This window comes from Scardinius erythrophthalmus, assembly GCF_964197995.2.
Source record: "Scardinius erythrophthalmus genome assembly, chromosome: 1".
NCBI classification, from domain to species: domain Eukaryota; kingdom Metazoa; phylum Chordata; class Actinopteri; order Cypriniformes; family Leuciscidae; genus Scardinius; species Scardinius erythrophthalmus.
Genome location: NC_138221.1, coordinates 36,407,801 through 36,479,889, shown reverse-complemented (window position 1 = coordinate 36,479,889; position 72,089 = coordinate 36,407,801). Strand labels below are relative to the sequence as shown.

Here is a 72,089-nt window from a genome sequence, read left to right as displayed (position 1 = left end):
GTGGAAGGCATCTTTTACTGCCCGAAGCCACTTCGTAGCCTCCTCCACTCTCACTACCCTTGATGGTAGGGCCACCAAGGGTTATTTGGAGATTCCCCAGGTCTAGCATGCAATTGCGGTGCACTTATGACCGCAAAGTGCCGCGACCAGATGGAACCGTCTGGGAGCCTGGCTAGTGCTTCTCAGCCTGTCCCTGAAGGCTCTTGTAGACAAACAGACTCGGCTACGCGATTCATTTCACAAGGCGTTGTCCCAGGTTCAGAGACGTCTTCTTTACCTAAGTGGCATGTAACCACAGGCTTTATCACCCTGTCCTGCGTGTGTGATCCTTTTGGTGGAGGAAGCAGTACAGCCTGTCCCTCCAACAGAGATAAAGACAAGGTTTTACAGCCCTTACTTCATTGTACCTGAGAAAGGCAGTGGGTTACGGCCAATCTTGGCCCTTCACAAGTTCCCATTCAAAATGCTTACGCAGAAACATTTTCTCATGTGCATTCGTGCCTAAGATTGATTCGCAACAATCGACCTGAAGGACGTGTACTTCCATGTTTCACGAGTTCACATTCCTGGCAGTGAAAGGAACAAGCCAAGAGTGAGGAGTCGGGGTGGTGGAGGGATACTGAAAAACTGTCAAGGAATGTAGGTGTGTCGACTGAGTGAATATATATATATATATATATATATATATATATATATATATATATATATATATATATATATATATATATATATATATATATATATATGTATATATATGTATATATATGTATATATATATATATATATATATATATATATATATATATATATATATATATGTATATATATGTATATATATATATATATATATATATATATATGTATATATATATATATATATATATATGTATATATATATATATATATATATATATATATATGTATATATATATATATATATATATATATATATATATATATGCTTTACCCGGAAGATTTGTACAATTACTTGAGAAGACCGTTATGTCTATGGTTTTACAGCCTTTATCTGTTTTCTTCATATATACTGTATACAGTATATATATATATATATATATATATATATATATATATATATATATGCTTCCTCTCATAATGATAGGATAGACATGATGATTGTTGATGACAAGTTGATTGGATTGATTATTTGAACGTGCTCCTCCCGAACTGTTTAATAAAACATCGTTTCGATTCTGCCTCGACACACACCCTTTCTTTGGTTTGCCTTCAAAGGTCGGGCGTATCAGTACAAGGTCCTCCCCTTCTTCAACAAAGTCGCGGAGACTGCCTTTGTGAGAATGTGAGAATTCACATTCTCAACTATCTCAACGGCTGGCTCATTCTAACTCACTCTCGAGATCTGATGTACAGGGACCTGGTACCGAGGGGGGCCTTGTCAGGGGGTAAAAATCTCTCACACTCTCCCCTGTGCAAAGCATCTCCTTTCTCTGTATGGAGTTGGACTCAGTCAATATGCCAGCACTTCTCTCACCAACGAGCGTGCGCAGACAGTGCTGAACTGCTTGATTTTGTTCAGGGGCAAAACTGCTGTTCAACTGAACAGTTCCACCGCTACAACACTGGCTGCACAGCCAAGTCCCGAGATGTGGTCCAGAGGTGTGGTCATCATACCGATCTGTTGATGAACTTTCGGCTTTTGGGTTGCTCTGGGTTTGCTCTTGCTCTGGGTTGGGGTCAAATTCCGAGCTCAGACCCTTCCCAGCACACAAAATATGCATATCTATACTATATCTGATTATGTGAAAGTGTGAACTCGTGAAACATTCTTAGAACATATTCTGATAGCTGGGAAATGTTTATATTTTATATCAGCTTTGTTTCAATGAACATTTTTTTTTTTTTATATATATATATAATTTTAATTTTAGTTAACAAAAAACCCAGGTGGTCACTTTACATATTGCTCTAATGGTTATAAAAGGAAATTCTTGACTGGAATACAATGCAGTCCAGTAAGTGAACCAGAATGCTGTCTGGTCTAAGGTCTGGCTATGTGAGATTGTAAAATGGATAACAAAAAAAGCTTGTAAATAAAGATAATAAAAAGCTTGTAAGATTGTCGTCCGTTCCTCAAAATGAACATTAAACTACTGTATCCGGTCAGTAAAAGTTCCTATCGTAGATGCTGAAGGTGACAAGAGGGATTAGTGTCAATCCCTGGTGTTTCCATTAGCTGTGTTTTTCTCCGTATGTGGTCTGACTGACAAATTGTGAATGCCCACACTGTCAGGGGAAACAAATGTAGTGGCTGTAGAAGGACATTAATCAAAACAACTTGAGGTTTTTCCCTTATTGCTAGTTTAAATGGACCCTTTTGCCTCTGTAGACATATCTCGGAAGCATTCATACTGTGAGATATCATCAATTCAGCTTCCTTGCTCACTCGGATGTTAGCAACCTGGGCTTTGGTCCAACTCTGAACCTTGTACCACGCTGTACTGTCAGACATCTGACGTTAATACTGTAGCTAACTTTGCGTTAATCTCTTCTGCTGCACAAAAAGAAGAGAAGACGGCACACTTTTCTGCATGTGGAGATCACTCTTAAAATAGGGTTTTTTTTTGTAGTAACATGAATTTGTAATATTTTATTGTACACAAAAAAAGCATTAATCCTTAAAAAGAAGAAAAAAAACTGTTGTTTCTTAAGCATGAGATACATTTAAGTGTTTATGTTGAAGTAAAATGATAATAATCTATTTACTCTGCTTATTCTGTCATAAATTCTGCAGGTTGTGTCAGTTGTGCACATTTGGATTCATTCAATTAGTCGAGCTGTCAAAGGTGTCACTGCTCTGTGGACCTCATTTGCAAAAAGGGTGTCACGTTTAAATCATGAAACATAAACGAGGACTCAAATGCAGATGAAACAAAGGTAAGATTTTAATTAACAAACCAAACAAAAGTACAAAGAATAAACAAAACTCCCACGTGGGGGAAAACACTAGAACAAATACTAAACAGGTTTAAACACTAGGAAGAAAACACAAGAACATAAGACAACGTAACAGCACAAGACTACTGACACAAGGAGACTAAATAGGGGAACAAACAAAGGAGGGTAACGAACACAACAGGTGGGACAAATTAACCAATAACTAGATAACAAGATGGGAGGGGCTAGACAATGGACACGAGCACATGGCTCAAAACAACAAAACACCCAAGTGCAAAACAAGACAGGACAAGCTTGTGACATAACCCCCTCCTAAAGGAGCGGCTACCAGACGCTCCACTAGGACAGGAGGGACGGACCAAGGCGGGACGGGAGGGACAGACCAGGGCGGGACTGGAGGGACAGACCAGGGCGAGACTGGAGGGACAGACCAGGGCGGGACTGGAGGGACAGACCAGGGCGGGACTGGAGGGACAGACCAGGGCGGGACTGGAGGGACAGACCAGGGCGGGACTGGAGGGACAGACCAGGGCGGGACTGGAGGGACAGACCAGGGCGGGACTGGAGGGACAGACCAGGGCGGGACTGGAGGGACAGACCAGGGCGGGACTGGAGGGACAGACCAGGGCGGGACTGGAGGGACAGACCAGGGCAGAGACAGTCCAACGGGCGGCCAGGGCGGAGACGACAGTCCAACGGGCGGCCAGGACGGCGGCGACCCCTCGGGCGGTGTAACTGGCACCAACGGCTCCGGCTCTGGAACTGGCACCAACGGCTCCGGCTCTGGAACTGGCACCAACGGCTCCGGCTCTGGAACTGGCACCAACGGCTCCGGCTCTGGAACTGGCACCAACGGCTCCGGCTCTGGAACTGGCACCAACGGCTCCGGCTCTGGAACTGGCACCAACGGCTCAGGCACTGGAACTGGCACCAACGGCTCAGGCACTGGAACTGGCACCAACGGCTCAGGCACTGGAACTGGCACCAACGGCTCAGGCACTGGAACTGGCACCAACGGCTCCGGCACTGGAACTGGAACTGGCACCAACGGCTCCGGCACTGGAACTGGAACTGGCACCAACGGCTCCGGCTCAGGGACAGACACGGGCACCAACGGCTCAGGCACTGGAACTGGCACCAACGGCTCAGGCACTGGAACTGGCACCAACGGCTCCGGCACTGGAACTGGAACTGGCACCAACGGCTCCGGCACTGGAACTGGAACTGGCACCAACGGCTCCGGCTCAGGGACAGACACGGGCACCAACGGCTCCGGCTCAGGGACAGACACGGGCTCCGGCTCAGGGACAGACACGGGCTCCGGCTCAGGGACAGACACGGGCTCCGGCTCAGGGACAGACACGGGCTCCGGCTCAGGGACAGACACGGGCTCCGGCTCAGGGACAGACACGGGCTCCGGCTCAGGGACAGACACGGGCTCCGGCTCAGGGACAGACACGGGCTCCGGCTCAGGGACAGACACGGGCTCCGGCTCAGGGACAGACACGGGCTCCGGCTCAGGGACAGACACGGGCTCCGGCTCGGAAACAGATACCGCCGGCTCGGGAACAGACACCGCCGACTCGGAAACATACACCGCCGACTCGGAAACAGACACCACCGGCTCAGGGACTGGAACAGACACCACCGGCTCAGAAACAGACACCACCGGCTCAAGTGTGTGCGTAGCCCACACACACCACATGGCTGTGGCCATAATGGCCAGTGTCGCGGTCACTGAAGGCTCAGGAACAGATGCCACCGGCTCAGGAACAGACACCACCGGCCCAGAAACATACACCACCGGCTCAGGAACAGACACCACCGGCTCAGGGACTGGAACAGACACCACCGACTCTGGAACAGACACCACCGGCTCAGGCACAGGCACCGGCTGTACGGCCATCTTGTCCAGGGACACCGGCTCAGCAGGCATGACGTGAACAGTTTCTGGCTGGGCAGACACGACGAGAACAGTCTCCGGCTGGGCAGATGTGACGTGAACCGTCTCTGACTGGGCAGACGTGACGCGAACCGTCTCTGGCTGGGCAGACGTGACATGAACAGTCTCTGACTGGGCAGACGTGACGTGAACAGTCTCTGACTGGGCAGACGTGACGTGAACAGTCTCTGGCTGAGCAGGCGTGACGTGAACAGTCTCTGGCTGGGCAGACGTGACGTGAACAATCTCTGGCTGGGCAGGCGTGATATGAACCTTCCCGGGAACCTCCAGGATCTTAAACAGCATCGAAAAATAATCCAACAACGTTTCAGCGGGCGTTCTGTCAGGGGACACAGACTCAGTGGCAGCCATCTTACCCGGTGACACAGACTCGGCAGACGTGACGTGAACAGTCTCTGACTGGGCAAACGCGATGTGAATGGTCTCTGGCTGGATGTGAACAGTTGCAGAGGAAGCCTTTCTTCTCCTCCTGCGTTTTGGAGTCCCCAAACTCTGGACCACCGGCACTGAGGTCACTGGGACCATCGGCGCTGGAACCACCGGCATTGGAACCATCGGCACTGGAACCACGGGAACAGGCGAAGAAAGACGTTTGGGGCTGAACCTCGCCGGTCCATGGTCAGAGAATGACCAAACTGGAGAATGCTGTCGGTGCTCACCTCTAGTATCTCCTCCCCTACGTCCTCCACGAGTTCCCCTAAATTTGACCAGCCGGGTTCCTCTAAAAGTCTCTCTGTCCCATGTGGTAGGAGAAAGCCCGCGAGAATCCATACTGCTGAGTCCTCAAATGGCTGTTACGTTCTGTCACGTTTAAATCATGAAACATAAACGAGGACTCAAATGCAGATGAAACAAAGGTAAGATTTTAATTAACAAACCAAACAAAAGTACAAAGAATAAACAAAACTCCCACGTGGGGGAAAACACTAGAACAAATACTAAACAGGTTTAAACACTAGGAAGAAAACACAAGAACATAAGACAACGTAACAGCACAAGACTACTGACACAAGGAGACTAAATAGGGGAACAAACAAAGGAGGGTAACGAACACAACAGGTGGGACAAATTAACCAATAACTAGATAACAAGATGGGAGGGGCTAGACAATGGACACGAGCACATGGCTCAAAACAACAAAACACCCAAGTGCAAAACAAGACAGGACAAGCTTGTGACAAAGGGTAGGTAAAAAAAAAAAAAAAACACATTCAACAATCTAAATATTGCTTTAATTTGTACACTCAAGAAAGACACATCAACTGTATTATACTCAAATATCACTTCATTTAAATTATGCAGTTTTTAACTGACATGATGTATGGATGAATAAGAGGCCAGTTGGCCAAGTGTTAATGTCAGGCATGTTAATGCAATCTTAGTTATTATTATTATTATTATTTTATTTTTTGGGGGGACAGTGCAGGAAGTCTGCCATTATAACTGATCATAACAGTTTACCTTTCAAGCTCCCAACACTTACTTGAGCTAAATTAAAGGTGCTGTAAACTATTTTATAATGCCATGCTTAAAGTATCCATACTACATGATATCAGTGCAGAAGATGTTCTGAGAAATCACACCTGTCTCTGTGACAGCCTTAGGCTCTGTGAACAGCAAAAATACAGTGGGAAGTGGATGAAACACTTTCTTCCTGTAAATCATTTTTACTTGTTTTTCCTTGATTCCGGAAGTATTTTTCCCATACATTTGCTGTTGTTGTTGTTATTGTTGTTGTTGTTTATCCTCTTCTTCTTCGAGTCCGTTGCAATTACACATGTCGTTCTGCCAATATCTGGTCACAGCTGATGGGGTCGGTTCAGCCAGGTCCTGGGGGCTGCACTGGGAGGCGTTTGCCAGCTAGGGCGTAGAGACACGGGACTGGCGTTGTCTTTATACATCCGGTGATAATGCGGCAGGTGTCGTTGAGGGCTGTGTCAATCAGTTTGGTGTGGTGGGAGCGGCTCCAGCACGCATATTCGGCTGTGGGGAAGCACAGGGCTAGGGCAGTTGCACTGATGGTTGGTGGTTTGACGCCCCATTTTGCGTTTACCAGTTTGCGCAGGATGTTATTGCGAGTGTTGATCTTGGCTTTGGTGTTCTGAAGGTGAGTTTTGAAAGAGAGTGTCCTGTCGACTGTGACTCCCAGGTACACGGGGTGAGGGTGGTTGGAGAGTTTGTAGCCATGCCATGAGACGCTCAGTTCTTTTTTCGTATCTCGATTTTTAAGATGGAAGCTGCACAGTTGGATTTTTGATGGGTTGGGTTTCAGGTGGTTGTAATTGTAGTAGGTTGTCATCTCTTGGAGAGGCACTTTCCAGGACAGTGCTTTGTACAATCGCATAAAGCATTGTGAATGAAAAAATCTAATTAAAAATGACAGTTAAATATTCAACTATTAATGTTAATTGTGTATATAGAAAAAGCATATTTTATGTTTATTGAAAAATATGCATATAAATACAAATGTTTAAGTAGTTTGAGTGTGTAGGGAGACTTGTGGCTTGCTTGTTTCGATTCGCTGATTATGCTGCATTCCAGGCAACACGGAATTCAGATTTTTTTTTCCCACCTCCTACTTGGAAATAACATATGGAATGCCACCTGGAGTGTGAACTCAGGACAGATTGATCAACCCTGGCCTCAGGAAGACATTTGATGTCACTTTCAAGATGGTGGCAAGTGTAACAAGTTAGCTCAAAGGGGAAATATTAAGAATAACTCATAATTATCAATTATGATTAATTACTCATATTTGGGTCAGTTAATTGGATTAACTTGAGGTAGCTAAATTAATATTACAATCAATTAATCAGTTCCAACAAACTCTTTTGATTATTCATTTATTCTAAGGAAAGCGAATCTTTCATGGCCACCGAAAAATAATGATTTCTTAGGATGTACAGCGCTTAGAGCATGCAACAAGATCAAGATCGTAAAATGGACGTTGTTGCAAGCAGAGAATCAGAACCAAATACATATTGTGCACAAATTTTATTAACTAAATCACAAACATAACTAAACTAAACAAACTTACACATGCATAGGTAAAATGGTGAGTGATATGGAACCGGAAGCATGAAGGGAATTATGGAAAAGATCTATTTAACTATGAAAAGAACCATCAGCTTATCATTTTCAGAGCACCTCATTAAATTGATACTTGCATGGTCTGTGCAGTGGAACTAAGAAACTAAGAAAGAAACTAAGAAAGACTCTTGTAATACTAATATGTTGCGCGGCTTTCGGCATATCATGTCATTTCGATCTTCAAAGTACCAATTTATAGAGACCAAACATGGTATAGGTGAGGATACCTTGACAGTTAGTTTCTATAATAAAATACATAGAATCAAAGAGATAATAGTATCAAAAGATAACAGTATTAAAAGACACAACACAATACAGTAAATCATTCACTAAAAGTTCTGGCATGCATGTTAATTTCAGGTTAATCAGTTCATCGATAAATGAATGAGTTTCACATTGCTAAAAGTCATAAAACCAACTTATCTGATCGTGGTCATGGTAACTAAGACCTTTTTGCCCCGTTTGGGGGGATGGGGCCACAGATCCCAGAGTGAGTTCTAAATATCATTTGTTAAACTATAACAAATACTTGTGTCTGACTTGTCTTAGTCGTTACACAAGCCTGCTTTAGCGTGGAGCCAACTTATTTCAAACGTAAAAACAAACTTCAACATTAGACATTAAGTTAATATAATAATACTCTATAAGCAAATGTCAGCATTTTATAGATGGTTACACTTTATTTTAAGGTGTCATTGTTACAGTGTGAATATTTAGAATTATATATTTAAGCACTGAGTAATATTAAGTATGTACTTACTATAGGGTTAGGGTAGGACTGGATATGGTTTAGGGTTATTTGCATGTAATTATGCATATTTTACTGTTATTACTATGGTAAGTTCATGTAAAAAGGACACTAAAATAAAGTGTTACTGATATTTTCTGTTTTTCGAAAGAATCGGAGGAGTGAATGATTCAATGACTGATTTATATTAAAGTTCCTTACTATTTTTATCATATTGTTAAGCGGCTGAAATAGTAAGAGAAGTATGCAGGTATGCACACATGCGCTGAATCTGAAATCGCACACTGCCTGAGTAGGTACTACATTTGAATTTTAACTTACTTCACGACTGTTAAAAAGCATGTTCTATATAGCATGAATGTGGGTAATATGAATGAAATTTAGACGTACTATATCCGCCACATTGTCATTAACATGTGATGTAGTAGGTCATCTGGGGACTTTTCTCCTACTTTTTTAAACATACTGTACTATATAGTAGGGAAGTATTAGATTCCGGACGCAGCGCTAGAGTCTTTTCGATTGAATAATTCATTGACAATAATTTTTTGAGTGATACATACATGTACAATACAAAGTCCCTGTGCTGTTTTCTGTTTTCACTATCCACAGTACAGTGTTTGTTTTTATCACTGCATCATGATACCCCTTCAGTAAAACTACTGGAGTGAGTTGTCCTCCCACTGTCTGAAGCAGAACACTTGTGTGTTTGTTTGTAATGTATCAGCCATTAGAACAGATGATGACTCACTGCCCCATCCATGGAGGAAAAGATGTTATGATTAGTATGTGATACTACAGTACAGTGATACCCAGAGGGGCATTACGTCCTTCACGGGAGGCGTCAGGAGAGCCCTTAAGGTCTTATTAGACAGCTTCTGAAGAGCTTCTCCTGCCTCGTGATTAGGCAGAGCACATGCTGCTCAGACTGCAGTGCACCGCTATACACTGACACACAGGGTGAGCTTGCTGTAAGGCACCTGAACACTTCTGAATTGTGAATATGTCTTGCAATTTCATTTAAATTGAATGTCTTAGGACCAATGGATCAAGCGATTATTACGATGCAGACGGTGCTGCCTGTCTGTGACGAATTAGCCTATCTGCGTATCTATATTCTGTGAGTGGCATTACAAATAAGTAAAGTCAAGCCAACTTTATTTATATAGCGCTTTTTACAATACAGATTTTATCAAAGCAGCTTCACAGTGATAAGATGAAAATAATACAACAAAGTTTGTTTCTAAAATTGCATCATCGTCCACCCTAAGTAAGACAGATCAAAAATATTGTTGAATGTTAAATATCCCCAACCAAGCAAGCCAAATATATATATATATATATATATATATATATATATATATATATATATATATATATATATATATACATATACACTGTGTATATATATATTAATGAGTGCTTGTCATTTTTTTATAGTGTGGACTAGGGATGGAATAATAATAACAACATATTATGTAAAATATTATTATTGTGTAATTAATCCTTAAAATACTCAAATAAAAACATGAGTAGGCTATAACTGACAGTATGTAGAGTGCCATAATAATGTGGCTACATATTAACAGTCAAAATGCTTCTTGGTCAAAATTTCTGATTTGGAAAATGAATGTAAACGCAAAATGTGATTTATGTCATAATACTGTTGAATTTGTGCATTAGGCCTTGCAGCACTGTAAATGCTGCCTAAAATACCCACTACTATCCACTATGTCACTGTGTATAATCAAACAGCAATATTGAAACCCAGTCGTTATTTTTAATTAATTTCTTTAGTTATTGATGGTTTACTTGAATAATTATTTAAAGAGATATCCACTTAATTGAGGAGTAGTTGAAAGCTGCATGTCTCTGTTTCAATTTAAGTTATATTTATATTGAATAATTAGATTAGATTAATGACAAAATCAGTTTATTATTATTATTATATTGTTGCAAGAGGTTTATATAGCTGTGATAATTGTTTCCGCTCATTGCAGGTGAACAGTGTTCCAGCGCTGCGGGTAGCTTTTTCCAGACTGCTCCTCTCACTTCTGCTGCTGTCTGATTGTCTACCCACCTGAAAAGACAGGAGAGAAGGAGGGATGAATGTTAAAGAGGTCAGGTGAATCATTGAAAACGCACAATCAAATGCAACCAAATCCCTACCGGTGCTTGGTTTATTCATCCAATTTTCATTTCATCGAAGCATGAGATGCTCTTTGGATCATCTCAAATCATGCTGGAGAACATGTGAAATTAATTCAGCTCTGCTGTCATTAATGCAAAAGGGTGAAAACCCAAATACTAAGACATTCATTCAACTTTGCTCTGAAATTCTTACTAAATACATTATGCAGATAACACATTTTGCAATAAATATTTTTATTGCAAAACAGAAGCATTTCCACTAATGTTCACAGACTTTCGACCTCCTTGTATGTTATTAAAAGATCATCTTGACAGTGATATTTTCTCTATTTCAGTAGCTGTATGTTACACTCTTAAAAATAAAGGCTCCAAAAGGGGTGAAGCCACAGAAGAACCATTTTGGGTTCCCAAAAGATCTTTTCAGTAAACCATTTTTTTTCTTAATATGATTAACATTTTAATAATCTAAATAACCTTTATATATATATATATATATATATATATATATATATATATATATATATATATATATATAAGAACCTTTTGTGCAATAGAAAGGTTCCTTGGATGTAAAATGGTTTTCATTGAACCATTGATGCCAATAAAGAACCTTTATTTTTAGTGTACTATACAGAAAAGAGCTGCTCAGCATCACATGGCCACCAAGTGAGCTGACTTACTTTGTCAGACTGGAGCTTATTATTTTGGAAATCATTTTTGTGAACAATATGCATCAGGAGGTCCATGTTCAGTCTGTGTGTATGCTGTGTGAAGCTGAGACTTACTGTAATGTCGACTAGAAAGACCAGAGTTCTGTGGAGATCTTCACACTGACAAGAGTGTGAGCTTCTACACAAGTGACTTTTCTGTTTCACAGAACCAAAATCCATTTCAACTCATTCTTCAGGAAGAAGCCCTGTCACAAAAGGAAATGATCAATGTTTAAACTTCTCTCACTTCTTCCATTCCTTCCATTTTATTTTCCTTTTAGCAGAAGGTGTGAGCTATCTCATCCAGCACACACCACCTGTCTACGACTGAGCCTGTGCCAAACTGCTGAATTGTATGAATATAGAATTGGTCCTCTGTGACAAGACAAACTATGCAGAAAATTGAGAATACCTCCATCAGTATTTGCCACAGTCATCATGTGTGATCAAATATTCATGCATCTATTCCCCTGCCTCCTCCTTTCTGATAAATACAAGTCCATTTAGCTTGATACCCTTATCATCATCATCTTTATTAAGCATATCTGGGTCATTCCTAAAGTTTGGTGGATTTTGGACTGAGCAGGGCCGGGTTTCCCGATAACGATGTATCTTAGCTCTTAAGAGCGCTTTCTACGTGCAAGGTTACGAAAGCTCGCAGCAATTCCACGAGCGTTTACCAAAAATGCACTTAACATGAACGCGCGAGAACGCGCTCTACGTGCTACTTAAGAGTCGCTGTCCATTCGCGAAGTGCTGAAACATAACCTTATATGGAATCGTATTCTGAACGTTTAACCTAATAACTGTCATCTGTTGTGGATTAGCAATCAAGACAAGTCTATATAAAGCACCTACAGACGGAGGCACTGACAAAATGGCTGAAAAAAAAAACAAAAAAAAAAAAAACGAAAAGATACCTTTCAAAAAGATGAAATTAATGTCCTTTTAGAGGATATAGAGCGAAACAAAGATGCAATTTTTAGCAGATTTAAAGGATTTCTTTTATTTATTTTTTTGCTCATTCATTTAATTTTGATTAAAATTATTAGATTAAATTATTTCTATTTTTTTGTTTTTTTTCTGACCTTTTTAATTATTTAATTTATACATTAATTTAACCAACAACAAAAAAGAGTAATAAAGTGTACAATAAAGTACAATCAAAACCTTATATTATAATCACATTGCATTTGAATAAAGTTAAAGGTGTAATCTGCCGGTTGTCCTGCAGGTGTCCTCATAAATCTGTCTTCTTACGATGAACTTGAGGATGTACGATTACTCCAGAGCACTTGTAGATCTAGAAGATTTTCAAGTGCTACTTAAGCTACGATGCTTTTGGGAAACAGACCGTAATATTAAGATCAGTCGTACGATCGTTTTTACGATCAACTTAGTCTTACGATGCTTTTGGGAAACGCAGCCCAGGTTTGTTGAAAAAATATAATTTCATTTTTTTTTTTTTTTTTTATTGTCAGAGTAAAGAAATGTATTTTATCATACAAACAAATTAGGGTCAAATATGGACAAACCCAGCCATTGGGTTCATTTTTTTAATTACATTTTTAACCCAACGTTTGGGTTTGTCCATATTTGACCCAAAATTTGGTTAAAACAACCCAATATTTTTTTAATCCTGATCACTATTTCAAATTTCACATTCTATGAAATTTGTCCACCCTGTTACATGACATTTTTACAATACAATATGTAACAGGGTGGACCTTAAAAACAGGGTGTATATGTGAAACTTATGAAGCCCCTAATTAGCAAAGAACAACATGCTAGCAGAAGATTTACATTTAGGAAGAATTTTAATAGACATATACAATCTATTAAAAACAACATTTTCAGTACAGTATTAGGACCTTCCATTTGAGAAGTTAATTTCCAGTCAAATGCAACAATCAGAAGTAAATGTTGTATAACCAATATTGATAGTGATAAATTAAACATCACTAATGTTGGCTGATACTGATGGTAATACATATAGTGCACCCCTATTATTTATATCAACTGTCAGTATCAGCAAATTGTTTCTTTTATTTACATGGTTTTAATACGATGTGCTTCATCTCTTGTTTAATCTGAGAACTGTGGTATGTCTGTTGAATTATAAGGTATTTTGTGGCTACACAGGCTACACCGTAATTTCAATTTTAATGGACAGTAAAACAAAAGCAGAACACCGTACAATCTGGAAGGTAGCATTATTTAATAGAACACCGGCACAGTAACTTCATATTGACTCACGGCTAAACAAAAGCAGAGTACCGTAACTCAATTTGAGCGCTCCAAAACAAAGCCAAAGAGCGGTAACTGGTGTTGTTCTGCCTTGGTTTCTCATGGGCTTTTGGAAGTTACTGTTAAGACAACCCATTATTTTCTCGAAAAAACAACAGAATTGATTCAAGATACTCATCCACATGATAAAGGAGGTCTTGAATGTGCCAAAAAATATCAAGAAGTCATTTTCGACCAAAAACGAAGTTACGGTCTTTTGCCTTTGCACGGCAGAATTGTTCCTTTTCTTGATATCATATGCCTTTCAGTTTAAATCCAAGCCCAAATCCTGGTAAGAACATTAATTGAGAGCTGATATTAAAGGGATAACAGTAACGTGTCTGCTCTTTTGAAAGTAAATGAGCACTGACTATGAAGAGGAGACTAAGCAAGATCCTCCCATCAATAATGAATCCAGCTAAACCTCTGAGAACTCTAAAATTTCTCCTTTACGTATGAATTATGCATGCGCTTTAGTGCATCTCTTTCAGACGTTGTGCCAGGGTGTTTGTGACAGTAAAAGGCCAAATATTGCTGTTCTGTTTGGTCAGGAAGAAAGAAATTTTCTGCCACAGACATTTTGATGTTATGATTTCAGATCATTTTTTTTTTTTTTTTTGAAGAAGGCCCTCCTCATAATAGGTATCCATTTTCAGTTTTTTCTCTGTTGTCAAACTATGGAAGTAAAATAATGACAAATGTTTTGAAAACAAAAAGTGTCAAGTCAATCCAGTGTCAAGCCAACTTTATGCCAGTTTTTTTCACTGGGAATCGCTTAGTGTAAAACTTGTTCATATTCTGAGTCCGCTTGCCTGTTCCTATATCTAGTAATAGTCTACATCCCCAATAAGGTGCGTGTTTGGTCTTTTATATCACTGTATTATTTAGTCCCATTAAGCCTTAAGAGTCCTGACCGCAGGGGAATCCTGGAGAATGAGTATTGAGGGAAGTCGGCAATATAAGGTTCAAAAAAAAAATAAACGTCAATCTACTGATATTCCTGCCATTCCTGGGTGTCAAATGTTGAATTTTCTGTCGAATTTGAACCACTGAATTTGTGGAAGCGAATTTGTAAAGCGAAATAAAATGGACCGAAAATTGCCTGCCAAATATTATAGGTTGTATTTTTCAACAGAATTTATATTTTGGAAGTGAAATCTGAATATGGATTATTGAATTTTTAAAAATAAAAACGTGTGTGAAATGTTTTGAATTGAAATATTTACATCTTGAATATACAACCATGTTGAATTTCAGCCCATAAAAATGCAAGCCCTAAAAATACAATGCATTAAAATGCAAGTAGGGTTAATGCAATGCATATTTTTTCAAGTAGTGCAATTCAACAAGCTTTTTTGTTTCAAAACATTTGACATTATTTCACTTCCATATCAAACTCTGACAGTCCTTGCCTAAGTGAACTATGATGACAGGCTTCGAGTCTGAAAGGGATTGTTCACCCGAATTTTTTTAATTCTGTCATCATTTACTCATCCTCAAGCTGTTCCAAACCTGTATGAGTTTCTTTGTTCTGTTGAACACAAAAGAAGATACAGTGCTATGCATAAGTTTAGACACCCATGCTAAAGTTGACTAAAAAGAGGAATAAAAAATCATCTTTTGGAAACTGAACTTAATGCCTTAATTAAAAAAATTAGGAAAAATCCAACCTTTAAGGACACCAATTTTCTTTGTGAATGAATAATGTATCGTAAATAAATAAATGTTCTTCCTTAAAATACAGGGTGCATAAGTTTGGACACCCCTATGTTAAATTCCCATAGAGGCAGGCAGATTTTTATTTTTAAGTTTTTTTTTTTGTTTTTTTTTTAGGATACTATGCATCCTGATAAAGTTCCCTTGGCCTTTGGAATTAAAATAGCCCCACATCATCACACACCCTTCACCATACCTAGAGATTGGCATGGGGTACTTTCCATAAGATCATCTCTCAATGCAAATCAAACTAGCTATTAGGCTAACTGAAATAAAACCATGCCAATCTTAACTTGTCTAAACTTGTCTAAACTTATGCATAGCACTGTATTTAAAAAAATGTTGGTAATCAAACAGTTGACGGTAGCCATTGACTTCCATAGTAGGAAAAAAAATACTATGGAAGTCAATGCTACCGTCAACTGTCTGGTTACCAACAATCTTTATAATATATATTTTTTGTGTGTGTTTAATTGAACTAAGAAACTCATACAGGTTTGGAACAATATGTGGGTGAGTAAATGATGACATAATTTGCACTTTTGGGTGAGCTAGCCAGGATAAATATTTTATAATAAATACTGCAATTTTCCATTAAAAAAAATAAGAATTATAGCTTTTGATTTTATGGTGACTTTAAAGAGGTGCATTTCCTCTTTAGTTAAAATGCCGTTCTCCTTCCATTGGTAATTTTTGATGAACAACTACTACCACGATTAATACAAAATATAGGCCTACACAAACATCTCTTTTGAATAAATGCAGGTTTACCACCTGCTTTCCATGGGTAGAAATAGCGCAACTCTAATTGCAGCAGACAAACAGCATTAGTTTTATGAATAAGGTGCAACCCATAATAAGCCTAATTTGCATAAGAGATGTGTTTGTGCTGAGACAATAACAATGATTTTAAATCATTTAAATTCAAATACTCACTATAAGGTGCTGGTTTGATGCATTTAACATTTGGTTAAATTGGCGGTTAGTGAATAAGAGACAGGTTTTGTGCTAAAATGTCGAATTAGTGGGTCAAAAGAGGATGAAATCAGGATGTTGAAAGTTGAAAAGTAAGCAAGTGAGAGAGAAAGAAAGAAAGAAAGAAAGTGCTTTTTAATAGTGGAACACCTCTCAGTTTTTCACCTACAGTATGCACCTAATGAGATTGTTCTCTATCTGTGGCACTTGCGAATACAAAAAAACAGACTCTGAAAAATAATACATAAAACATTTGCTTTATGATGACATGGATTTTCCAAACAGCAGTCTGATTACTTTGACTTGAGGCAAGTTTGCATGTCTCCCTCATTAGTGCACAGAGAGTTCGCTGGGGGTTTTGCACCATGTTAATCACCTCCTGGATTCCACTCTCAAGTCCTCATTTCAGAGCACTGTTTTGACCAGGGCCTAGAGCAAATCACCTGCTATAATTGTGATCAATGGGCCATGTCAACCTATTTCACAGACAAGTGCTTCTCTTGGTGGCTGGGGTCAATGGCACAAATAGCAATGATTTACATAACCAATACTGAAGTTGCAGAATCACTGCGAACAACTTACCTAATACAAGAGATTAAATCTTGCAGAGCAAGAGCATTTGAAAGCTTTTAGAGAAGACACTTAGCACTGTGGCTCTCAGATAGCACTGGGACCTGGGCACAAGCTTTTAAAAGAGATATATTGTCAATTTACTGAGAACAGAGTTAGCCTATAAAATATTGTGTGGCAAAGGTTATTAGATAGTATTTCTGACTGCACTCTGCAATCTCACCACTGATGCTACAGATTTTACATTAGCAATCCAGGCTGGAATGGTGTATCACACAGGTTGTTAGTATCCCACAGCCCCTACCAGTGGGCACACTGAACCCTCAATTCGGAGGTGGTGAATTCAGGTTGTTCTGTCTGCAGGTGTCTTAAGGTGCATCTTAAGGAGCATACATGTATTACAAAAAGTGCATTCACACATACTTTTTAATGTGCCGTTAAATACAAAGTTCTGTCATGAAACTCTAGATGGCGCAGGCTTATTAACTCAATTGTTAGCGATCACATTGCTATCTACATAGTGCAGCTGATTGGTTGCTGTGACATCAGCGGCCAATGAGCTTGCAGCTCAATCCCCAGCTCCACCTGTATAGATCTGCTACAGGGGTTATTTCATGTATGTTATGTGTGCAACAGCAGTATGTCTGTGAATGTATTGGCAGTAGCAAGTCTCAGTATTGGCTCTGCAGCAGCAGCAGCGGCGTAGCATATCTATCCGCCAAAACCAAATGCATTAACATTGCCATATCCAGTACCATGCCAATCTCTCAGAGATTGCTAAAACTAAAACACACTCTTAGTTTATTTAAAACTGATGGATGAGTCGAAATTAATTTTTCCAGTTTCCGATTTGACCATAAAATTTAAATAGACCTGTTTTAAACCTGGACTATTCCCAAACACATACGTATTCTCAACATAATGAATTATCTTATCGTTGTTTCGGTTTTATGCACTTCCTTCTTAGTATTCATCAGCTATTGTTTCTGCAAGGACTTCTGCAGTCTGATTGCACATCACAACCTAAGGAAAAAATCCAGTCAAAATCCATTGAACACAAACTGTTTGCAGTGCAGTTTCTATTTGCAGCCCGCCTGAATGTGAATCACAAGGAGATTGTGCTTCTGTTTCTAGAAGGGACTAGCTCATAAGATCCAGTTTGCTACCCTGCCATTCAAACATGTTGGACTGTGAATCTTCAAAAGTATTAATTAGGGTTCATTAACCATTAATACAACTATTATTAATGTAATTAAATATTGTATTTTAACACAAGTAAATGATGACTGACTTTTTGTTTTTGGGTGACTCGCCCTTTAAAAACAGCATTTCAACTATTCTTGCTTGCTTTCATGCTCCCGAAACGTCCGAAGTAGAAGGATCTCAAATGTATGTGTGTGGAAAACCAACATAAAATGATCAATAAACATTAATAATGGCCTTCCCGTGCAAGCACAGAGCGATTAAGCAAACGCGTGGCGTATAAAGAACCGAAGATGTTCAAATATGCTCACACCATCTGCAAATCAGACCTTAATGTGATGATAGTTTCTAATCATTATCCATGACCTCAGCCTCCAAAGACAACCCGGTTAGTTTTATTTGCACAGGGCCAGGCACATATCATTAGAAGAGTCATTTCCAGTCTGGGCTGACTGTGGCTCTGTGATAAATGACATCAATGAGAGGCGATTCTCATTTCTCTGCCATTTTGTTTGGATTCAATTTAGTCAGAGCCCACAGTGGATGACACTCTGGTTTGGGCCTGGAAGCGCCCGGTTTCCAAGAGCGTCAGAGAAGCAGATGCTATAAATGAACATGAGAGCGCGTTAAAAAAGGGATGCTTTTTTAACGCGAGGGTGTTGAAATCTTCATTACACCTGCCTAGCGATTATCATTTTCACGAGATTGTAAAAAAAAAACTCAAGATTTTCAGACACATGTTGGCACACATGACTCGTGAAGAAAAAAGAAGTTAATCAATATTGACTGCATATTATTTATGCATTGTATAATTACATATGTACTGCACATTATAATTTATTCGTATCAACACAGTGTGCTGAAAGGTGATAGATTCAGCTTTTTTTAATCTGTGATATTGCTAAGGAATGTATTTGGATGATACTAAAAGCAACCGACCAACCACCAGAATTGATCTGTGCCGGAAAGCATACACAGAACAAAATGAAACGGGCTGTGCTAAAATACATCTAAAATATTCCAGTGTTGAAGACACAGCCGAATAAATCTGGGAATTCTGCCAGTCAGAGGAAATTACCAAATGCCAGTCGGAGCAGGCGGTCCAGTTAATGATCACCTACTCGGTCTTGATCAAACTCCTGTACTTCAATCATCACTGATAACCACTAAATTACGATAAAATAAGGAACACTGACAAATAGACTACAAATCCCTGGAGAGAACGGCATTGTAAGCGAATTGACCTAAAACTGTTTTTAATATCAACTGTGTGGGCGGCTCGTTCATACTATATGGGGAAAGCTTTATGACACCCTAATAATATTTTACAGTGAAGTGTTCAGCTGTCTCTTAGAGAGACGAGCCAGACTAGATAAATTACTGGCAATTTCCAAGATGACATTCTGAGATAAAGGATCCTGTGTGTTTTTGTGAGTGTCATTAAACTATCCATCAAAGAGCCAAACCACCCTCGCTGCCCACAAACCATTTACCATTGCACTCAAGTGTTATCAGTTGAAACGTCTGATGTTTTCTTTTATTTATTTAATTATTGTCATTGTTGTGTCTTTTATCTCCAGGCAAAAAAAGGTTCAGTTCGACTTATGCTAATCAGGTTTTAAGTTCACTACTTTTTTTTTTTTTTTTTTTTTTGGGAAAACCAAAAAATTCTAATTTTAGCAAAAATCTGAAACATCTCTAAGCTGAAATAGTCGCTGTCTGTATCTTCACATATACCGTGGGGTTAAAAGCGAGAGTGTGTGCTGGCAGGTCTCTGCACAGGAATATCTGTAAATATCACTGCCTGCTGAGCTTCCTGCTGACTACTGCCAATGGGTGACAATTACCAGGTTCCAGAGAAAGGCTCAACCAAGACTCTGGGCTGATGACCAAAAGGTGACATTTAACTTATGTCCTCCTTTGGTGAGCAAACATTAGTGATCGATGGATCAAAACAGTTCTGATTTAAACAACACAGGGAAAATGTCAGTAACAATTAGCTGATTCAGTCATTGGCAGGAGAAGAAGTAGCCTGCTGTTCAATGGCCTTTGCTGGGCGTCCGATATTACCTTTTTCGTAATAAAGAAGAGATAGCAACGTTTTTTGCCTCTAGAATGCCACTAATGGTAAATACACAACGGTCGAATCTGTCACATTTTCCACTTGCAAAGGTTTGAAGCAAAAAGAGGGTGAGAAAATTTCCTCTAGCCTTTGAGGCTGAGAATGATGCATGCAAGCAAGGGCTCTGATCTTATTACTGTTGAATGATTGCCCGAAACCGAATTCAGAGGAATGAACAGTCGTACAATGGTGATTGGAGCTTAGAGAGAAATGGTTCAGCCCTGTGGAAAAGGTGGGAGCACAAATCTAAAATCCCCCATTCCTTTCCACGAGAAGGACAAAACCTGCAGATTGGATTATTTCATTTGAAGAAAGTGAGACATTTTCTCATGCCACTGATTGGTAACCCTGTCATTATTAGGATTCAACTTTGGACATAAATAAGAAAGTTTCATAAATAAGAAACAGGGGGAAAAAAAATTACATTTAACTGAAAAAAAACAACAAACAGTGACATTATTCATTCAGTTGAAAAGAACACTGTGGGTCTAAAAGAACGTGTATGTATGAGTAAATACAAGTACAGATGTTTTACTCATCCGGCTTCTAGTTTTTCCTGGCGCTTTTAATTTTTCATTTGTTTTGAATCTGCACTCTGTTGTGTTCAGCTAGGTTATATCTAATTTTGTTTATTGTTGATGTAGCAAACTATTTTAACATCGAGACCATTTGATGCATGACTAAACGGTTAGTGTGTCTTTTATAAAGCACCAGCTTTCAGCACCATGGACAGAGGCATGGTGCTTAAATGAGTATGTTGTTTAAAGTTGGCATGAAACGGAAGTTGCGATTGTTCTTTTTTGCCCATTTGCGATGTATATCCGAGTGAAATTTGATTATGAGGGCACATGAAGTGCACAAATAAATCATTTATAATAAACACTACATTATTACAAATAAAAATAGGAATTGTCCATTTTGATTTCATGGCGACTTTAAAGGATAGTTCAAAAAAAAAAATGAAAATTCTCTCATAATTTACCCACCTTCATGTTGTACCAAGCCTCTGTGGAACACAACATTTTTGAACAATGGCCAATGGTGAAACCCATTGATTTTCATTATGTGGACAAAAAAAAAAAAAAAAAGAAAAAAAAGAAAACACACACACTGAGAGTATCTAAGACATAAAGCAAAACAGGTTTGGAATGACATGAGGGTGAGTAAATTATTTAGACAGAATAATTTTAAGCAAACTATCCCTCATCGGTGGAACACAAAAAAGTATTTTGACAAATATTTCAGTGCTTTTGTCCATTTAATGGAAGTCAAGGGTAACTAAAACTCTTTGGTTATCAAAATCCTTCAAAATGTATGACAAAACAACATGAGGATGAGTGAATTATGACAGAATAATCATTTTTGGGTGAACTATTCCTTTAAATGCACAAGTAAATGATTGTAAATTTAATCACTGAAGAAGGAACTAAGAGGGAGGTATAGTTGCATTGACACATGTATTGGAAAATACAGAATACAAAAACATATTAAATTGGTAGGTTAAAACAACCCCCGGACGAATCTTTCCAGGATATAACCAGGTAATTGAAAATCATTTTGAAATGGCACTCCACTCCTCCGGAAATATTACATCCAGCAGAGTTTGAAATTGTTCCACTAAAAATTAAACAACTCCTTATAGGCTGACCGCACTTTGACCTGGGTTATTTCAGATGATATCTCGCAGCACTAACCTCTGCAGCCAATAACATTTCTATATATTGTAGAGATTGCGTTCAGAGATATCAGGAGAATGAGACTCAGAGCTTGGCGAAATGAAAAGGTTAATGAAGCCCCATGCTTAATTGTATCAATGTCATCTGGGCCAATGCTGTTGACCCAATTGATCCATGGTCTCTGATCACATTTCACTAAAAGCGGATTCAGAGTCTCAGCAAGGGTGGCTGATTAGCAAGACAGACTCTCTGGTGCCCCGCTAATTGGGAAAATTGTCTACAGAGAGACAATCTCTCTGTAAACCCCATGCTTTCACTGAAAAGAATAGTCACAGCTTGCATTATTATATTTACATGCTAAGCCCTCTGAGGCAAAGATATATTTTATGTCAAATAAAAGTAAAAACACCTTTCAAAACACTATTGCAATGCACATTTTTCACTGAGCAACTGATAATCCCAATGTGTTCATGTTATTTTGGGGTACAGTGCTCATTTCATGGTATCAACATTTGTATAAATATAATCTGCACATTCAGTATTTGGTGGGAAATGTCAAACTGACACTCAACGAGATAGTGACATTTGCTGACTGAAATGCTCTTGTTCTCTTGAGCAATCCATGTCTACAACTTCCAAGCCTTTGGCGATGACAGAGGTTAGAAAGGATTTGATTGCCTGTAAGCATAAGTACAGGCAACGTAGGATTATATCCAATGCATGCAGGCAACATTCATAATGAGAATATGTTTATCACCTTAAGCCTCCTACACCACACACTAAGACATCTGGACATTAAAATCCTCCGCTCTGAGAGGAGGATTGTAATCGTAGGGATCTCACCTGTTTGAATCTCTCTCTCTCTCTCTCTCTCTCTCTCTCTCTCTCTCTCTCTCTCTCTCTCTCTCTCTCTCTCTCTCTCTCTCTCTCTCTCTCTCTCTCTCTCTCTCTCTCTCTCTCTCTCTCTCTCTCTCTCTCTCTCTCTCTCTCTCTCTCTCTCTCTCTCTCCAAGAGATATGAGACCTGTCGACATTAATGTTCCTCTAGACAGACACATTGAAATGAAGCTCTGTGTAGCAGATTATAGGGAATGAGGATTAAGTGCCTGTTTGTCTTGATAATTGTTTTTAGGAAATATTAAATATTATTTAACCTTCCAGGTTGGTTAAACAGGTTGATATCTTCAAACAACAACAACAAGGCAGGGAGAGAGAAAGAGAGGATTTCTTAAAAACTTTATTTACATATGCTTAAATCACTGGATTCAGTACAGTAACACATACATTAGGGTCCAAAAGTCCAAGACCACCAGTGAAAATACTTTTTTTTACACAATTTTCTAATTGAATGCCAAATGTCAAATTAAATTATCAGCATAGCAATTTGAGTGAAAAGTTAGATTGGACAATAGGTAACACTTTATTTTACAGTGTCCTTATTACTTACTATAGCAATAACAGTAAATAAATGATGTATAATTACAAGCAACTAACCCTAAACCAAACTTATCCCTAACCCTTTAGTACCCTATGTACATGATGTTAATTACTGTTACTCAGTACTTAATTGTATTGTACACTGTAACAAGGAAACCTTAAAATAGTGTAAATAGTGCAAAGCAGTGTAAAAAGTATGATTAACATGAATTAAAGAATTGCTCAATATTTAGTATGCCTCTTTTTGTTTTAATGAAAATATGCACACTGTAATCACTGTTTGGGATTTATTTATTTATGTATTATATCAGTTTAACTGAATTAAGTTGAAATAACGTGAATATGTAGCCAATAGATGCATCTCTTTCTGACCAACAGTAAAGTCAATCTAGAATTTGAGGCTCAAATGTCGAAACAAAAACGTTTTTGAAGCAGGAATTAAAACAGAAGTTTTCAGTGCAATATTACTGTGAATGACAATTTATTGTGCACATAGCATCATCTTAACACCTCTGGTGTGATAATCTCATAAATTATAGTTTTAAGCAGAGAGTTGTTTGCTTTCGGGTTTAAGAGAAGTCATTTAGTATAATTGAAGAATCGATTAAGATTCCACTCCCTGGTCGCAAGCAATTCGTTTAGACGAGGGGCAAATGAGAATTTAAGCAGAATAATGGCACTTAGTGTAATGGTACACGCAGCCGTGCAGTACTCCTTTAAAAAGACAAACGCACGAGGAATATGAAAATATGACGTGACGTCAGGCGTCGTCTTTAAATATTGATCTCGAGCGCTTGACTGCCGCAAAGCCGCTCTTGAGAACTTCAGAAAGACACAAACATGAGCTGAACGGTGACCGGGCGAGCGTTGCGCGGCTTCGCGTTGGGAACTTGGAAGCAAAATGTGCCTTTTAGACCTGGAATATGCGATTTCCAAAACGGATTACATTTAGTAAGATGCTGTGTCACATTACCAGGTCTAACAAAGGAATTACTTTAAACATTTTCAACACTATATCAGCACAGAATCAAGTCAAGTCAAGTTGCTGGAGTCCAGATATATGAGGTGATTTCACGTAGCCTACAAAAGTGACGCGACGTCGAAACTAAAGGGCAGTGGAATTACATTTGTTTTTTTGCTAATTTGGAAACTTTACCTTGTTCTTCTCAGACTTCCTGTCATCTTATGTGTCCGCTCGGAAATATTAACTATCATTTTCCCAAATGAGATGTAAGTTCGCGCTGTCGGAGTTGATGGGGAGCTCGAGACAACCAGCAAATCTCACAGAGAAACTTACGGGGAAAAACATGCCTTGTTTTCATCCATGGAGACATGGCATATAGGTTCCTGTCCAGCCGAATCGTGCCATCCTCAAACAGATTAAGCAGAAGATTTATTTTTATATTCACTATATCTTTGTGTTTCATGTATCTATGCTACAGCATCCTCTTCTGCTCCGGTACAATCATGCCTAGCCAGAGATTGGAGGATCACCGCTGCGTCCATCTGAAGAACATGGGAAGTAAAAAACTTTTACAGAAGTCACATTATTGCACTATATCAGCGAAAGCGAGAGTTCTCTCGGATGAGACGAGGGCTGTGGGTCTCTTGAACCTTACTGGCAACCAAAGCAAGCATTCAGCCTTCCAGAAAACACAAGATGTGGTAGATCACAAGCAGAGTAATAACAGTAATTCGCCAAAATACGGGAATAAGAAGTTGCCCAATGCACTTATAGTTGGCGTTAAGAAAGGAGGCACCAGGGCAGTTCTGGAGTTCATCAGGATTCATCCAGATGTTCGAGCTCTTGGGACCGAACCACATTTCTTTGATAGAAATTATGACAAAGGATTGGAATGGTACAGGTAGGTTTTTTTTCTGGCTTTTTGCATTGGCATTCTAGTTAGTAAATTCAATAACCTAAGGCAATTGTATAATACCAAAAAAAAAAAAAAAATGAACGCAATATCACACAAGTGATGCTGTACTGAAAATTGGCAGCAGGTAATCACAGCCATGCGAATATTCAATACTACAGCACAATTGCAAGAATTATATTAATATTAGGACTACTAGTTATAATCAAGTCAATATTGAGTAACTTGCAGTTCAGACAAAAAAATATATAAAAATAATTAAAATAAAAAATTGCACATTAATAGGCTATGTTTATTTTCCACCAATGAAAATACTTCCAACTTTCTCTTCCCCTCTCAAAAATCTCTTTACAATCGGCATGAAACAGAAGTTGCGGTGTTCTCTTCTTCCCTATTTTGACGTACTGTATATCTGAGTAAAATGGCTTCTCGAACAAGAAAAAATTTAGGGGAGGGCTTGATTTGGTCTATTGGGAATTGATTGAATGATTTGTTATTGCCATGATCTCATATGAGTGACAGGTTGTTCCGCCCTCCCTCCAGTAGACACATCATCAGAGAAGAGATGTTGTTGGAAGACAGAGAAGTTATTTTGATTAAAGATTACAAGAGCACATAAAATAGAAAAAAATAATAATGATGATGTGCATGTATAAATCATAATAAATACTGCAATATTCCATAAAAAATAATTAATTGTCAATTTTTGATTTCATGGTGACTTTAATCACTCCAGCTCACTATGGGTTTTACATTCCGTTACTAGTGAGGGAAACCTGATCGTGGATATATATATATATATATATATATATATATAGATAGATAGATAGATAGATAGATAGATAGATAGATAGATAGATAGATAGATAGATAGATAGATAGATAGATTTTTATTTTTTATTTTTTTTATTTTTTATAAACCAACTCCGTTTTCTCTGATGCTGTTTACAAGAAAAAGAAGAGGAAAAATAACATAAATATTCCACGTTACAAATCCCACATTTTGTTCTAGGCAAACTCTATTCAGAATTCTTGGAATTTTGATAAGTCAGTCAAATTACCCATAAAATGATGTGCTCAGTAAAACTACCCAGTATTCTGAACATGACAAAAGTTGTACAAACTATTTGTAATACTGTGCATGCATAAACAAATATTCAATTGTTTATATTAGGTTTTGCTTTAAAAAGGAATGTTATTCCTTGTATAGCAGCCATCATGGTCCAATATAATAAATATAAACAAACAAAAAACTGATTTAATCAAATAATATTAATAGAAGAGCCAAAATGTCAATTTTAAGCAAATCATTCTTCAAAATCGCACAAATTTGAAAAAGAAAAAGAACTGCCTAATGGGTGAAATGTCATAAAGGTAATATCAGCAGAGTGCAAAAAATGATGAAAACTGCCTTTTTTGAGGTGGCAGTAAGACGAGAGCTGAAAACTCGAACTGCTGACAAGGAGATGTTAGCAGTAAGTCATACCGAGAGAGCAGGAATGATAGCGTTTTGGCCAGAGACCCAGAGCGGAATGACACAGAGTGATTGCAGTGTTCGGTTTCAGGGGGAAAATATGCAGATAAAGGCCAATGGATCTCTTTCAAGAGTAAACCTTCCATAAACCCTGCCAGAGAAAGGCATGGATCATATTGATCAGTGGGCAGATTAAAATCAACTCCTTCCTTTCCTTCTTCCCTATCTACTGATGGGCTGCCATTCAAATACCCATCGGGGAGCCGTTCGACTGTGCAAGAAGTCGGTGTCGATTCTGTGTGGCGTGTAGGGCCGTGATGCAGGGGTCTCTGGGAGACAATATCAGTCCTCCCTGTTTCAGCACGGCATCTGCCTGCAGCACAGCTTCAGTTATTACACACACACATCACATCCCATCTCAGACAGGACAGAGAGGACTCCCCATGGGTCATGTCCAAACGTGAGGGGGGAAAGCCATAGAAGCCAACAGTACATACTTGTGTGAGAGCAGCCCTTCAGCCATTAGCAGGTGTTGCTGCTTGTTCAGTCTGCTCGTTGTCTGGAAACCACCATAAAACACACTTCTCCTCTATTTACGTTCGTTCAGGGGCAACTCCACTCACCCGCAGTCTTCTGTGCTTAAATCAATCGAAGCAGATGTGTTTGTGAGATGTGCGGATCGATGCTGGTCCCTTGTATTTGGGCATGGGGAGAAAAAGATGCGGGGGAAAAAGAAAGGAATTCAAAGATGTTGTCATTTACAACATTATTACCGGTAATCTACAGCCACAGCAATCGGTCATGGGTGCCTTCACAACAAATTTTTGGGTGAGCTAGCCCTTTAAGTTTTATCAATACATTTAATTAGAATAATAAGACACTATAGGGCTATTAGCAAATGAAATCACTATCAACAAAATTTCCTGCAGAGGAAACACGGAAGCTGCATCTGAAGTGGCATCTAGATGTATTTAGAATGTTTAAAGGGTCACCTTCTGTTCAAAATTTCAAAATTCAGTCATTAATAACTCACCCTCATGTCATTCCAAACCCGTAAGACTTCCGTTCATCTTCGGAACACAAATGAAGATCTTTTTGATGAAATCTGAGAGATTTCTGTACTCTCCATTGACAGCTACGCAACTACCACTTTGACGCTTCAAAAAGTTCATAAAGAGATCGTAAAACATTTATTTTATTTTTTTATATACATTAATATAACATGTTGTGAAAAATACAATGATACTTTTAAATATGAAACTAAACCACCAATAGGCGGCGGAAAGTGACTGTCTTAAGTCATTGAGTCATTCATTCAGCTGATTTGTTGAAAAGGCTGAATGGGTCAATGTGTCATTAGCCCCTTTAACACATCAATCCTGGTAAATTACCGTAAAATTTCCAGAATGAAATTCAATGAAATTCACATGCTGTTCACACAGGCAACGGCGTTTTGCCTTTTTACCAGTAAAAGACCATTCACACATCAGCAGCAAAATACCGGTAAATTCTGTGATGTCAGTCATCGGAAATGATCTTTTAACGCCACGCTGTTGTTTTCATTCTCCCGTATGAGGAGATGCGCTTTAGTTTCACTATCTGTTCAATTTGACAAAAAATTTTGATGTCTGAGTGAAAGGCATAACGGATGATCAAACAGAATGCGTTTTTGCTCTTAAAAACATGAGACGCACATAATAGTAACCAACTGCAGAGCCGCAGCACTGATGAATGGACACATTGAAAAGCTGCAAAACAGTCAAAAAATGATCATTTAGCACATATATTTAAATAGAAAAACTATTAAAAACCATACTGTAAACAGTGCTGAGTAATCACGTCATCTTCATAAGTCTTTATTATTGGCCAAAAGCAGACTTCTTACGTCATGGTGTTTTGACTTCGTACGTGCAAATACCAGTAATCTTCATTCGGCATTCACACAGAGCACTCTACCGGTGGTAATGTTACAACTTCCCTTACTGGTAAATTGCCTGAACCAATTTACCGGTATTTTTTAAAAGGTCCTGTTCACACATGATCTGTTAACACTAATTTACTGGTAAATTACCAGTAAAGACTGTGTGTGTGAAAGGGGCTAATATTGACTCACCCAATTCTTTCTGCTCTGGCTTTGTTTTGAGCTATGTTCATTGGCGAAATAGAGCAAAATAGTCAATATTGTGTCTAAAATGCAAGTCATTTAATATTAACTACTTGTTTGTTGAACTGTTGTATAAAATCAATGTCACATTTGCAACCGTGCTGATATTTGGGAAAACAGCACTTATTGGTCATGTGATGTTGTAATATATGTAATATATTGATAGTTCATCCATGAAACTCTATTTGTGCTCTGATAGGTCGTTTCAACGTACACAATCCAATCAAATTCACCTATTCATAACCACTTCCCTTTATAACCATGACGCATCCAAATGAATTCACTAACTCTGCGCATTATGCATAGTCTTAGCCCTTCACCTCCCCAGCACCACCTGATTAGATCTGGTACAGGGGTCTTCCTCTGTCTAGCAGCAGAAGCTTGTTTCCATTAATTTCATGATCTGCACATTTAGCAGAAGCAAGTTGTACTTGCTCTGCAGCAGCAGTAACCTTAGCACCTTCGGCAGTGTAGCAGATCAAGTCCAATTATGTTTTGTTATTGATGTTTTAAAAAATGATACGTCTGGTCGGGAAAGTAAGATTCTCTTTCACTTGCCGCTTCAAAAAATAATTTATCCTGCCAAACGGACAATCGTTAATCTCAAGCGCATATATATATATATATATATATATATATATATATATATATATATATATATATATATATATATATATATATATATATATATATATATATATATATTTAAAGAGTTCAGATGCAAAATCCTCTAAGTGCCATCTGAAATTTTCTTATAGAATGATAATTTTTATCAAGCTCATATATTTAATTTCAGTAATTTCACTTAAATGACAATGAAAATTACCTATGAATTGTCATTTAAGTGAAATTACTGAACTTAAATATACAAGCTTGATAAAAATGATCATTCTAGAAGAAAATTTCAGATGGCACTTAGAGGCTTTTGCATCTGAACTCTTCATATATACATACATACACACATATATACAGTGCCATGCCTATAAAATAGGCCTCTTATTCTCACACTAAGACACTGAAATAGTCCCCCTAATCCTCACTGAAAGCCATTTTATTTTAGCCACTGACTTCTTGCAATGAGAGGACCAATAAGGGCTGCAATAAAGGGCAGAAGTAATGAGAAAGATGAATTGGCTGATTAAGTCAAAAGTTTCTTATAAAGCCCTTTAATAATGTGTTTTAGAGTCTTGTTTTTCATTTTACTTCAGTCTTTGTCTTGACAGGGCCCATTCATTAAATTGACTAGCGTTTTTGAGATTACCCCTGGGTTTTTACTAAAAGTTGTCCTAGATGGAGCAACAAAGTCCTTGCTTGAAATAATAAGATCTCTTCTTTTACCTTAAAAAAGTGCAAGCAAGGTTCCTGGACAATTTCATAAATTGTTGAGTTTTGTGTGCTCTACCACTCCTCCGAAGCCTACGAGAGACATGTAATACATATGTGGATGCTCATTACTTTATTTTTAGAATGGACAAGGATCCTTATGGCCTCATTTGTTGTAGGCAAACCTGTTTTCCCATTATGAGTGGACACTTGTGAGCCTGCTGATGTAGGTTTCATATTCATTGGGTTCATCAAATCAAACAAATATTCTGCACTACACACCATCTAAACTTAAAAGGGCATCTGAATTCTATTGATTTTACTATAGTTGGAAGTTCTTCAAGCAGATTCCCTAAGAAATCCTCAGATTGTACGAGACGTCTTTTAACATTTGCTGGAGCCAAGAAATTCCTCCTGGTCCTCCATTAATTGGCTCGAAAGGGAAAGGAGCATTCAGAAAGGTTGACAAGGACAGAAAGTTGGACAGAGCTTATTTAACTGGGAAAACCACACATTTCTCCATGCACATGAGAGCCCTTTCTATTCCCCTGCTTCACTAACGGGAATGGCTAATCCCAGTATGGTTCAGAGAGTTGTAGATGTTCCTGTAGCATTAATTACCTACACACTTCTTTTTTGGATGTGCCCCAGAGAACGGCAAGCTACCGAGATGTTTTGATTTGGTGATTTTAGTGTAAATTACTCATTAGACATGAGTGCCACTAGCAAGAGCGGCGAGTAAATATGAGCTACTCCGAGAAAGTGCGTCTACTGATGGGAGTCCATTATGGGACTGACTGGATTAAGAATGAATGTTGAATGCTCCGAGTCACTCTAGAGACAAACCACAGAACCGCTGAGAAGCTGAAGGTGAGCGCTCGGATTCACTTAGAATACTTGAAGAGAAGCAGTCATCATATATTATCATACATTATGGCATTCCACTGGCCCTCTGCAGTGCAAATTAAATCGTGCATATACCGGGCCTATAAAATGCTTTCACCCCTTTAGAATTTAGCACATTTTATTGAGTTACTCTGAAATGCAAAGTAAAAAAAGCCAGACAATTTACTAAATAAATTACAAAAACGTGGAACTAAATGAATTTCATGAAACTCTTTCCCTTGCTTTTACGCATGTAAATCACCCCTAAAGTTTTCTTCTATGCACAATAACATCATCTTTACTATACAGTAAAAACACATATGCGTGTTGGAGAATCTGCTTCAATGTAGTACATTTCAAGGAAAATTGTACACCATAAAGACCAAGGACACATGTAGAAATCTTTTGTTGGAAAAATAAAGCCCCATGCATGAACCTTTAACTCTATAGGGCTGTTCTGTTATAACCAAGCATTGCATATTAGAACAAGTTCCCTACAGTGAAGTACAGGTTTTCATGCTTGAATGTTCCAAAAACACATTATTTTTCACATATTCTACGTTGTTGCAGCACCTCTCTTCTCAGTCTGTCAGTAACGCTATGTTTAGTTCCTGTCTCTATGAAGCCACTCCTTCTGAAAAGCACAATGTGCTCTGATTGGTCGGCTGGATTAGTGTGTCGTGATTGGTCAACCGCTATGAGCGTCTGAGCGTATAATGATGCGAGTAATGATACTCAAAATTCAGCTTTGCCATCACAGGAATAATTTATTTATATAGAGATATTAAGAAAAAATGGCAAAATTTCACAGTATTAATGTTTTACTGTATTTTTTATCAAATAAATGCAGCCTTGGGGAGGATAAAGGCCCTGATATACTCATGGCGAAGTTCTTTTTCGTTCTTAGTTTAGGGGTAAAACGACCATATTAAACATGAAAAACAGTGTCAGTACAACTGCATTTTTCTACTATTTTCTACAACTGTTCATGTTTTCACTCACAGACCTCGACCATCTGCACAGGCCAAAGTAACCAGAATTTAGATTTTCACGTAAAATAAGGCGGACCTATCTAGCCAGAGCAAGCTGTTTCTAACTCCCAAAACGATCTACAAACGAAGTTCGTTTCTAGTCTGTTTTTTTTTTTTTTTAAATTACATCACATCAGTTCGTTCTTTGATTTCGCTTGAAGTATATCGGGGCCTTAAGAGACCACAAAACCCTGATGTTTGTAGATTTTTAGATTTCAATTCAATGAATTTAGTAGCATCACTCCATTGGTAGTCACCTTGTTGATATGCTTTTGCATAAAGTCTAATTGTATCCAGTCTTTGCTATGTTTGCAGGCAACGTCGACATCTGCGGAGATTTCAGATGAAGGCAACTTCGGGTCAACACACAAAACTTTCAAATATTATTCTAATATTTTAATATGTTAGGTTTTCTGTGGAAGCTTCTCAGTTCATAAAGACAGGGGAGATGCAGAATCCAGAAATAATCTGGAGAAAAACGTGCTGCAGTCTGCTGAAATACTGAAACTTGGGAGATGATTAATCTTCCAGCAGGACAATGACCCAAAAATATACCAAAAATTTAATAGTTATACTGGAGTGGCATAAACTAAAGAGAGAGAGAGAGAGAGAGAGAGAGAGAGAGAGAGAGAGAGAGAGAGAGAGAGAGAGAGAGAGAGAGAGAGAGAGAGAGAGAGAGAGAGAGAGAGAGAGAGAGAGAGAGAGAGAGAGAGAGAGAGAGAGATTGATTCAAACAGGCTTTGGTTTGCCCAGGTGAGATCCCTACGATTACAATCCTCCTCGGAGGATTTTAATGTCCAGATGTCTTAGTGTGTGGTGTAGGAGGCTTAAGGTGATAAACATATTCTCATTATGAATGTTGCCTGCATGCATTGGATATAATCCTACGTTGCCTGTACTTATGCTTACAGGCAATCAAATCCTTTCTAACCTCTGTCAATAGTAGAGAGAAAGTTCATGCTCTAAAGTGGCCAAAATCAAAGTCACTCCAGATTAATTATATGCATCTGAAAAATGACTTGCTATTCATAAATTGTCCCCATCAAACTTGGAGCATCAGCAGTTTTGTTAAGGTGGGCAGGCATGTTTTGCATCACCTGTCTCGACCGAAGAAAATAACAGCTGGGGTGAGGGAGAGGAATGCTAATGTAAGGGGTGTAACGGGTCCTAGTGGGCCAGAATTATCTCAAACTGCCTATCTTGACTAATACCCTCGTAAACGCAGTTGGTTGTGTCTTAAATAAACGAAAACAATTGAGAAAGAAAACGGATGCATATCATTATATTGGATCCGTGCATTAGCTCTTAAAGTGACAGCAAGCTAATAGTCATTAATGATAATCAAACAAAAAAAATATTTTAACAAAGTATCATGTAGCTTTAACAAAGATTAATTATTTAAATACAGTGAAGACTAAGCAGTGTTATTTTACATTCGATTTTTCGCCTTCTGTATACCTGAATACTGTTAAACCTTTTTTGGCTGATCTGAAAAATGATCCGATCAGTGACTCAAAAAACGCAATATGATCCGAACCGTGAGTGTTGTGATCCGCTGCACTCCTAGCTAATGTATTCAATTATCAATTTTTCTTATTATCTGTAGTTCAGAAAAATGTGTGTATTTTTCCCTTTGACATCATACAGTACTCTGTATCAATGTGGGAAAAAATCTAAAAGATTGTATAGTACAGTACATATACGGGCAGCAGAGAGAGCTATAGATATCATGTATCACTTTTTTCAGGCTCCAGTGCATAAACATAACCATTTCCCATTTTAAAATCAATTCACACGCCAATGCATATTCACAAGTGCACCTTATGGGAGAAGATGGTGGTGGGAGATGGTGTGGAGTGAAGTTATTTGTAGCTACTGTATGGATGCATGACTTTATTGGGAATGGCTACCATGTCTGCCATTGAACGGCATAATCTATGATGATTACCCTTAAGTAGCTACATCAAGAAAATTAATAATAATAATAATAATAAATAAATAAATGCTTATGAGCACAGTAGCACCGTGCTATTTAAAGGGTTAGTTCACCCAAAAATGATAATTCTGTCAGTAATTACTCACCCTTATGTTGTTCCAACCCCGTAAGACTTTCGTTCATCTTCCGAACACAAATTAAGATATTTTTGATGAAATCTGAGAGCTGGATCACTCCTCCTGCAGGCTTATGGACACTATAACTTGCTGGCCCTGAAAATGTATTAAAGACATTGTTTATATAGTCCAAGTGACTCCAGTGGCTCAATCTTAAGTTTATAAAGCGACGAGAATACTTTTTGTGCGCAAAAACAAACAAAAATAACGACTTTATTCCACTTTTAATTTCCTTCTCTCTGGGCCTCGAGTTAGTTCACGTAGTATAACTGTGTAGCGCGTCTGTGTTGCACGTCACTACGTATCACACACATGACCAGCGTCGCCCAATAGCGAGCCTACGTGGTGACGTGAAACACAGACGCGCTACGCTATTACACTACGTGAAAAGACTCGAGGCCCAGAGAGAAGGAAATGAAAAGTGAAATAAAGTCGTTATTTTTGTTTGTATTTGCGCACAAAAAGTATTTTCGTCGCATTATAAACTTAAGATTGAGCCACTGAAGCCTGTGGAGGAGTGATCTTAAGTGGAGTGAAATATCTTAATTTGTGTTCCTAAGATGAACGAAGGTCTTACGTGGTTGGAACAACATGAGGGTGAGTAATTACTGACAGAATTTTCATTTTTGGGTGAACTAACCCTTTAAGGCTTCTATTTTAATGCTAATAGACAAGAACATATGATTTTTGTCCAAAGTATGAAGTCATTAATGTTACAATTTGCAATGAAATTCTGTTAAGATCACACTTTACTTGTGCTTCAATGGATTACGTGTAATTTGAAGTGCAGGCATTCTGTGTTTTGCGTTCAGGTGTCCCTTCAGCCATTTGCATTTCTGCCACATACTGAGTAAGCCTGCTTCTTATTATTCCATGATAATGTTCCCATTATATCCTGCAGCTTTGCAATGAACCCTTTAAACCAGGAGAGAAAAAATATGAAGCATTTTCTTTGAGGGTGAATCAGGCCCATTCCCCGCTGGACAATGAAAGCTTTGGCTCGCCTCACTTTTTCACTTCCACAACCTTCTGAAGTGCGCAGTACTCTCTCTGTGGCTTTGAAATGAATGATAACATATTGTGTTTTGACAATGCCACTGATACAAGGCTGAAATGAACTGGGATAATGAAGCAACAATACCATAACATTTTTCACCAATTTTTTTTAATCATTGTCATAAGGAAGTTTTTTTTTTTTTTTTTTTTTTTACAGAACCATCAAACACAGTTCTCGGCTGTGTGAAATTAGAAGCAATTTAAGTAAGGAATAATTTGAATAATAGTTGTTGTGTGTTTTGGTTCTTTTTCTGTTGTAGAGGCTGTGTAGACCTTTGAAATAACTGAAATCATTTGGCGTAGTGATATAGAACTGTAATGCGGTCAAGACCTGGCTGGAACTATTTTAACCATGCGTTTGCCTGAAAATAATTGCACACCTGAGAACGTTCGTCAACCAATCAGATTCAAGCATTCAACTGCCCCGTAGTATAAAGTGATTTAAAGTGCTTGTGAGTATGATTGAGAATACAACAATATTTTTAGACATATGTTGTGTCCCAAATTATGTAATATACACCATGCACTTACACTATGCACTATGTACTCTATAATCTAGAGTATGAACTTATACGGTTATTTTGCCATCAAGCATCAGAGTCTGATAGCTTCAAAGCTGTGAGTGTTGAATGCATGAAGTGTCCAACATTCCAAACCTTGTTTTTTCAGTTAATTAAGTGCATCATTCAGGCATTTGAAATGCATGTGTTCTTTTTGGAATTTTCAGTGTGAACATACTTCTACTACAAAAAAAAAAAAGTGTGAAGAATAGTGCATAAGTATGCAAATTGGGACACACCTATAGAATATGATGGTCGTATTTTACTTCAAATGCGTGTGATGTTGCGCATATCGCGTTGAAATGTGAGCGTTGGACCACCGTGCTCTGAAGTGAAGCCAGTTTCCAGGAGACATCACCTCTTTGAGCTCTCCTCCTCCTCCTCTCGGGGATGTATCTGAAGTAAATGAGACCAAAAATACTGTGGCACTGCTGAGATGCAAAAGATGTTTCAGTTCCAACACAAATGAGTTTGGAGATTGACAAGTCTAGGTCCTTTCATCTTTTTATAGTCTCTGTTGAGGAGCTCTTTGAGCAACAACACATGAAGTCTGCCAACGCGCTGTTCTGAATCAAAATACACTCTTTCCCGGCGAGGTGTACGGTAAAGTTAATTTATCATCGTGCAGCAGCCTTGCAGTCTATTTTGGGGTAGTCGATGGTCTAATTGTTCCCGTTTTTTCTGGCTGGATCAATAATACCAACAGATCGTTATTGTTTAATTTCATATGTTGCAATTACGGCAAATACGTTGCATGATGAATCTATGAGGGCAAGCCAGTCATTTGTAAATGCACGCTGAACATGTTGTGTTGACAAAGCTATAGCAGCGCTTTAGCTTTTATAAATCATTCATTAGAAGTGAAGGGCTTGAAGATGAATGTCTGGCTTAAATGATAACACATTTTTTAGGTGTCATATTGAAGGAGTTATAATTCATTCAAGTGCTGCTTTTAGTCGCATTACTACTGCCAGCAATGTCAACCTACACCCACGGCATGATGTATGTGTGGATGGTTCATGGTTAACTCTTAATAGACTTTCTCTGAGGCGAGTTCCTGTTGCTGACTGGTCATTAATGGTCTGACATCCTCCCAGAAGAAAATCTGAGCAGTTGAAATATTCATGATCTGTATTACGGTGATGGAAAAATTAAGCCATTTGCTCTTTCCAGGCCAGGAAATGAGGAATATTAGTGACACTGACTAAAATCTGTTCATTGTTCAGGGATTATGTGACTTTGGTATTACTGCACATGATGATGTGACTGAAAAACATTTCAGAGCTTCTGCAGTTATGGTAAACTAAATAAACACTTTCAATTAACTTTCTCCTGGCAGTGACACAGAGCATGACACCGTGCCATAACCAGATGCAAAATACAACGTAAGGTATTTTTTCTTTTATCGTTGTTTTATCTTTTTGCATGATGGAAGAACATTGTTTTGGTTGTGCTTCGGCTCTGCTTGACTGTGTGGATGAATGTGGTTTTCCTACTGCAAATAAAACATTCACTACTAGGCTTAAGAAATGTAATCAGTTTAGATTGAAAGGATCTCAAGCTAGCTGAAGACATTACTGTAGCTTTAGCCATTAATAATCACAATATACTTCCTGGAAAAGAAATTCCAGCACAGCGCTACAACAACCATAATGAAATAATCCTTCACAAGAAATAATGCTTTACAATGAACTCTTTTAGAGAGCTACATATAGCAATTTATCTGTTCAATGAAATACCTTACTCACCTGTTATAGTAAAAACGCCATCTCCACGTTGCTTTTACAACATTTCAAATCCCTCAGTTCCAGTGGCGGGCAGTGCATTTCACACCTAGGCCTTCAGTGGTGTCCTACCTGAATTAATAACTTTTAATAGTGTAGCAGCGCACAGACTGTCTTATAACTAGGGCTGGGCAATAAAACAATAACGATAATTATCGCGATATAATTTTTCTCGATAAAACGATATCAAGAGGTCGATAAATGTCCGATAATGTTTATGCGCCAAAAGCGTAATGAAACTCATTTGAACCGCGCGCCACACGGACCATTTATCCGCTCTGCTCAAAGTCCAAACGGCAGCGCGAGCGCGAGCTCACTAGAGCAGATGCGTTTACTCTGATCGGTCTCGATCACGAAATCCAGTGAGAAGCGTTTTCAGAATTCAGCGAGGAACACAAATGTCTCAGTGATTTAAACTAGTTTAAAGGCAGATGAAACAGCGCTGACAAACAGGAGAAACACTGTGCGCAACGATACAGTCAGAAGGCTTTTCCGTCTACAAATTTCCATCATTTACCATGGATTTACTGTAAAGTTAGCCTAGTAACTTAATATTAACTGCACCATGAAATGTGGGATATACAAATTGAATTGTATTATATTATAGACAATGTATTAAAGGACTAATGGAATATAATTACAGTAGCCTATTTAATAATGTATTTAGGCTACTGTTTTTCATACAAATACCATAGAAACCATAAAGTTACATTTTGCCATGATAGTGAGGTGCTACAGGGTATGCCTGGTTTCATCTGTGGTTGTCATGATCTAAATGCATGATAATGGATGACCAATGGTTAAGTTTAATCAAATTCAAACAGTCAGAATATTACATTTTACCCCCCAAAAAATTAGCACATGCAGAAACTAAGAAATTGCCCAATAAATATATTTATTTTGTTAAGGAAAAATGATAAATGTTTGAATGTTCTACCTCAGATTTGTGAAATGTTCACCTATTTGGCTAGTGTTTTGTCATGTTCTGACAATAAAGAGTAGTTTAAAACCACAGTTAACGCTCTGGTTTCTACAACTTTCACTTAGGAGCAAAAATCTGCCTTTAAACTTGAAAGAAATAAAGATTTGACTTTTATCGTGATAATTATCGATATCGACTGATATAAAAAAAATTATCGTGATATTTTTTTGGGGCCATATCGCCCAGCCCTACTTATAACTGTCTAATATTTTGCACCGGCAGTTAATGCGGTGAGTTCAGAAAAGGCCGGGTAGAGAGAAACGAGCGAGTGAGTTCGGCTTGTGCGTTATAGTGTACAGCTCAGAAACGGAGCCTCCCTTGTATTGTCCTTTAAGGGTTACAATAGTCCCTTGTCAGATGTTACAATAGTTTGAATGTTGAAAAAAAAAACTTTTGATCATATATTTCCAAGAAAAATCAAGAAGAAAATCATATTCACCACGGGGAAACTGGGGGCAAAAAAAAGCATTATACTCACCAACCCTACTGATTATTTTTTACACAAAATCCATCCTAATTTCTTTCCTCAAAAAGACTTAAATTACTCTGTTGTACAGGTTATCTGTGCGTTTCAGTCAAAACAACCTTTTCTATCGCCATCGAGGCTAATGCTGAAAGTCGAGTCTGTCCCGTCGTATTTCTGGCATAAGTTTTAATTCGCTTTAGGGCTGAGACTGTCTGCTCGACAGAAGCAGTGGACACAGTCACCGCAAAACATGACGATGTGTACAGCTGACCCATGCTCTCACACAGATTTTTGAAGGAAATCAGTGAGATCAGCAGGACTTTTGCCTTCAAAATCAGTCATGGCATTGTTTTATTGTTTTATTTGGATCCCCATTAGCTCCCACTATGGTGGTCGCTAGTCTTCCTGGGGTCCACTAAAATCACAATACAAAAATACAAAATTCAATTAACCAATACATCAGCAAGATCTATGAAAACTATATGATGTATTAGCTGCCATGACACACATCTAAAAGGACAGTACAAATTATGCAGTTATGCAAAAAGCAAAATCTATTCAACATGCAATCCAAACAATTTAAAACAAAACATGCAAAAATAAAAATAGATAATATACATTACAGTCAGTCAGTTGTGTTATTACCTGGACAGATCGAATAGTGTTCCATGACTCTGCGTTAAGCTGGATGGCTGAATAAGGGATTTTTTTTTTCTGTACATTTGAACCTGGGGTCGAGGGGGAAAAGAAACATTAATTTGTGGGTTGAAAAACTAAATCTACAGGAATATATTTTAGTTTATGCAGTTCGCTACAGATGCGATTAGCTAGCTCAGCCTCTGACTACCAGTAATAGTACGCGCTCTGACTATCCAGTGAAAGGACGTGAAAATGCCAACGTTATTGTACGCCTGCTAGATGGCCCCAATGCAGTCAAATCAAAATCTGATTGGCTGCTTAAATCTTACTGATTAAGATTTACTGATATGGATGACATTTATTTTAAGCTACAAGTGCCCGCACTATTGATTCTGAAGGCCTCAAGGCAGATTTCTTTGGCCATGGCAACACGTGATGGCTGAAATATAATTGGATAAAAAGCTCTAACATAAACATACACTACTGGAAGCAGGCAACCAAGATCATTCATGGAGAAAATATATTAAAGTGCAAAAATGGACAGTGATTCTGATAGTGTTTAGGCCAGCAGAGAAGGCCTTGCTGGCCCTGACGGCCCACCACTGCTCAGTTCTCTCTCCAGCACCAAAAAGCCAAGCAGATTTTGATGCTTGTTTTATTACGAGCTCTGTCGCATTCTCTTTTTGCCAGCAGACTCTCCTCTGTTTGAAGTTTTTTTTAAACCAGTGATTCCCCAGAAGTTCAAGATTTAGTTGCTCCATGTCAATCTTTTTCACTCATTATGAAAACTAACACTATACACAGCACAAAGTAGCTGGAGCAAATTTTCTCTATTTATGGACATGACGAGACACACAGGCGAGTGACGTATGTATGCAATTTCTCGCAAAAAAATACATCCCGATAGGTCTAAAATATAAACACTTATAATAAACTTACCATAGTGCAGGGTTTCTCAAACTCGGTCCTGGAGGGCCACTGTCCTGCACAGTTTAGCTCCAACCCTGATCAAACACAGCTCAGGTGTGTTTGATCAGGGTTGGAGCTAAACTGTGCAGGACAGTGTTTGAGAAATCCTGCCATAGTGAATCAGTGTAAGACAAAAACAAGTTTTGGAAGAAGGATTGATGATGTATTGACATTTACATTTTGAACAAAAAAGTTACATAGTGTACCTTTAAATGACAGCACAGTTGGAGAGACAGGAAACTAAGCAAAAGGTGCAATACACACTGGATTCGAACTTGCATCCCCATGAGCCATGCACTTCTTTATACATCAGGAAGCACATGCCTTTCTAGTCTCAGTCTCAGACATTAGGCCCACCCTGACCATCTGATGCAATCGCATAACTGATTGGCTGGTACTTTTTGGAGTCAGGGGCTAAGTTCACCTTGAAATGAAGTTGTTTACAAGGTACAGGGTCAATACTGTTAATCTCTTTGAGGAAGAACTAATCACTGAATTTTCCAGCTTAGTAGTAATTTGTTTTTTGCTTGTATTTTTGTTTGAAACAAATACTTATACGATCCACCTTTATGCAAAAGGACTGATATTTTAGTGGATATAGGAAGAATATGTGTCCATAATCTGTAGTTCTTGGATGGACAAATATTCAGATTACAAGATTATAAACCCGCACCTAAACAGAACGTGAAACAAATCTAACTGTGATTGGCTGTTTTATGTTGGTCTCTCCCTATGTAAGTAGGTGGTTTTTGGACGGATAAAGCTGCAAACTGGACTAGAGCTTATGTTGTAGTCAAATGTCTGGCTATGCGAGACTAATGCTCTGCAGTTTCCAGCAACTTTTGTGCTTAACATGTTGGATACCATGCAAATGCTCTGTTCACAATGTTTATGTAATAGAATGCTGAAAATTTTGCATAAGAAACAAACTGATACTTTTTTTTGACTATAAACCACTGATTAAAAGCCACATGAATTAAAATAATTGATGCCAAAAGATACATAAAACAGTTTGACATGTATACTGTATGAACCCAATAAACTGTATGTAGCATAGTGTATAAAGATGCAAACCCACCCAAACTCCTGAGTAAACTATGAAGCCATAGATGTTGGCCCGATCTCTACGGAGGCTCAGGAACAGGATATTGTTAATGTGGCTCGGCTCATTAAGAGTGTCAGTGATGACAAGCATTTGAACTCAGACAGGAAATGAGGCTCGCCGTCTAAAACGCTGTGAGCGTATATCCCTGCAGCTTTGTCATAGTGATTGATGCTTTTCATTTGAAATACCAATCAGACCAGCACTAGCATGAATATGATGATCTAATCCTTTGTCCCACCATAAAGCACTTTAATTAGCACAATGAGGCTCAGATTAATTAGACAGAAATGGCAGCATAACTGCCCAGTTAATAACCACATATGTAGGTTTAAGCAAGTCTTCAGCTAATGCAATATTGGAGTGCGTCTGAGCATGCATTATCTAAATATGCCCAGGTTACGCTTTAATACCGGTGGACTGAGTGATTCGATTTCTATGGTCTGTTCAGTGTAGGGAATGGACAGCATGTTTGAAAGAATAAGCTGAAAACACACCTCAGCACGCCGTCACACATAATGGACTAAAATCAGCCCTGAATCACAAATAGCTTCAGATATTTAATCCTGAGATTTTATATGTACAGGATTGTTGGACAGGTCAGAAGTGCTTAAGTGCATGAAAGCTTCAAGCACACGGTAGGGGAAAACAGAGTTATTCCCAGCCATGCTCAAACAGCATCAGGAGTGCGTTTAGTACATCATATCGACAGAACATTCAAATCTGACCTTTTCATCAGACATTGGTACATTTCTAAGGATCAAAATGCTGGATCAGGAGGTAAAGGTTCAGAAATACAAAATTAAAAGAATGCGCTATAAAACATTATGACTTGCAGCAATCAAAGCACAGAGATGACTTTGCTATAGCTGCGCTGTATTCCCCAGTCCGTCTGAACTTTTAGAAAACCCTCATGAGGTTACAGTACATCAGAACAGTGTATAAGGATAACGTTTTTTTAAATATATGATAGGGATCTGCAAAGTCAGTCAAAGTCAAATTCCTAATGTTTCACAGATAACCTAAACTGGCAATTCCAAGCTAAACTATTACTGAAAGAGAAAAAGAAAGGCAGATTAATGAGAGCATATAGTCTGTAGTAAAATCACAGGAGCTGCTAGACCCTATTTATATGATCTCTGAAAACATTGGCTGTTGTAACGTAGCTGTCTGAAGTTTTTTCCCTTTTCCAGTCATTAAAATACTTTAACATTTGTTCCATTAAGTATTATAAGTATGTAAGAAAGAGCTGTGGACCCGTTTATAGGTGACAGTCTTTAGCATGGTGCACTGCCTCACCAGCCAATATAGGCTGTTTCAAATATTTCCACTGTTTAAATGTCATCTTCATTTTTATTTAAAATATGTGATGGAAAAAGAGAACTCTAATTTGAACTCGGGTCAGTTGCATCAAAAGCTGACGCCACCTGCCTTGCTCGCCACACTGCTGATTTTGTCAACAGGATTTATTTTTTATTTTTGTCTGGCAAAATCAGATCATTTTGGGCAGAGTTAGTGTAACTATCCTCTGCCAACGAGACGGGCTATTTGCACTTGGTGTAAATAGACACTCCACCACATGTATCCTCAAACTAACCACTTCTGAACAATGTAAAAAATGTAATAGTGTAAAACTATACAGGTGACAACATTCTATTATAATGTATCCGTTATAATGTCAAATCAGGTAAACATGTTCAATAAATGTGATAGCACTGATACAATAAAATCGGCATATTAATTCCTTGACTTCAATGTTCAATGAATCGAAAAAGATTCAAAAACAATCATGATACATATCTAAAGGTGTTGATTATGTAAAATTCTTACTCTTTAGATGCTGTTAATATGTAAAAAAAAAAAAAATAAATAAATGTGTGTGTGTGTCTGTGCAAACATATGGAATTGTACTTGATCCACATTTTATGTATGAATACTAATGAGATCATGTTGGCACTTCGCTGTCACAGACACGCTTCATTTGCACGGTATCTCTCATCTGAACGCTCTCCGAATATTGCATCTGTAAAATCAAAGATGCAATGCTATTTATTTACAAAAGTTGTCAAAGCCACATCATCTCATTGTCAAGAAATCCTTAAATTGGCCCAGAGTAGAATGAGATTAGACTCTTTCAAGAAGGACTTTAGCGTCACTGCATTCTGTGTCCATTTTACTGCAAATCTGCACTGTCATCTATTAGAGAAACATACCGCAATGTGTGAAACACAAAGGTGCGGCACAGAAGAAAGTCATCTCAGCATGCAGGTTGGCCAGAAGCCTTTTTTTTTTCATCAGAATCAATGACCTCAGTAGGAACGGCACATTGGTTTGCGCTTAGCACGGCATGCACTCAGATTTATTTATTTTTTTGTCTGATGTTGTGTTTTTTGCATTCATCGTACGGTTCAAAATGTGGCCCAAGAACAGAGATACCTGGGCTGACTAAAAGCCTGCAGGAGACTTTTAATTTAAGAGGATAACTTTAGGTTGATGGTATTAGTATGACACGAGCTGATGTAATTCACAGAGCTTGTTCTCCAGAGCTCTCACGACCTTGTCAGCAGATCCCAGACATGTCAGAAGAGCTGCCTGGCTCTCTGAAAACTTATCTTCAGCAGAAAAGACAACAGGAATACATCGTGCTCTGGCAGACAATTAACTGCACTGTAACTTTCAGATGTAATATCAGACCTTTGCCTGATGCCATTTCTCATTTCTCTGAGGTGGTGGATCTGTTGGCAGCAAGTAGTGACTTAACCCCCTGATGAATTAGAATGTCAGTCTGCATTAAAAGTGAAAGCCAGTGATACCAGACATCAGGATATCCTCAATTATGTAGACCTGTGTCTACAGATACAGTGATATAATGAATCCAGGGCTCAGAAAGATAGCTGGAGTAAATGTTGCGATGAAAACGTCTCCCTTGGAACGTTAAGTTTTAAACTGGCAGCAATTGTTTTATGTCTTACTTGTTTGTGATATAAATTCAATTAGGAATTAATTCTCTCTAATTCTGCAATAGACTGCCTTCAAAGTTAATTCAATGGGAAAAGATAAAATTGTTTCCTTTGCTGCACCACGATAAGCGTATTAATTATGTAATTGCAGAGGAATTATGCCAGTGATTAAAATGTTTAAATTTTTTGCATGCTTGCAGTTGCTATTAAAATCTTTCCTATTACAGGGTCTTGGCAATTTCAGGACTCTATGTACACAATTTACATTCAGATTGTCTTTTTATTCTTATGCTAAATAGAATTGAAAAAACCAACAACAAAAAAACCATCAGGCAAGGGTTGGTTAATGACTGATTAGCATGTGTTTCCCATACAACAACATAACTCGCATCTTAAAGGGATAATGAAATGAAAATTCAGTCATTAATAACTCACCCTCATGTCGTTCCAAACCCGTAAGACTTTCGTTTATCTTCGGAACACAAATAAAGATGTTTTGAATGAAATCTTAGAGCTTTATGTCCCTCCATTGACTGCTACGCAACTACCACTTTGTCGACTCAAAAGATTGAGTGTTTTAGTCCAAATTTTCTGAAGAGACTTGATTGCTTTATATGATGAACAGATTTAATTTAGGCTTTTGTTCACATGATATTAGCAGATGATCAACAATATTCGCTTCACCTGTGACTGATCATAATGTTTTGGCTCATCAGTGTAGGCAAATATGGGCAATATTTCATTATAGTATAGTAGATTTATTATAGTAATTGTTGAGGACTCTTTTTCCATCCTCACCACCTTTCTGTTACAGCTCAGGATAGTAGTTCCTGTGAACAATTCGGGGCTGTTTACACGACACCGTAAAACTTTGTACTGGCCGCTCGTTTACACAACAACGGCGTTTTGGATGGCTGAAAGCGCAAACTTTTGAAAACGGGTTTTAAAGTGCAAGTTTTTGAAAACGGTCTCCGTGTAAACAACAAAAACGCAAATCTCTGAAGACGATGACGTCATGCACATGCGTATTACGTGTTCAATCTATAGTGTTTCATCGCCATCTAATGGCCTGGCAGCAGAATACAGCTATTTTAGTCGTTTTCGCGGATCCGTGTGAGTGGGGATCGTTTTGACAATGGTGTCGTCTGTACACGGAAAAAAACTTCTCCTTTTTAAGCATATCGTTGTCGTGCATACGTACCCTCAGTCACATAGCATTTTCGGTTCAGATGAGAAAGACTCAAAAACAGTTCAGGATTCCAGAACTGAGCAGATTTCAAATCACATACTTCCAGGAGGTCCTGCGCCAGCTGAGTAACTGCCATTGAGATGAATAAAAATACTAACAAACAGCTTTCTATTTCTAAACAGTTTTATTTTGATCTCCTTAAATAAAACATTACTATTTTAACTGAAAGTGAAAATTAAGGTAAGCTTTAACAAACCTTTACCTTTATTATTCAGTTTTACGTTTATTTCTTGTTACCATCTAGTTTTATTTCTGCATTGTCCACAAAAATTAAAGCTTTCAAAAAAAATCTTTTACAAAGGGCCAAGAACTTCTTCCACTTATGGCTACTTCCCTGGCTATTCTTCAGTGTGAACCCAACAGTACGCTTCTGTGCACCACTTTGCAATTAGCACCTCTCTATTCCAGCTTTCAGCTAACTTAGCCTTCACTCTTCTCTTTAAATGAATTTTCCTCTAAAAAGACCAGACTCTTATGCAAGCAACAGAGCACCTGCCAGCCCCGTCTCAAGACAGCAGATGAGAGACACATCAGTGATGTGATAACAGGCAGACTGGCAAATTCATGGCATCTTTTGATTCTTGCAAACGCAATTAATTAAAGAACTGCGAGTACCGAGGTAGGCAATAGCACAAAGTCAAAATAAATTGGAGTTTGGAAGTCTTTCTTTTAATATATATATTCTGTATAAGAGGACACGCAATTGTAAAGAATTGCTTTTCCATGCAATTTAATAATAATTTCACAAAAATATTCACATAATAAAAAACATTTATTTCAGTTAAAGTAAAATTCTTCCTTAGTGATGCATGAAATACTACAGTTTGCAACGAAAATGAAGTCTGGTGTCAACTTCAATAGAATTTTGTTTTTGTGAGTGCATTTTTGATGGATGTCTGGAAAGAAATACACGTTTGATTATGTAACATTGCATCAGGTTGTGATTGGTGCTATGCATTCAGACACACATTAAAGTTGTTTAGTGGGTGAAGCTTCATTGCACCGTATGCAAGATTAATGGCTTACTCTGGCCCTGAACCGCTAAGGCTAACAGAGACACCCTGGCCAGCAGCGCACCATTTATAAATCAAGCTAAATGGATCGATATTTTCAGGACTATGGAGGTAAAGTATGGCAACTCCTGCTTTAGGAAAGACCATTATGAATTGGGGATGAGTCTGAAACTCGAGGAAGCTGGTGGAAATTCGAGGTTATACTCTGACCCCTGTGTTCCATACAATAAGATGGTCAATAAAATTTCCATCTTTATTACAGTCTATAACTAAGATTTAAATTCTTAAGCCCTCACTAATCCTGTCTTATAGCTGTAATTCTCAATTTAATGGATGAACGCTGATGTAATCATGAAAAGTTAATTTATAGCTCTGCTTAAATACCATCTGAGGGAAAAAAATACAAGGGATTGGAAATGTAGCAAAAATCTCTATATTAACTAATGTGGATTTCTGATATCTTTACATGTTTACTTGATCAATTATATAGAAAAGTACATTAGCAGGGAGCTTGGGTGTTAAATGTTTAACATACAGCATATGTTTAATTTACATATGTTTGTGTGATTTTTGTTTTATTTTGTTTGTAGGACATTTCAACACAATCTCATGGGAATCCGTAACTATTTTACGTTTTGGCAAATTGCTGGCTAAATCCTATCATTACTTGCAATCTCATTCAAAGGTTTTCATACATTCTGCTTACGTCCCAGTGATGTTTATACTTAGGGGTGGGCCTTATTGCTTACTTTTTTTCTAAAAATCATACATTTTCATACAAATTTATTTGAGACTGACACATTGTAAAAAAAATAAAAAATCAGTGTCTTCTTGTGAGATCAGGTTGGACCTTTACACCACATCTACACCAGATGAGAGCAGTGTGACCCGAATAGCAAATAGAACCCATTATAATCAGTGATGCTGTACTGGATGTGGCGTGATACGACAGCAAATTCCCAACAGTAAACTGATGCCCCATTCTATTTCTGACGTACTTCAAGCGTCCGTGCTACTTCTGACATAAAGAACAAATGGATTTGCAATGGCCGGCTTTGTCTCATGTCTCTTTAGACATGGTGTTTTAAAATTAGTCGAAATTTAAAAATTTACGTTGCGATGTGACGGACAGAGAAAAGACAGATCTGAATGCAAGCTTGCAGTTTATTGTAAGAAAGGGGTGCTGGTTTAAGATGACAAAATGACTAGAGACAGGAACGGGTTTAAGATGACAAAATTATTGGAGAAAGGGGCGGGTTTAAGCTGACAAAAGTGGACAAAATGATTGGAGAAAGGGGTGGGGTTTAAGTGGACAAAATGATTGGAGAAAGGGTCGGGGTTTAAGCTGACAAAAGTGGACAAAAGTATGGAGAAAGGGGCGGGTTTAAGCTGACAAAAGTGGACAAAATGATTGGAGAAAGGGGTGGGGTTTAAGTGGACAAAATGATTGGAGAAAGGGGCGGGTTTAAGCTGACAAAAGTGGACAAAATGATTGGAGAAAGGGGTGGGGTTTAAGTGGACAAAATGATTGGAGAAAGGGGTGGGGTTTAAGTGGACAACATGATTGGAGAAAGGGGTGGGGTTTAAGTGGACAACATGATTGGAGAAAGGGGCGGGTTTAAGCTGACAAAAGTGGACAAAATGATTGGAGAAAGGGGTGGGGTTTAAGTGGACAAAATGATTGGAGAAAGGGGTGGGGTTTAAGTGGACAACATGATTGGAGAAAGGGGTGGGGTTTAAGTGGACAACATGATTGGAGAAAGGGGTGGGGTTTAAGTGGACAAAATGATTGGAGAAAGGGGCGGGTTTAAGCTGACAAAAGTGGACAACATGATTGGAGAAAGGGGTGGGGTTTAAGTGGACAAAATGATTGGAGAAAGGGGTGGGGTTTAAGTGGACAAAATGATTGGAGAAAGGGGAGGGTTAAAGTAGACAAAAGGTATGTTCAACTTCGGCTGCGGCTGGATGTAACCGATCGGAGAGAGTTGCCATTTGCAGTCGGGGAGGAGCTGCAAACAGAGATTTGCGTAGTGACACTCGCGCTGTGATTGCATACTTTACCACAGCTGAAGTAAAATAAATGCAATATTTGTCAAATACACAGACATTTCAGAGACATTTTCATTTAATACTTTATGTACTGCTTATTACAGCGTATGTTTGTACAAGAATAAAGTTCAACATAAGCCTGTACTATTTAAATACCAATGTAGTGGGGTCTACGTTTTTTTTTTTATCAGTTTTATTTGGATAAACATGGCACAATATAATATTGTGACTACATGAAAATAGATTTTACTGTTATAAAAATGCTGATTTGTGAGCAGTAGTGGAACTGAAGGTGTTTGAATAAACACAAACACTCATGATCGTTGTCATGCGGTGGATTCGGCCAATCGTGGAACAGCTGTGTCGTCATCAGAGCTCGTGCAGCCGCTCTGGAGAAGCTGCACAGAATGAATCAGTCGGCTGTTCTCGAATCGCTCACGGCACTTTGATGCCATACGTCACAGTCACGTGGCGTCGGCGCGGTCTCAAGTCGGACAATATTTCTAAAATATTAGCCGTTTTGCTAACTTAAACCACTGAATTATGCTGTCCCCTCCCTCAAAAATTCCACCCTGGATTGACATGTTAGCTCTCAAAATGACTTAGCACTTTAGAGCGTTCTGACTAGCTAAATGGTAAAATCCTGCATTCAGATAGCAGTTTTTCTGCCTAGGGCTCTCGCAGAAACTAGTGTGATTTCTCAAGACATCTGTTTCAGTGATATCTGTCAGGTGAGACGAAGTTTTCTTCGTGCCATTCCAAAACAACTGCTCACGGCACTATTAATACGCTAACTCCTACAACAACAGAATTGTGACCAAGTGGATATCACCTTATGTAGTTCATCAGTTCAAGTAAGAACAACTCTAAAGCTGGACTCGATGGTTTCTTGAAGAAAACTAGTGAAAATAACGACCTATTTCGCATGTCCCAGATTTGCCGAAGCCTTTCTCTCTATTGTGCATCTGTAATGCAGGTGATGGTGATTTATGAGCAGAAGTAAAGGATGTGCCTGAGATTTGATAATTTCCCCATACCCTTCAGCATCACACTCACCGGGGAGATAAGAGACTGGAAATATTGGCTGCGAGTATTAAAACCTCTTGTGTGTGCTCTGATTATTTTGTCACTTTCTGTAACTGAATTCCTATTTGTCATGCTGAAGTCTACACTAATTTGAGGGGTGACCACATTCCACAAGCTATCTCACTTTTTCCTCACTTTTCAAGGCTGTGAAAAGAAAATAGCAGTGTTATAGTTGCATCAAATTTGAACATGTTCTCTGAGGAAATGTGTGTGTGATTGCAAGGTGATTGCAAGATGGTTGCTTAATCAAGTCAAAAGAGTGGTTCATCCTTCAATGCATGTCTATAGAATTTTTTTCCTTATTTTATTGTTTGTCAAATGTCAGACTGCTTGGAAAAGCAATAGCACACCCCAACAATATGATGTATCATTCCTGTCTGTAGGGACATTAGGGAGTTGCATGCTGAATTTTAACACTTTTTTTTATTGTTGTTTTGCACATATTTACCAAGGGTGCCAATATTAGTGTAGGTGGCTTAAGTGAAAAGCCACCATTGTGAACCTTTCCTATGCTTTTCATTCATTTTGATTAATATTTCTGTTTTCACAGGGGCCTTATGCCACGGACTCTGGACAGCCAAATCACCATGGAGAAAACACCGAGTTACTTTGTGACACGGGAGGCACCGCGACGCATCTCAAACATGTCTCGTGAAACGAAGCTGATTGTTGTAGTGCGAAACCCGGTAACAAGGGCGATCTCCGACTACACACAGACCCTGTCGAAGAAGCCCGACATCCCCTCATTTGAGGACCTAGCATTCATGAACAGGAGTCAAGGCATCGTGGACACCTCCTGGAATGCCATCCGCATAGGCATGTACATCCTACACCTGGAGAACTGGCTGCAATACTTCCGTCTGTCACAGATTCATTTCGTCAGCGGGGAGCGGCTCATCACGGATCCGGCCGGTGAGCTGGGCCGGGTGCAAGACTTCCTGGGGCTCAAACGCATCATCACAGACAAGCACTTCTACTTCAACCGAACGAAAGGCTTCCCGTGCCTGAAGAAGCCGGAAAGCAGCAGCCAGCCCCGCTGTCTGGGCAAGTCCAAGGGCAGAACTCACGTTCAGATTGACCGGGAAGTTATTGAGCAGCTTAGAGAATTTTATAGGCCATTCAATGTGAAATTTTATGAAATGGTGGGTCATGACTTCAGATGGGACTGAGGAGGACCTTGGTGAAACCAGCCTCTCTCTTCTGATGATGAGTCCACCTTTAAGGGATTGTTCACCTAAAAATTTAAATTCGGTCATCATTTACTCACCCTAATGTTGTTCCAAACCTGTGTTACCTTCTTTCTTGAGTGGAGCAAAAAAGAAGATATTGAAGAAGAATGTGCTGGGTACTGTTTTGTCATTTCATATAAAGTCATATGAACAACTTTTATAATACTTTTATGGTGTGTCTGTGTAACGGAGGCCAGCTAGTAGTTGCTGTGCGGGTAAACCTCACTCCTCTGATCTCAATAGGCGCTCTAGCGACAGATGCTAGAGGCTGCAGTCTTTAGCCTCCTTGTTAGAGCGCCTGACTCTCATGCCGGAGACCCGGGTTCGAGACCCGCACGGAGAGGGGTGTGAAGGACCCGGTGAGAGGGGTTACATCTGCACCCCTTTTAAAGTTTGAAATCTCTATATACACTATATAACTTGTATTTATATATACACTACCAATTCAAAAGTTTGGGGTCAGTATGTTTCAAATAAATTAATACTTTTATTTAGCAAGGATGCATTCAATTGATCAAAAGTGGCAGTAAAGACATTTACAATGTTACAAAAGATTTCTATTTCAAATAAATGTTGTTCTTTTGAACTTTCTATTCATCTAAGAATCCTGAAAAAAATGTCACCGTTTCCACAAAAATATTAAGCAGCCCAACTGTTTTCAACATTGATAACAATAAATGTTTCTTGAGCAGCAAATCATCATATTAGAATGATGTCTGACTGATCATGTGACACTGATGACTGGAGTAATGATGCTGAAAATTCAGCTTTGACATCACTATACATCATTATGTTGGAAACAGTTATTTTAAATTATAATAATATTTCACAAAATTTTAAAAAAGATTTTAAAAAAGCAGCCTTGGTGGGCATAAAAGTCATCTTTCAAAAACTTAAAAAAAAAATTGTACTGACCAAAAACTTTTGAATGGTGGTACAGTTTTAAACAGGTTTGGACGGTGAATAAATGATGACATTTCATTTTTGGTTGAACTATACACTTAAATCAGTTTGTGGGACAAACAGAACAAACAGAACACCTCAAACTGATTAAGACCCAGTGCTCTTAATATATTAAAAAGACAAAATATGGGCAAACAACAAAGTTGTATGTACTGTAGCTCAAGAGACTTTGCCTTTGACATGAAATGCTTTAATACATTTAGAGCGCAAGCTCATTAAACAAACAGATTAAGTGAGAAGCTGTTGTTCAGTGTCACAGCGTTTGGTATGCACAGCATTTGTTTCATTCATCACCATCCTGTTACTGTTTAAAACAATCAACCAAGTCAGTCATCTTGATATGAAATAGAAACCCATAAAGCATACAGTGACTGCTGAGGTGTGTCATTACGTTATCTCATGAAATGTAATACAAAAAAAAAAAAAACAAATTAAACAAATCCTAAAGAACCAAATTCACTTTCATCCTCACTGCAATACGTGAAGTTGCTTCAAGTTCTGTACATGCAATAAGAACAACTACCTCTGTGTTTAATTTAATTTAATTTAATTTATTTATGGATATTTCTTAAGGCCAATAGATAAACTGGTTCAACAGATTTAAGGGGTCATAACATGATTTGTTTTATTATTTTAGTCCCTTGAGGTTTGCTTACAATGTTAATAAAAGTTAGTTTTTTTTGCACAAAAATAATAATATCAAGTATATATATATGAAGAGTTCAGATGCAAAAGCCTCTAAGTGCCATCTGAAATTTTCTTCTAGAATGCTAATTTTTTTATCAAGCTTGTATATTTAAGTTCAGTAATTTCACTTAAATGACAATTAATAGGTAATTGGAAAATTACTTTTTGGAAAAAAAAAATTTTTCACACTTCATTCTGACCCTCTGTCTGAAATCATCTGTTTAAGGGGAGGCTTCTTTAAGACTGTTTTGATTGGCTAAAGTCATTGCATAGGAAACCATATAAACGCCCACTCGCGATTGCATGTGTATGTTTTGAAAATATCATCATCTACAGACAAAGCATTATGAAATCATTTACTTGTGTGATGCAGCTGCTGTCAGATCCAGTACAGGTGGCTGCTTCATCTTTCAACAAATGCTTCTTTGCAAACACTCCATTACAATATGCATCATTTAAAAAACTAAATACTCCGAACAAACATAATCCTCCAACGTGCCATATGCTGGGATCCTTCTTAAATCTCTACAGAGAAACAAACGAGCTGTTTAAACTGAACGTACCTTTACGGTTCAATTCACTCTTCCATTTGTCCTGTTGTCGGCAGACTCAAGTACGTGGACTGTGTCAGAAACTGAATGTGCATCTGTATGCTGTATCCAGTGTAGACAGCATCAGTGATTATAATGGGTTCCATTTGCTTTTGACGCGACGCTCGCATCCAGTGTGGGCCAATACCAGCTGTTAAGCGTCTGAACGCCAGTGGGCGGGGCCTATGGTGCGATGATGTATAACTATTCATCGATGTCTTGCTCTGAAGGCAGTCATATGCAAATGTGTTTGCCCGTGTGACATAACAGATCCCGCAATATCAAAAAAAGCTGTTTTTGGAGCTTGATTAAATAAATACAGTTGATAATGAGGAGGACGTTTTAAGCTATGAAACTTTAAAGGTGTTTTAATGTTACAATGACCTATTAAATGTCAAAAGATCAAGGCAAATTTGATTTCTCATGTCATTACCCCTTTAAATATCTTTTCATTGGTCATTTTGATGCACAAATCAAACCGTAGGAAAGGGTAATCAGTGTATGACTGTCTATGGTAAAAATAGGATTTTCTTGCTCTTTTGATGCACCATGTAAACATACTCTAACATTCAACGCTCAGCTCTCTCCCCAGTCATTCAGTAATCATCACAGCAGCCGTTCATGGTGTTAGCAACAGCCAGGTCAGAGGTTTGGTTCTTTGATTCTCTGATGAAACTGATTAAATGCATAGCTTGAATGCACTGTGAACCATGAGCAAAATCATAAATGTAAATATAATGTTTAGATTTAAATGAATGATGAGCTTGATGAAGAACAGTGTGAACTATGTCAGGTGTCGTTTACATACATTACAAGTATTACAGTATATGTACTGTAAGAAAAAAAGTCCAAGTTCATACACGGTGGATAACGGTAAAACTTCTATGAAAGTAAAGGTCTTTCAAACAAAAAACATGTTGAATTGTAATTGAAAAAGAAAAAAAGAAAAAACTCCTGCAGTTCCTGGACGTACAATGCTGAACATCCAACCGAATTTGAGCCACTGAATTTGTGACAATGCAATGAAAACACAATGCATTAAAATGCAAGGACTGTTAATGCAATGATTTATTTATTTTTTTCCATTAGTGCAATTCAACATGATTTTGTGTTTCATTTTGAGTTACTTCCATAAACTTATATACTGTACGTAACAATATAACTTAAAACCAGAAGCAACTCAAGGTGCATTTACACAACAACACTGTACTTAAAAACAGAAAAGTTTTTCCTTCGCGTTTTTGAAAAGGTTTGTGTACAGGTGACAACGTTGTCAAATCCGGATCAATGAAAATGACTTTAAACGCTGTATTATGCAAGCTCAGAATTATAATTAGTTGGCGATCTTAATATTTGGCATATGAACGGCCAAAATGCATAAAAAGTTTTCAGTTTTTAGTTTTAGAACCCCTTTAAATTACAGTGGTTTTGGTACAAGAAACATAAGTAGGTGTTCTGGTATGGTCCCTCCTCACTTAAAATAGTTTCAGCTATACAGTTTCAGCTATACAGTGCTTTGGTTAAAATCCATAAATGAGAAAACGATATAGTGGGTTTACTCATCTAATGGGTGTTTATCTTTCATCTTTTATGTACAGTGATGTCCTTTATTATAAATGCAGTATATTTGCAGCATTTTGAATGAAGCAGGGCCTCAGTCCATCTTTCAGAACGATGAATCAAGCATTAGCTCGTCCTTTAAAACACATCTGTGAGCTCTGAAAAGGTCTACCATTGATTTGCTATGATCATGAAGGAGGAAACAGCGCAATTACTGGTAGAGGCCAGTTTAACCTTCAAAGTAAATACCGAGAAATAAACAGACAGTGCTGAAAATGTCATGAACTTTGAGCTTTTCAGAAGCATCTTGTACCCGGGCCTTAATAAGTAATGTCAACAAAGTCAGGTATGCCTCGTCTGTCTGTCAGAGATGGTTGGAGAGTGTGAAAGTCCATTAGGATATTATTCTAGTCTAGTGCTTTTAAATGACATATGAAAGCTTCCCACATAATGATCAACCAATATGGATTTTTTAACGGCTGATGCAGATAGTAATATCTAGAGATGCATCAGCATCTCAAACTAGCACTGAAGAATCCATATTTTACCAATTACAAGGATAATTAAGATTAATTTAATTATGATTTTAATTTAGATGTACTGGATGTTAAAGGTAAGATGCGCAATTTCAGCCATTTTTCTAACACAGCCCATAATGACACATCAGCAAACCAATGTTCCCTTAATTATCTATGTTGGGTGGACAGTTCAACCACCTGAGCAAAAACATCCCTTATAAAAGGCCTGTACAGCGTACACACAAAAATCGCTTACATCATGCAGTTTCAACATTAAAGTCCTATTTCTACTTTATTTGACCGATCTATTAAATAATTTTAGGAAACATTTAATAGTCCCCTGAAACACACACACAAAACCTATTTGAGGCATTTAACTAGGGATGGGTGTCGAGAACCGATTCCATTTTACAACAGGTTCCAAATTTCCCAGAACCGGTGATTCAGTAAGAAACATGCATTTCGATTCCGCTAATCGGTTCCTGTGTGCGCATTAGTTAGGCTAGTTGTTTTTGTTATGATATTTTTTAAAACATAGGCAAAAGTTCCTAGCCTGTTGATTTTTGTTCATGGTTTTCAGCTACAACGAAATGTTTTGCAATAAGACTTAGAATAATCGGAATTAGAAATCGATAAGCAGAATTGGAATCATTAAAATTCAAATGATACGCAACCTTAGTATTGTGCAGTTTTCCTTACCACTATTTTTTTTATTAATTGTTTCATCATTTTAATGGAACCGGAAACAGAACCAGAATCGTTTGGCAGAATCGAAATTGGAAAATGTCTTATATTTCTGGTTTAAAATCATATTAAAATGCACACATAGAGACTGATAAGTGGAATCGAAATAAGTGTTTCTTAACGAATCACCCCGGTTCTGGGAAATTTGGAATGGTTCTCGATACCCATCCCTACTGAGCTGCACCCTTTACTGTGCAGATGTGAATTTTCATTTCACTTTTTGTGTAAAAAGGCCTTCACATTTGCCATTAAAGGGGTGGTTGATTATGATGTCACTGTTTTAACTTTATTTAGTGTGTAATGTTGCTGTTTGAGCATAAACAACATCTGCAAAGTTACAATGCTCAAAGTTCAGAGCAAAGGGAGATATTTGCTTTTAAAGAAATCGCTTTTTAAGGACTACAACAAACGCCTGGTACGACCATATCGGACTACACAACATTCCTCCCGGGTTAGTGACATCACCAACTCTAGAATTTACATAAACCCCGCCCCTGGAACACGATTTATAGATGATCAAGACAGAATATGCTAATCAATGACTAAAAGATAACTACACATAAGCTACATAAACTCATGAACTAACCATTCAGAAACCTCCTGTTGCATTCTACATGTTGTCACTTCTTCTTGAGTCTCTCCATCATTGTCTGAATCCAGTTTGAACATAAAATTGTCAGTGAATGTCTGTGTGCGGTAAAAGGACACAAGCTGTTGAAGCTCCACCCTCTGTGCTGGGAGCAGCAGCTCATTTGCATTTAAAGGAACAGACACAAAAAGGTCACTGACAATTTTGCTATATAAAAATATCTGTGGGGTATTTTGAGCTAAAACTTCACATATACACTCTGGGGACATTGAAGACTTATTTTACATCTTGTGAAAAGGACATTATACATTAATATATAGACTTGAATATTTTTTTTTTTTTTTTTTAACAAACAAGCAAGCCTAGCTTTGGAGAGAAATGTAACGCAAAAGTAATGTAATGCATAACTTTCATTAAAAGTAACTAAGTAATGCAATTAGTTACTTTTTTAGGGAGTAATGCAATATTGTAATGCGTTACATTTAAAAGTAACTTTCCCCGTCGCTGACCGCAACCACTGAAATACTCAAACAGCGACTGATCATTCTCTTTCTATGAAACCTGTACAACGCATTCACTGGTTCTAACTCTATAGTGGATCCAAACACTGCTGTTATTTCTCACTCACTAAAAGGCAATCAAATAGCTTTCCCCTGCCTCCTGCACAGCTTTTTTTTTCTTTTTTTTTTTTTTTGTGGGGGCCATGCAGGTGCGCAGCTTAGAGGGAACACTGCAGCCAACCAAAGCCCTGCATCCAAATATGCCTACATCCATACTATATAGTATACAAAAAAACAGAATGTGAAAGAATAGGAATATTGAATTCATAGTATTCAAAAAACAGTATGTGAAAAGTACCCGGATGACTGAAGTGTGCGTTCCATGGTCACTTTACCCATCCAATGAGGCCACAGGAGAGAATTTGTGAATGGCTGTCCAGCGACACAATTGGTCAAATGACAGTGACAACATGACGGTTGATACATCCGAATTACATTCATACTACACACATTCATACTATATAGAACTTTCTTTATTAATGGTTGTAAAGCAAGTTTTAAACCAAATAGTAGTCTACTATGCGGTTTTGGACACACAAGTGTCCAAAAGTCTGAAACATTTCTGATTGGCTTGTTTTCCAAAGGCTAAAAGGCTATTTAATGAACATACGGTTGTCAAAGAAACAGGTGTGATTTCTCAGGACATGTCAGGCATTGTGTGCTATTCCAAAAAATACCAAACTTAAACATCAAATAGTTGGAATTGATCAGTTTAACCTCTAAAAAAACTTAAGCTGATATATACTCATATAGTCTTAAAGGGTTAGTTCACCCAAAAATGAAAATGATGTCATTAATGACTCACCCTCATGTCTTTCCAAGCCCGTAAGACCTCCGTTCATATTCGGAACACAGTTTAAGATATTTTAGATTTAGTCCGAGAGCTTTCTGTTCCTCCATTGAAAGTCAATGGACGGCATACTGTCCATGTCCAGAAAGGCAGTACAGACATCATCAAAGTAGTCCATGTGACATCAGTGGCTCAATCTTAAGTTTATCAAGCAACGAGAATACTTTTTGTGCGCAAAAAGTAAACAAAAATAACGACTTTATTCCACTATTAATTTCCTTCTCTCTGGGCCTCGAGCTATTTCACGTAGTGTTTTTGCGCAGCGCGTCTGTGTTGTACGTCACACATAGGCTCACTATTGGCCGACGCTGGTCATGTGTGATGCGTGTGACGTACAACACAGACGCGCTACGCAAAAACACTACGTGAACTCCAGAGAGAAGGAAATGAATAGTGGAATAAAGTCGTTATTTTTGTTTACTTTTTGCGCACAAAAAGTGTTCTCGTCGCTTGATAAACTTAAGATTGAGCCACTGATGTCACATGGACTACTTTGTTGATGTCTGTATTGCCTTTCTGGACATGGACAGTATGCCGTCCATTGACTTTCAATGGAGGAACAGAAAGCTCTCGGACTAAATCTAAAATATCTTAAACTGTGTTCTGAAGATGAACGGAGGTCTTACGGGCTTGGAACGACATGAGGGTGAGTCATTAATGACATCATTTTCATTTTTGGGTGAACTAACCCTTTAAGGGTTAGGATGTGCATAGCAACAATATGTTGCACCATTACCAACATTAAAAATAGACGTGCTAATGAGCAAAAGGAAGCATACTGCTCCACACTTGAGACATCATTTGAGGTGCTGAAGAGTCAACATCCATCTTCTGAAATTCATTACAATTCAACAAAACAGTGCTCATGGTAAAAAATGTTTGCCCTTCATATGCTCACACAACATACATCAATATTACAATACAACTATACAGAACTTGCCTGGGTTGGCCATATGATTTATAGTGGAAAAGCATTTTGTCATGCTATGAGAAAAAAGGAAAAAAACACATCTCCCAAAAGTACCCAAAATCCCACAGATGGGATTGGCGATGGGCGGAAATACCAGCTGAGAACTGTTCAAAAGTGAGAGTACCAAGGGAAAGCAGGGTTTGCTGAAGCTGAGTTTGTGCATCACTCATAAAAGATGCAATCTTCTATACAGCAAAGTAGTTTGTTTTAAATGTCTGCACAAAAGCACCACAAGTTTTCTGCGAAATGCCTCACAATTAGCATTCCATCTCAATTTGATAAGGCCAACCCCTTGTCACGGCTGTCAAGTCAGAGACGGTTTTGTGTCCTGCAGCGGTTTCAGCATTTAGAGCTCAGACTGGCATGTAGAATGAGCAAGACCATCAGAGGGCCATGAGTGTCACAACACTGTCTCAGTTAATGAACAGCATGCCAGAAATGTCTGTCTTCATGCAGTATTAGTTAATTCTTGTTAGAGAGAAAGAAAGAAAAAAATGCTGCTTTTGCACTGAACTTGGTCACATTTATTTAGGCCACAAGACTGTGGAAGTATGCCACCTGATTCAAGTGGCAAAGGTAAGCACTTTATTTGAGTCCTTTAATAAGCCATGCAAATGGTAATTATCATTACTAAAATATTTTTAGTAGAGTTCTGGGTTTGTTTGTTTTTTCCTTTTTCAATAATAGTCAGTGAAACGAGGTGCATAACAACCTGAAAATACACCACCGTTCAAAAGTTTTGGATCAGTGCATTAAAAAAACAACAACAAAAAAAACACTTTTATTTATCAAGGACACAACTGTTTTCAATAATAAGAAATGCTTCTTGAGCATCAAATCAGCATATAAGAATGATTTCTGAAGGATCATGCAATACTGAAGACTGGAGTAATGATGATAAATGATGGTTATGAACATCTTTTCACTTACTGAAAGGAAACAATTTCTACTTCCTGAACCTTTTTGGACACGTCTACATTTTCAGTAAATAAAAAAACACCAGCTTTTCACTGAACATTACCTATAATAATGTTGTAATAAATGGCTATAACTTGCTTAGGGATTGTTACATGTAGTCAAAATTTCATCTGGAAATCTAGAATATCCAAGTACAACTTTCTAAAGGAAAAAATCCAAACTTCAGGAGGATTTGTTTGAGTTGAGTAAAAAAACAAAACAAAACAAAAAAACACTAAACTGCAGTTTTTCTTAAATCTGGTAAATTCATCCACTCTAAGACTAAATAAATGTAAAATTGGTCATTTAAATGAGCTAGATTTAAACTTTAAGTTTTCCTGTTTAAAATGATATATGGCACTTGATGCTGACTGCTATAATGGGTTAGAAAAACAAAGAAAAGAACAGGTGAATCAGGTGCTCCAAAATGGTCTAGGTCTTTAAGGGCCTGGTAATTTTACCATGTAAAAATTACAGTGCTATGCATAAGTTTAGACACCCATGCTAAAGTTGACTAAAAAGAGGAATAAAAAATCATCTTTTGGAAATTGGAAAAATTAGGAAAAATCCAACCTTTAAGGACACCAATTTTCTTTGTGAATGAATAATGTATCGTAAATAAATAAATGTTCTTCCTTAAAATACAGGGTGCATAAGTTTGGACACCCCTATGTTAAATTCCCATAGAGGCAGGCAGATTTTTATTTTTAAGTATTTTTTTATTTTAGGATACTATGCATCCTGATAAAGTTCCCTTGGCCTTTGGAATTAAAATAGCCCCACATCATCACATAGCCTTCACTATACCTAGAGACTGGCATGGAGTATTTTCCATAAGATCATCTCTCAATGCAAATCAAACTAGCTATTAGGCTAACTGAAATAAAACCAAACTCACACAAAATATTGACACTTTGTATTGACTCACAGTATTTGACATGTTCACTTTGGGTGTACTCACTTTTGTTGCCAGCTATTTTGACAATAGGCTGTATGTTGAGTTATTTTCAGAGGACAGTAAATACAGTATATACTGCTATACAAGCAGCACATTGACTACTCTAAAATCTATCCAAGTTTAATTTCTTTAGTATTGTTCCTTGTTCTGCTAACAAGTATCGCTATCAAGTAGCAGGCCTTCACAGGCCTCCTTGAAGGTGGCTCCACTATGTTGTGGATTTTAGCAATGATTAAGATCATCACGTTGTAGGCTCCCTTTGAGCCTCCCTGATTCTAGACCAGAGCCTGGTCATATATATATATATATTGTTTTCCTAGCTAACCCTAAATCTGGTTAGAAGGTTGAAGGACTCTCATGAGGCCTCCCTGCTAGATCAGCCCTAAAGCTGGAGACCCTTATTTAGGGTCCCCTGTTAGTGAGCCCAGCAACCACAATGTTTCAAAGTACTGTGTAGATCCAGGATTGAGTTACTCCCCTCGTTTGCAAGGGTTATAAAGCTCTTTGCTGAGTTCTACTCTCCAGGATGCCCGTCTCTATGATACGGTTTCACTATTGGTTTTGTGAGAGACTCGCCACCAGGGAGGCATGTGGCGTTGACTCTCAGAAAGTGACTGGACGGGACTTTCGAACCCCCTGGCCATATTCCCTTAAAGGAACCCCTTCCATGGAAGCTGTTGGTTTCAAGCCCTTGAGTGGCCTTGGCAGGCTTTTCCTTGTCTGGAGGCCTCTTTGAGGCTTATAGCTTGGGCAGTGACTGTAGGGAATAATGTCACTGACAGCCTGTATGTGACACGAAGGGGGAGTGTTTTTCTCGGCATTTCAGGTTGAAACTGGCAGTTCTGACGTTTTGTCACAAGCCATAATTGGCATGCACTCCCCTCAGCATGGTGGGATTATACATCATTCCCCATCGATGCAGTGCAAGTTACCTTTTGAAAGGGAACGTCTAGTTACAACTGTAACCTCTGTTCCCTGAGAACAGGGAACGAGACACTGCATTGTTAGCCATGCCTCGGGGATGTCTGCTGAACAGTACCATCAGACGAAAGTGGATGACATGTTCTCTAGGCGCCCCTTTTATACTTCCGTGTCGCACTAGGAGTGACGTCATAGGCTGTCTCCTGTCAAATTCGATTGCTGTGATTGGATAGCTTTTCAGACACCGGCTCACGTGGAGGGCGTTCCCCATAGCGCCATTGACACAGTGTCTCGTTCCCTGTTCTCAGGTAACAGAGGTTACAGTCGTAACCTAGCGACAATTTCCACCAACTGCCAACCCAGGGTGTCGAAATATTACTGGGTAAATTGGCAGTGGGCGGGATCTCACGTACCAAAACAAAGATGGACATTACGAAACAGAACAATCTTTTCAATGTAGAATAACTGTTTTTTTTCTGAGAAACAAGTATTTGAACTTAACATGTTTCCTAAACATATTATGGTATTATTATGCTGTAGTACAGTAAAAAAAAAAACTGGTCAAATCCTTTGAGGTGTGACAGGTCAAAAATTCTAATTTTAAAGGGCAGGGAGACATTTGATGCATTTAAACTAGCTACTTTTTATGCTAGGTTAATTTTCTATTAGATAATAGTTCATTTAATAGATCTAATAGTTCTCAAAAGATACAAAACATGGGATTTGTCTCTCTAATTCTTACAAAAAGGTAATGGGACACCAAAGTGTGCACTGTATTCTCTGAATGTGCCAAATTTAGCCTGCCTCTTTTCATTTTCATTAAGAATACATACGTAATTATGTTATAGCCTAATGTGCAGAGCTGAATAAGTGAACTTTTTCCTCCATTTTCTTGAAAGTACTTTTAAATAATAAAATAGATATTATTTTACTTTATTTATAAGTAAAAATTTATATTTAAGTAAATGCTTTTATAATATATATAAAATTTTAAACAAAAAGTCTTCCAGGCTAACATTAAAACTCATTAAATAAAGTTCAATGGGGAATAAACAAAGCAAACTTTAAGAGCAGTATAATGGCCCAAGAAAGGTTCCCTCAGCATTTTAAGTGATTAAATCTAATTCTCTAAAGTAATCACCTCTGCTCTGCTGTGTGTGCTGTGAAACTGATGAGCAAAGCACAGAGCTGGAAAATGGTTCCCTCTCCGTAAAAGTACATGACACTTGTAAAAAGCTCGTCGTGTTTTGATACGGCTTTAAATCAATTTTATCGGTGCTAAAACCACAGTGTGTTTTTCCTCATCCCTCTCCTCATCACATTCTCATGAGAGCGAGAGCCGTTAATAGCGACGGCGAATTTGTGAAGTATTTTTATCAAAGCATTTCACCTCACTGCTCTTCTCCAAGCGGCAAGCCCACACCGGATAATGAGAACGGTGCCTGGCCACGTTTGCCAGAGAGGAATACTTGCCTATGGATGATTTATAGGATGACAGGCATGTCGCACCTTCAAAGGATTACTTATTATGTACAGGACGATCACGTGAGCAAACCTTTTCCTGCTCCAGCTTTGAATTCGCAACGGTCATCAGCACTACTGCACCCTTTTCCTAAAATAGGCATTGTATGACATAAAGAAGTGGTTTGGTTTAAAAAGCAGTGGTAACAGTGGCTGATGAGGGTATGTAATTGAGAGACCTGGAAGCGGCTCCTCTGATTCTTTATGCTTGACATATTCAATCTGACATCTCCTGTGCCACACTAATGAAGAGCGAGCTATTAGAGCCAGAGCACACACAGTTAGCAACTTTGATGAAGTCAAGGTCTCGACACATCCATGCAGAGAAAAGACAATGAAAAACCACACGCACAAGCCCACGCATACACGATTTTCAACAAAAAAAAATAAAAATTGGTTCTCATGTTTCATGAATGAAGGCCATGCTTTGTTATCCTGCACCAAAAAAGGGGACTAACTTAATTTCACAACACTTATTTTCTGTATTTGAGGGGAGAGTAAATAAGGGGAGAGGGGAGAGTTCTATTATATTATATTATATTATATTATATTATATTATATTATATTATATATACATAATATATATATATATAGTATATACATATATATATATATTATGGGGGGGGGGGGGTTATAGTATGTCAGAAATCAATCAAGTCCGTTTCAGTCCACCACTCAAAGATCACTCTCTCCAGAATATTAATTCCACACACCTGTTCATCATCAATTACCTCATCAACCAACCTATAAAACCCTCACAATGGTATCAGTCTTTGTCAAGTCTCCAACAGGAACAGTTCACATGCCTTTGTCTTTGCTGCCGCTGATTCTTTCAGACTCCAAGATGTAATGTATACTTACCTGACATACTAACCTCCGTATCCTGTTGTTCCGTCTTCAGAATCCTTGCCCGAATCCATGCTGTCAGAGATCCTATGCTCCTTCAAGAGTTCCAGTGTATGTCCTCCGAATCCGCTTACTGCTATCTGCATCTGAAAGAGAAGAGACAAAGTTATTGAACAAGTGACTACTTGACATCAGCTCATCTAAAGTGAACTTGCTTACCTGCTGTCTGCCGCACTTCGACTCATCACGAAATCTGCACTTGATTTGAATATATACTCACCTTGCACTTTGATCATCTGTGAATAAAACTTCACTTATACCACTTACCTCTGATCTTCTGGTTATTATCCTGACAGAAGACTTGACCAACAACAACAGAGAAGTAACAGTGCAATGGAGTTTGGCATCGATATGGACAATCCTGCACAACCCATCGCCGCCGCTGTGAATCCCAGTCAGCCCGTACCCGATGCTTCCGCAAACTCCGCTTCCTCTCTGGTTTGCATCGCAAGTTCCACTTCTCGTCCAGCGCCGTTCTCCGGCCGGGCGGAGGATTGCAACGGGTTCCTATTGCAGTGCTCACTGGCTCTGGAACAACAAACCCAGTTGTATCCCACTGAAAAATCGAAGGTTGCTTTTATTATTCAACAATTATCAGGAGCTTCATTACGATGGGCTGAAACGTTATGGATGCAAGAATCTACTGTTACTTCTTCGGTACAAGAATTCGTAAATCATTTCAAGGAAGTTTTCGGACGCCCAGTGGAAGATTCATCCATCAGTGATAAACTGTTACAATTGTATCAGGGCAAAAAGTCAGTCTCCGATTATTCACTGGAGTTTCGTACTTTGGCTGCTGCAAGTGGGTGGAACGAGAAGGCTCTCATCTCTGTTTATCGACGTGGTTTGAATCCTGCTCTTCGCCTCCAACTCGCGATTTATGATGACAACATGGGACTTGAGAAATTCATACAACAAGCCCTCCGTGTGCATCAAAGATCTCAAGGCTGCTATCGCGAAGTTCAACAACCCATTTTTTCACCTCCTCAAAATGCTGCTGAAAGTTCCTCCAGCCCAACTGTAGAGAAGATGCAGGTAGATACTTATCGACTGTCTCAAACAGAACGTTCTCGACGTAGAGAGTTAAGATTATGTCTTTACTGTGGAATGGGAGGACATTTCCTTCGTTCATGCCCTACACGACCTCCTAGAATGCTTGTGAGTCCAGTGCTAATGTCCGTTTCTGTATCAGCTCCGTTAACGATATCAGTGATTCTAAAATCCACTAACTTCCATATCTCTGCCACAGCCATTGTGGATTCCGGGTCGGCAGGAGATTTCATCTCCGGACAGCTCTGTCAGAAGCTCCAACTCCAAAAGTGTACCACCATCAAGCCTTACTCCATCCATGCAGTAACTGGTGAAACCATCAATAAGGGGTACGTAACTTCTCAGATTAAACCTATCCTACTCTGTGTAGAAGAAACACACCATGAGCTTTTTGAACCTCTCATACTTGAGAATAGCCAGACTGATATTATCCTTGGACGTCCATGGCTCATACGACATCAACCTAACATCGACTGGAAGTCAGGCAAGGTATTGAAATGGGGTTGCCGGTGTGCTTCCACGGACGTCGAATTATCAGACTCGAATGATGTTGACTTACCAGACTCCTGTCCAGTGAATTCAACTTCCATTGAAAGTCCCATAGAAAATCTGTCTGTGTCCATTCCTTCTTGCTATTCTGAATACTCCGATGTATTTAATCCTGTCGAAGCTTCCAAGTTACCACCTCATCGACCTTGGGATTGTGCCATCAATCTGGTTCCCGGGGAATCCATCCCCAAGGGTCGAATCTACTCTCTGTCAATTCCGGAACAAGAGGCTATGCAACAGTACGTTGAAGAGGCTTTGAAACAGGGTTACATACGGTCCTCCACGTCACCTGCCGCTGCCAGCTTTTTCTTTGTCCCTAAAAAGGATGGTGGTTTACGGCCATGTATAGACTATAGAGCCTTGAACAAAATAACTGTGAAGTTCAGTTATCCACTCCCATTGGTTCCCTCTTCTCTTGAGCAACTCCGAGAAGCCAAGATATTCACCAAACTAGATTTAAGAAGTGCATATAATCTCATCAGAATCCGAGAGGGCGACGAGTGGAAGACCGCATTCATCACACCAGCGGGACACTATGAGTACCTCGTTATGCCTTATGGCCTGGTAAACGCCCCTTCAGTCTTCCAAAGTTTCATGGATGAAGTGTTCCGAGACTACCTGAATCATTTTGTAATAATCTACATTGACGATATCCTAATCTTCTCCAGAAACCCAGTGGAACATCAACGACATGTCTCTCGAGTACTCCAACGACTACGTGAATTCTCCTTGTTCCTGAAAGCAGAGAAGTGTTCGTTCCATCAAACGTCAGTTGAGTTCCTCGGTTACCATCTCAGTGAAAGAGGAGTAGAAATGGATGATCGTAAAACCAGAGCCATTACTTCCTGGAACACTCCACAGACAGTAAAGGAATTACAACGATTTCTAGGATTTGCCAATTTCTATCGGAGATTTATTCACCAGTACAGCATGCTAACTGCTCCTCTGACCTCTCTCCTCAAAGGAAAACCCAAGATGCTACTCTGGACTTCTGAAGCCGAGTATGCTTTTCAGTCACTAAAGACAGCTTTCACTACAGCTCCATTACTCCAACACCCAAATCCTGAAGAAAGGTTTATTGTCGAAGTTGATGCTTCTACTACGGGAGTAGGAGCTGTTCTTTCACAATATTCTGCTTCGTCATCCAAACCTATGCCTTGTGCATTCTTCTCCCGCAAGTTATCCCCTGCAGAGATCAACTACGACATTGGCAATCGGGAACTCTTGGCGGTGAAGCTTGCTTTAGAAGAGTGGAGGCATTGGTTAGAGGGAGCTAAGCGTCCATTTTTGGTACTCACAGATCACAAGAATCTTCAATACTTGAAGGAAGCTAAGAGACTTAATCCGCGCCAGGCCAGATGGGCACTCTTTTTTGCTCGCTTCCATTTCCAGATCTCCTATCGCCCTGGTTCGAAGAATGTCCGTGCTGATGCCTTGTCTCGGCTCCATGCCCCTGAAATTTCCAATGAAGAACCTGAAAATATCTTACCTGAAAAGATGTTTGTCAACCCCATTCAGTGGGATCTAAATGAACAGCTAGTTGAATGGTCTCAACATCAACCCAATCCTCCAGAGTGTCCAGCTGGTAAGCTTTATGTACCCGAAAGGTTCCGCACCTCTCTGATTTCTTCAACACATTCCTCTGTTGGCACCGGTCATCCTGGAGTTAACAAGACCTGTTGTACTCTCCAGAATCGTTACTGGTGGCCCAGTATGATGCAGGATATCAAGACCTTTATTCAAGGATGCATTCTCTGTGCCATGAACAAGAATCCCCGACACTTGCCAGCTGGAAAACTGATGCCTTTACCTGTTCCCCAACGCCCCTGGTCACACATTGGAGTCGACTTCGTAACTGACCTTCCTCCCTCAGATGGGAATACGTGTATCCTGGTGGCCATCGATCGTTTTTCTAAGGCTTGCAAGTTAATTCCCATGAAAGCCTTACCTACTGCATTTGAAACTGCGGAACTTATGATGGAGCACGTCTTCCGGAACTTCGGCATCCCGGAAGATATTGTGTCGGACAGGGGACCGCAGTTTATCTCCAAGGTGTGGCGAGCCTTTTTTGCTTTAATGAATGTAACTGTGAGCTTAACTTCAGGGTATCACCCGCAGTCAAACGGTCAAGCGGAACGGAAGATCCAGGATGTCAGTCGATTCCTTCGTACCTTCTGCCACACCAATCAACATCTCTGGAGCCGATATCTTGTGTGGGCAGAATACGCACAAAATTCTCTTCGACAAACCTCCACTAATCTCACACCATTCCAATGTATCCTAGGTTACCAACCGCCATTGTTCCCATGGTCCGGTGAACCATCAGAAGTCCCTGCAGTTAACGCCTGGTTCCAAGAAAGTGAGCAGGTATGGAATCAAGCTCATCAACATCTCCAACAAGCCCTGAACCGTCAACAACGCTTTGCAAACATTCATCGTCGTACCTCTCCTGGATATCAACCTGGACAACTGGTTTGGCTTTCAACCAAAGACATTCGTTTGAGACTACCCTGTCGCAAGTTGAGTCCAAGGTACATTGGTCCATTTCCCATCGTAAGACAAATTAACCCAGTTACCTACCAGCTCCGTCTACCGGCCCAGTATCGCATCCACCCTACATTTCACGTCTCTCTTCTGAAATCCCATCATCCATCTGTTCCTGTTCCGTCTACAGATCTAGTTCAGGATGATAATGTTCCAGTACCCCCCATTGAAGAAGAACCCATCTACACTGTAAGGGAGATCTTGGATTCCCGACGTCGAGGTGGTCAGTTGGAGTACCTGGTCGACTGGGAGGACTATGGACCAGAGGAGAGGTGTTGGATACCTCGTAGAGACATCCTCGACCCCATGCTACTCACTGAATTCCATTTACAACATCCTGAAAGACCTGCTCCAAGACCTCGAGGTAGACCCCCACGACGTCGAGATCCTAGGTCCGCTGGCGCGGACGCTGGAGGGGGGGGTAATGTCAGAAATCAATCAAGTCCGTTTCAGTCCACCACTCAAAGATCACTCTCTCCAGAATATTAATTCCACACACCTGTTCATCATCAATTACCTCATCAACCAACCTATAAAACCCTCACAATGGTATCAGTCTTTGTCAAGTCTCCAACAGGAACAGTTCACATGCCTTTGTCTTTGCTGCCGCTGATTCTTTCAGACTCCAAGATGTAATGTATACTTACCTGACATACTAACCTCCGTATCCTGTTGTTCCGTCTTCAGAATCCTTGCCCGAATCCATGCTGTCAGAGATCCTATGCTCCTTCAAGAGTTCCAGTGTATGTCCTCCGAATCCGCTTACTGCTATCTGCATCTGAAAGAGAAGAGACAAAGTTATTGAACAAGTGACTACTTGACATCAGCTCATCTAAAGTGAACTTGCTTACCTGCTGTCTGCCGCACTTCGACTCATCACGAAATCTGCACTTGATTTGAATATATACTCACCTTGCACTTTGATCATCTGTGAATAAAACTTCACTTATACCACTTACCTCTGATCTCCTGGTTATTATCCTGACATAGTAATATTTTCGAAACCACTAAGAAATCAAGTTTTAAATATACTTCTTTTGAAGTGTTGGTGCTTAATGTGAAAATATATAGTGTAAACGATAAATCACGTTTGAGATTTGTGCTGACTACTGTATACAGGCCACCAGGGCACCATACAGATTTTATCAAAGAATTTGTGGACTTTCTATCAGATTTAATATTGACTGCAGATAAAGTACTAATTGTTGGTGATTTTAACATACACATAGATAATGAAAAAGATGCATTGGGATTGTCATTTAAAGGTCCCGTATTATGCCACAAGATGTAAAATAAGTCTCTGATGTCCCCAGAGTGTGTATGTGAAGTTTCAGCTCAAAATACCCACCAGATCATTTTTTACAGCATGTTTAAATTGTCATTTTTGGGGGCTCAGAAAAACGCGCTGTTTTAGTGTGTGCCCTTTAAATGCAAATGAGCTGCTGCTGGACGACACAGGGGGCGGAGCTTCATGAGCTCGCGCACAGTCTCTCAGGACAATTTCATCTCACGGAATGATGATAATATCAGAAACTCTCAGAAACGGTGTTCAGTTCGAGTCGGACAATAATGCCTACAGAGTCAGAGTGCTGTATAGAGATGAAACAGGTATAGTTTAGTAGTTTAATTACGGTTATTAAAACGTATTTGTCATCTTCTTGTATGTATCCATTATTTATTAATAGCCTACAAGTCTGCTGTTTCGGACCAGGTCCGAATGATGATCAAACATATACTGATGAGTTTAATAAAGTTTATTGTACATCACACAAAAGATGAAGCGTCAGTTTTACTTCAGAAAATCACCGTAAGAGCTGAGTAAACACAGTAAGTTATTAGAAGTGCGCAAGTACATAAACGAATTTCGGTAGAGTTGAGGGAGCATTCCTGTGGGCGGAGGTTAGTCAAAAAACTGTTCTAGTGACGTCATTAAAGAAGGAAGTAGAGGGATGTAGTCCAAACGGGCCGTTCGATGTAGTCAACTTCTGTTAAATAAAATATCTCGCTTGGCATTGAACTTTGAGCTTTATAATTTTACAGATATTATTTATGCTCTAACAACAACATTACACACTAACTAAAGTTTGAATAATGGGATCACGAAGAACGGGACCTTTAAAGACATTGTAAACTCTTTTGGAGTTAGACAACATGTGTCCTACTCATTGTCATAATCATACTCTAGATCTAATATTATCACATGGAATAGATGTTGATGCCATTGAAATTCTGCAGCAGAGCGAAGACATCTCAGATCATTATCTAGTCTCGTGTAAACTTTATTTAGCCAAGGCTGCAAAGCCGATTCTGTGTTATAAATATGTTAGACCTATCACTTCTGCCACTAAAGATTGCTTTATCAATAATCTTCCTGATCAGTTTCATCATCTAAGCATCCCAGATTGCTTAGAAGATCTTGATATTGCAACAGAAACTTTTAACTTTCTCTTTTCCAGCACTTTAGACATAGTTGCTCCGTTGCGCTTAAAGAAGATTACAGAAAATAGTCCAATGCCGTGGTACAACGAGCACACTCGGGCCCTTAAGAGAGCAGCCAGAAAAATGGAGCGCAGCTGGAAGAAAACAAAACTAGAGGTATTTCGAATTTCATGGAAGGAGAGCTCAATTACTTACAAAGAGGCTTTAAAAGCTGCTAGATCTGAAAATCAAGAAAATAAACATAATCCTAGGTATTTATTTGAAACAGTGGCTAAACTAACGAAAAAGAAAGCTTCAAGCCCAGAAGTTTCCAAGCAACACAGCAGTAATGACTTTATGAACTTCTTCACTTATAAGATTGATAATATCAGGGACAAAATTATAACTATGCAACCGTCTACTACAGTATCGCATCAGGGAGTGCATTTTAATCTCCCTGAGGAAAAAAAATTATTAATTTATTGCTATAGGAGAGGAAGAATTTTGCAAACTCGTTAATTCATCTAAATCTACAACATGTATGTTAGACCCTATACCGACTAAGCTACTGAAAGAAATACTTCCAGAGGTCATAGATCCTCTCTTCTTAATATCATCAATTTGTCTTTGTCTCTAGGATACGT

At 38.8% G+C, this 72,089-nt stretch overlaps 1 protein-coding gene across 1 annotated transcript; it reads left to right on the top strand.

Annotated features, from left to right (window-relative positions):
• Nucleotides 1–24,782: 24,782 nt before the first annotated feature.
• Nucleotides 24,783–51,538, top strand: hs3st2 (heparan sulfate (glucosamine) 3-O-sulfotransferase 2). The gene is made up of 2 exons (XM_081384161.1): nucleotides 24,783–25,445; nucleotides 50,912–51,538. The coding sequence occupies exons 1-2, from the start codon at nucleotides 24,913–24,915 to the stop codon at nucleotides 51,528–51,530; spliced, it is 1,152 nt and encodes a 383-aa protein (XP_081240287.1). The 5' UTR covers nucleotides 24,783–24,912; the 3' UTR covers nucleotides 51,531–51,538.
• Nucleotides 51,539–72,089: the final 20,551 nt, after the last annotated feature.

Bases quoted from the DNA above. Each gene is read 5' to 3' on its own strand.
- hs3st2 (XM_081384161.1), top strand. From the start codon at position 24,913: ATGGCATATAGGTTCCTGTCCAGCCGAATCGTGCCATCCTCAAACAGA. The intron at 25,446-50,911 runs GTAGGTTTTTTT...CTGTTTTCACAG, and splicing joins AAAGGATTGGAATGGTACAG to GGGCCTTATGCCACGGACTC.